The 72,089-nt window shown below is 39.7% G+C and overlaps 1 long non-coding RNA gene across 1 annotated transcript; it reads right to left on the bottom strand.

Annotated features, from left to right (window-relative positions):
• Nucleotides 1-15,394: 15,394 nt before the first annotated feature.
• On the bottom strand, nucleotides 15,395-49,429 carry LOC135324244 (uncharacterized). Its single transcript, XR_010385610.1, has 7 exons — nucleotides 49,307-49,429; nucleotides 47,176-47,284; nucleotides 42,306-42,525; nucleotides 40,740-40,803; nucleotides 22,572-22,685; nucleotides 22,007-22,170; nucleotides 15,395-16,676 (listed from the first exon to the last, which is right to left on the bottom strand). It is a non-coding gene; the product is annotated as an uncharacterized LOC135324244 (long non-coding RNA).
• Between the last annotated feature and the right edge of the window lie 22,660 nt (nucleotides 49,430-72,089).

Raw genomic sequence — 72,089 nt, 5'->3', positions numbered from 1 at the left:
GATTTAGCACAATTATAGCAACTGAATATTTGACCCATTTTCCTTGGAGAAGTATTTTCAATGGATCCTTATACAGCAACAATCTCTCTATTATTGTGAAAACTGTGGGTTTGAGGCTGCTTTTTTTTTTCGCCTTAATTTAACGACTGCCACATTCCACTGCAAGAAAATTATTACCGCGCTCCGCTTTCTCCCGCGCTTCTCTGTTACTTTTCATTTCAGGTGGATGATGTAAAGTCGCCTTAACGAAGAAGCGAGCCGCGCGCCGCGTCTGAGAGCTCTTTACACGCCGCGCTAACAGGGTTTGGCTCTGCTCCCCCCGCTCTCCGCCTGCCCCGGAGCCGCCGGAGGAGCTTGGCGGTGCCTGTGCCGCGGCCGGAGCTGGCAGCTTGCCCGGCGGGCCGCGCTCCCGTCGCTCCCCGCTCGCTCCGGGAGCTGCCGGCCCGCAGCATAATGGGCAACATTGAAAGCAGCAAGGCGCTTGGGCGGCAAGGTCAGGGTGCCTTTCATTCCGGCAATAATCAACCAGTGTCGCTCTTCCCCGGACCTGGGGAGAGAGGAGATAGAGGTCAAAAGAGCAATTACATTTCACGTTGACTCCGGGAGAGGCTTGGGACACAAAACTGAGGAGAAAAACAGCGCGGAGCTGCTCTCCTCCACCTTCCTTTTCTGGCCATCAGCGTTAAAGCAGAGCAGCAACCATGTCCATTATAAGCGCTGTAACGCGGAGAACCATTTTCCTGTGGCGGATGAGATCTTTCTTCGCAGACATTTAGCCCTGTCAGCATATTGCAAAGGAATGTAAATGAGAAACACCATGTATAGCCAGATACACGGAGGAAAGGCTATTAATTACACTAAGAACATTAACCCGCGTCAACTGCGGAGCAAGTAGTCGCGCTAATTTAAGTCTGCAATCAGTCTTTGAATTATCATAACTTTATTTATTTAGTATTAAGACAATAATTTAGAGAGTATAATTTGGTTGGAAATGTCTGTAATTTTCTCCTGGCATATTGTTGTTATGAAGCTATCTTTATTTGACCTTACAGCTGCCAGGCCTAATTACTTTCGTGGCATTAATTGTACTGACCGTTGTGGTATTGTAGCTTTTAATTGCTACTGCTGCATAGCTGAGATCATTGCAAAATGTGTCATGGTTGTTTCACAGACACCTTCTATTGCTTCCCCATACTCTTACAGCACAGGCTGCCAAAGATTTATCCAAAAAATCCCCGTGAAGCATAAATCTGAGGCAGCCCTTTAAGCAGAGCAACCTGCAAACGCTAATGTTAGTATAATGTGATATTAGAGGAATGTAACTGACCCATTTACTCGTTGCCCTGCCCTGTCTTTATGAAAGCTGAATTAGCTCGCTGTTGACAAAGGATTAAGGAACTTGGTAGTGACATTCCTCACTGTAAACAAAACCTCCCTCATTCCACATTTCACGCTGAAGGCAGCCACTTCAAGAATATTCACTTCTTTGTTTCCAGCCATAAAACGCAAACATGGCTTTATTCCATGGTTTCCTGTGAAACAAAATGAGAATACAATGTCTCTGTCCCATGGAACACCTGGTATTATTCACTCCTCTGCTGAAAGCACTATATCACTAACGGATTGAAAAACATATTTATTTTACCAACCGTGACAAGCAACAGGATATATATTTTTTTCTTTGCAACATTACAGGTGTATGGCGAGAGGAAAAGAGCCACAACACTTAGCTCGGGATCTTGCGACCGAGCTCAGGACCGTGCGGGTACAATACAACCAGCTGCCCACGTTTAAAAATCTCACGTAAACAGGGTAGTGCTATCGGCCAGATCCTACACCTTAGACCTCGCCAAGGCAAGACAAATTGGCAGTAACTGGTGATGCAGCGGCAGCTGAATCAACACTAAATAGGGATTTCATTAGACGCGCAGGAGCTGTTGACACCCTGGTGGGACGCGTTCCCGCAGCCCTACCGGTTCTCACGTTTCTCCGGTCACGTCAGCATCTGAGCTGCTGGGGACATCTTTGACAGTTGGCACCATTTTCCCCTCTGCTTTAGTGAGAGAGATGCTATTCAAACTGTTGATACAGACTTTTCTAACTGCATATTTTTTTTTCCTACGGCTCCCCCTTGCTTGAAGAGTGAATTTCAAGTGGGAGTGCTGCAGTATATAGCATCAGGACAGATATGGCCTTAACAGGGTGGTTGGGGATGGTGGTGTAAAGGAGAATTCAGTTCCTTTCCTCTCTTTGCCTAAGTACAAGTGGACCTTACATGGATACACGGACCGGTCACACAGAAGAAAACATTTGTAAAAATGTTCCACAGGGAATGATCCTGCGATAATAATTACCTAGATAGTCTGTGCAGGGAAAGAGGGATAAAAAGAGTACAAATGTTAACTTTCTTGTTGCTATTCTAAAAATCACATGCAATCCCTTCAGAATTTCTGTCTACACGATGCATCAGTGCTCCCTGTTTGGAAGATATTTGCCTACCAGGATGACATCTTTGAATAATTACAAAGGTACATAATACGGCTTGAAAATTTCTTCTTTCCAACAGGCATATTGATTGCTCACCTCTGCATTACCTTGGATAACCTTAACGAAGGAGAAACTGCATCAATAAGTGATCTTGATTCTCTACTCTTGCCCTCATTAAAATAGGTGATAAGACAAGGCCATCTCATAGAGCTACCAAGAGATTACTGTATTAAAGGAGGTCTTAACTGAATGACCTCATCTTATGTGCAGAGACAGATATTATACAGAAAGGAGAAAACGCCACACTGGTAAACTATTGCTAAGTCTATATTATGTGCGTGTTTTCAGATGTATTTTAGTTATAAGTTCTGTACCAGCAGCATACAGATATTTTTCAGTCCTGTCGGATTTATAAGACAAAAGAATTCAGAGGGCCCTTGTGCCACAGAAAGTAGCCTCGGCATTTATTGAAAATCTTAGGCTGTGCTTTTAGGTATCTGGAAGCTGGCGCTGCTGCCAAAATCACAGCCATCCCCAGCGGCGCTAACGCTGCCCTCGGCTGCGCCGACCCGCAGCGCCCCAGAAGTGGTTGTGAAGCAGGGACCAAAAAGAGCTGAGGGAACTGGTCCGCCTGAAGGGCGCGGAGAGGGTTTTGCTGGACTGCCCTTCAGCCGCGTGAGCTTCCCGTTCAGGACACGGCCGTGCCGGCACTTCTGCTGCCCTCAGGCTGGCAGACGCCTCCAGACGCGAGGGCAGACCCTCTCCGGCAGCTGGGCTGGCCTCCGTGCACGGCAAAGTGCGGCTCTAATACACCGGCAGACTTCTGCCCTCTCCTCCCTTGCCTCTCTTTTCTACACAAAGGACGCTAATGCTGTCCTAAGCAAAATATGAGTATTAATTAGCTAAGTCTGTCTGACAAGGGCATTATATTGCTCACAGATGGTTTTAAGCCCAGCATTTTTTTCCCCAAATCGTGAATGTCTGATTTTTCTTCCTTAACTAGACACCTTAAAAGCCTTAATTTTCAGAAAATTATCCGCTGCCTCAGTGTCTCGAGGTGAGCAAGACGGAAGCGTTCAACATGGAGGCCTCAGAGCATCAGGAGCAGAGGAGCGAGGCCAGGCCGAGGGGTGGGATGTCCTGACTGAGGCCGCTCGGCAGCCTGCAGCAGCCCCCGGGGCGAGCGGCTGGGGTCGCTCACTGGTACAGGCACTTCTTCAGGCAAGAGACGGCCTTAGTTTAGTCCCTACTCTCTACACTTTCACTGTAAGGCGTATCTTAGAAAAGTACAAACTTCTCAAACGGCACAGGATAGAGTTCAATCTGCTAAAAATAAGAAACTTTTTCCAATAAAAGTCATGGAGAAAACTCTCATCAACATCGTTCAGAGCAGGAAAAAGACCAATAGTCTATAAAATGTGTATATGTGCTCTGTTTATGGAAATATATGCAATATGAAACATATGGTAATGCCACATGGAAGGAAATATTTCAAAGAAATATTTGCTAAAGGAATAAACCTGTCAAGGGAAGAGTTCGCGATGGAGCTCTTTAAATAATGTTAAGCATTTCAACCCAGACTTGCCTTCGTTTTGTAACTTCAGCTCTTACTGATGGGAATTATTTCTTTCATTTCATTTTACTCTTTTCCTGGTACCTATCCAGACTTCTTGGAACCCTCTAAAATTTAACACCCCATCAGAAAATGTAACATTTCCCAGTAAAAGATCTATATTCATTAAATTGCTTATTATGCATTTTCCAGTTAGTAGATTCTCACAGAACCTGAAGCAATACCGCTTAACAATGGCATGCCATAAAAAATCAGCTAAATCATCCATAATCTTCAGCTCTTTCTTTTACAAACCTGCAGACTCCCTAAATACCTACAAAGATAAGAAGGGCTTTGCAACATGCCCAGAAGAGCAACAGATGTAACACATGGGATGAAGCAGAAAGATGACGACTAAATTACTCAGAAGTCAGCTCTTCTACCATCAGAAACTACTCTTTGAACCAAACCAAACTCCTTAGAGCCTGATCTTTTTCCAGCTCCGACAACCTGTAGAACAACTACCGTGCAAAATCCCCATTGAGAATGACTCCACAAACATGCCTAAAACCTCCATGTTAGTGATCCCTAAATCTCCGGTGATACCTTTCCAGCAAGCTCTTAATCTCCATAAATTGCCAACGAGATCTGCTTTAACACAGCCTGTCACCAACATCGCTTCTCACCATTGTAATTCAAAGAGATTCACTACCTCTGATCGCGTAGAAAAAACGGCAACTTCTGAGAGCGCACTTCAGCAAGCGCTGTAATAAACAATGCATTCGCACACTGATCTATCTCTATCATCTCTCACGTATACAGCCGGTGGCCAAACCGCCATCAACAACATATAGACTGCTCAGTTACGTGCATATGTAAAAACTGGTCAGGCTCCTGTTGTCAGGATGCGCCCCACAACTTTTCTTTCAGGGCTTCAAGTCACAGCTTCTCACCATCTCACAGCTTCCTTAATGCAAATAAAAGACAGAGTAACCCGTCTGTACTGCAGCTGGTAATTATGTCATATTTTTTCTTTGACTGTGAAACTGGCTTAAGTTGTTCCTCCTTTCTCCCAGGCCTGGCTGCGTGTTTCCACCTGCATGCCAAAGGTTACTGACCCTCCAGCAAGCGTGGTACAGCGGTTTGGGGGGCCACGCTGTTCCCCAGAACATGAAGTGAGATATTTTAAAAAATGTTGGGTTTGGCTTTTCTGGAGGACATCCCCAATACTTACCTTGTAAGTTTGTCTTCGGCTCCTTTGCTGTAGAAGACAAGACACTTACCTCCAGAGTAAAGAACCTGGAGAAGAACTGCTGAGGAAAAGTGCCACGTAAACCTGGAAGAAACTGTGTAGAGGGAGAAACTTCACAACATGTCCCAGCACACCTCATAACGTTTGTTTAGTTTAAAAGCAATTTCCTGACAAGTAATATAGCATTTAAATAATATTAAATTAAAACATAAGTGATGTATCAAGGAAAGGTAGTTACCTTTCTGTAATTGTTATTATTTACCCATCTTAGACCACTAAGAGGTTTTTTTTTTTATTGAATTTCCATGTGTTGTTGCCTTCCCCAAAGACTAGCATGAAGCACTGTTATGAAGGCTGCAGGAGTTATTACAGATATTAGGAAGTCCACAGGAGTGGCTGATGCCCCAGTTTGTACATCACGAAGTGCAGTTAACTCAAATATACTTCAGTACAGAGGATGCTAAGTTATTAGGAATAGAAGCAGTGAATCAGGAAAACCTTGGGGCAAACGAGAAAGCTGTGAAAGGGTAGGGGTGTCCAGATGAAGACCACATATGTATGAGAACAGGCATTCTTTTCATAAGATATATATTTATCACTGTAAAATATAGATAGCAGACTAGATATAAAAATCCTTCAGAGTGAGTAAGCAAGGATGCTAAAGACTTTGCAGTGACTCATCTGGTTGCTGAAACTCCTGCAGCTTCTTTTTTGTCCTAGCCTCTCGCAGTAAGTACTCTTTACCCCCAAATTCAATCTCTCCGAAGACTTTCTAAAGTCTTAAGGTTCCAAGAATAATGTTCCAACACATATTTTCACATGTATGTGCCACAGGGCTTCTCTCATGGTGCCTCCTTAAAGGTGCAAAAATCCAGACAACTTGGATGTCAGGTGTCAGAATCCCACTCTGGTTCCTAAGCTTTGCAGAATATAAAGAGGAGATTTTCTTAGGCACAGTGGTCAGTCACCTTATCCAAAAGCCAATGAATAAATAATGCAGTGATAAAGTTCTTATAAATATGAATATTTTATTTGACTATTGGTATTTGTCACTTATTATTTACTATTAGTGAATTTAACACTTATTAGTTTGTTATTTATTATTTTCTATGATCCTTTTACTTATTTTATTACAAATATAAATAAATCTACTATAAATAACAGAACTACTTAAGAAAATATTTGCCTTTGTGCTGCTGGAGAAATCCTCTGTAGAAAGTCTCATTGATTCTTAGAAGTGTTTCCCAAGACAAGCAGTAATGCAGTAGAGTTTATTGTGCTGATCTGTTTATTTTTCTTGCAGTAAGACATCCACAGTTGAGTTTCTGTTCCATATTGCTGCCCACAAGACTGTTATTGAAACACACGGCCATTAGTGAGCGTGTGCATCTGCCACCTTCCACTTTTCTCTGCTTCTTTCCTGGGGAAAAAAAAAGCAGAGTTGAAAAACATGTCCAGCATTGTGCAATGAAGTTCAGGCTGCTCATGTAGAATATCAAGCCAGAGGCACGATTCCCTCTCCTATCGCCTTCAAAGACAGAGTCTTGTGTGCTAAGACTGCGATGGATACTATTCTCAGGGTTGGCAGCTGTAATTTCCCTCCCCCTTTAAGTATATGAAGGACACAAAGATATGTAAAGAAACTTCAGAATAATTCCTTCAGGTGAGTTTTAACAGTCTCTGACTGGAACGGTATTTGTTCAATTTCCTTCAACAATTTTCTTGTAACTTTTGAGAAAATTGAATCATTATCCACAGAGGAGGTGGTGTAATTTTCGTTATGATCCACATTTGCTCTTTTGCTTAATAAATGGATGTAAGCTCCATTTTATCAGACAGAGTCAATCCAGCTTTAACAGTGGAATCTCTAATGGCTCCATCATTTTACATAAATCTTTTTACCACTCTTCTGTTCCCTTTGGCTGTTCTCTGTTTTCAGCCTTTTGGCCTTCTACAGCTCTGAGGACCTTCTCTGTATCCCCTTTACTTCTCTGCTCCCCTCTTGCCACCCTTTCTTTCTGCAGAAATGTCTTTTGCCACCCTTTCTTTCTGCAGAAATGTCTTTTGCTGCTCCCTGCTGCTCTCGTGAGTCTGCAGTTAACTTTGTCCCTTCATGCTTCTCCTGTGTAAAGTCCGTATGTCCGGTACGCACCTAGTCACACGCTTTTCTAACTCTGCCTTCGCAGACGAGTATTACATGACTTGTCAGATTAGTAAGATGCATCCACATTTATCTTCAGCCCTTTCCATGCCAATATAAACATTCCCTGAAGCAGGATCGGAGCAAAGTTTAGAGAATCTTGCTCCCCCTCTGGGACTAATCCTGCTAATCCTGTAGTGTTTTCTTCCCAGTAAAATAGCTCCAAGAAAAAGACTCAATAGTGCCTCAGACCCAGAACGCCCTGTTGTTTGGTAGTTTGGTGGGAACAGGAAGACGGAGGTGATGATCTTATTTCCCTTGGGCTGGAAAGGCAACTCAAGAGATGACTTTCTGTGCAACTTTTACACTCCCTCGAAGTATTTAAAAGAAAGAGAGAGGATTCCTGAAGGAAAGATTGCACATGGCCATCTGCAGGAGGAGATTTCAGCCCGGATATGCAGAACAAGACTGCGTTGGCCTGCTGCGACGACGGACGGATGGGCGCAGCCTCGGTGTGCCCCCGTGCTTGGTGCGCCGACCGGAGTGCACCCCTGGGGAGGGGCCCAGCTCTCACCCAGCCCCCCACAGACAGCCTGCACCCCTCCCGCAGGGACCCCTCTCTGGGATCCCACCTACCTTGAAGCTGTGTGCTGCAGCTGAAGTTGTTTTGAAAATCTGGCCCTAAGTAATGTGGGAATATATGCCTCCTGTTTTAAAACTAGGAAAACGAGCTAAATTAAAGCACTCACCTTCAGGCGGCTATTTTCTCTGCATTCCTTATCAACTTAGCAAAGAGAATGAGGTTCTCCCTGAGGAAGCAGGTACTTCAGTGTGGTGACTCACCCACCGCCCCTAGTGCCAGAGCTCAGGCACTTTCATTAGAAGTGCGTGTGCGGTGAGGGCAACGCTTCCCCCCAGAACTTCCCTTCCACCAATTTTCTTGTGTCACTTTGCTGATAAAATACTTGAACTCTTGATCTCAGTTTACTAGCTATAGATCTGATAAATTCTGTTTCATTCAGGAAGCTTGTTACCTTCCTAAAACAACAGTAACAGATACTGTGCTGGCACAGTAAGTAGGGGACAAGTTCTCTTAAGCCTCAGAATATCTATGTCCTCTTCTGCAGCTTCTTGGTTGCATATAAGCAAATACATGCACAGGTGAACACTGCTGATACTGGTGGAAGAAAGGAAATCCCAATGTTAATCAGTTACCAAGAGCAACTGTTATCAGATAATTAAATATATTGAGCATATGGAGGCTTTATATAATAATATCAATCAATCTATCCTTGGGCATGCGCTTGCTTTAAATTGTTCACAGTTAAAATCGAACTGGAAGTCCTGTGCGATATACGTAAGCTGAGATTTCATTCCTGCTATTGGCTAGCTAGATGAATGGTTCGCCATTTGCACCTGCAAGCCTTCGTGGAACGCCGAAGGTGCGTTTCCACATAAAATTGTGTCTAGCTAGAGATGTTTATAGCAGGTGAGGGCCTGGCCTCAAGGCTAATGGTACAGTAATTTTAGATTTTTGGTGCTCTTTGGGTGAAATTTTCAAAAAGAATAGTGAAAAATAGCCAAAAATTTAGTAAGAGACTAACATACTGTTTTGCAGACTTTTGAAAGCACCAGGAAGGGCCTAAAGTAGTTTATGACAATACTGACACCTGTAATAAATTTTATCTATATCTATATCTATCCGTATCTATAAGAATTCTACATCAGTTACCTCAAGTTCCAGCCCATTATTAATTCAATCATTTGAACGCTAAGCAAAACACAGCATTGCCCAGATGTCATGGTGTGAAAGGCTCAGTGGAGAAAACAAGAAGAGACGATGTTTCTGACACAAATAGCCGCAAAACACAGTAAGAAGAAGAGATGAACAGATGGAGAGAGTAGCAAACAAGGAAGCTGAAAACCAACCAACCAACCAAACCCTCTCCACAAGGCAGATAACAGTCTAGGCTTCAAGCATGCTTCTGAAAACATGCACAAGAAAAAGCCCTGTAGAACATTTTTCTCTCGGCTGTTCTGCAAACAAACACTTCTGCGGAGTTACAGGCTCCTTCCTAGCTGTGGTCCACTTGCAATGGATCCACTGCCTTATTTTTGAGTCATGCGAAAAGAAAAAAATGTGCGAGGTAAGCAAAATTAGCATGTGTAATACAGCAAGCAACAGTTCCTCTAGGGTCCTGGGGTTAACCACAGAATAATAATAAAAACAAAGAGTAGTAGTAAAAACAGTTACACAGCTAGAGTTGTATAACAAACAAAAATGGAGATCACTGATATCTCAGGCTTGAATGTGAAAGGTCAAATGCGCAATGCTGCACAAAAATCTTGCAGCCAGTAGCCTGCCTGGTCTATTCCTCAGTGAGCATAGCTGAGAGCAAAGCAGTCTTGGTGCATGCGGTCGTCTCCAAACAGTTGCACAATTCCCCTCCTGCAAATATCAAATTCGTAGGCGCAATCTTTTTTACTGAACACAAATGCTTATACATACAATGTATTCCTGACCCTTAAAAACAGCAAAGCGATCAGCCTGTGTTTGACGGCTCAAGTTCTTGCCTAGAAAAGGAACAGGAACCTAAAACCTGGGCCATCACCTGGTCCCCTGTGATTACGGGCAACATCACAACACCCCGTCCCACCCCATTATGCATTTGCGAGCCCAGAAACACTTCGCTGCAGCATTTTTTTTGTATAAAACAATGAAGGGAGACTGAATTACAGGAAGAGAATGGGGGAGACCAAAGTCACCTCTAGCAGCCTAAGTCTCCACCATTTCAGGGAATTTTTTATATGAGAGTGCAGAGGCAATAGGACAGCTATTGCCATCGATCAACAGAATGAATTGGTCGGAAATCTGCAGAAGCTCAAGTATTACAAGCAATAAACATGCACCATAATAAAAGCTGCAATGCACTACACAAGAAGACTTCTACCCTGTATAAATACAAATTCTTTTGGCTTCCTCTGCTAGTTTATTCACTAACATGCAACAGTGTGCAATCATGATGCACAGAGGTGGCCTGATGAAGTTCTCATAGTCATCTCTGCAAAGACAAGACAAAGCTTTCTTCACTAGCAGCTCCTTGCTAACGTGGGGCCTGTCTCCAAAAAGGCTCTTTGTAGCTCCTACTGAGTGTTCTGGTTGAAAACAAAAAAAGCTCAGCTGTTTTACTTTGTAAAACAATTGCACTAGTTCCTCAAAAGCTTTGACTGTGTGTAAAATTAAAACAAGAAGCAGAGCAGCTAATTTGTACACATGCCAAGTGTATCTGCACACCTGCATACACATGCAAAACCTGCATTTGTAAGCCTAACTGGTTGGTCTGCAAGTTCCTATCTGCACAGGCGTATGTGAGTATTCCCATGCATCACCACCATGTTGATATACTAGCCTGAACCTACAACAAAGCTGAGTTAAGAAAGCAAGTTCTGCCCAATGGTAAGACAGCTTTGCAGCGCTCAAGTAGTACATCAAAGATCTGCTGGCCTGAAATGGTAAATAAAGCAGGAACTAGCTGTGGAGCGCATAGGCATGCAAATCTGTGGAGGTTCATGGGGCAGAGCTTCGCGGGTCTAAGACTCCTGCCGTGGAGATGCGGCTGTGAGCTGTGGGAGGTACCTGAACCCTTTGCAATCGCCTTTGCGATCTAAACTAGGACGCTGTCTAGCTGATGGTGCAAAGCTGGTGTGACTGCTTGTGTGCCATTCAGTCCCGCCTAACCCCAGGACGTTCAACAGATCAAGCGAGGGAAGGAGGACACAGAGATAATTCACAACTATCCTTCTCTCCATAAAGCAGAGCTCAGCTTAGCCAAAGGATGATAAACACTAGAAGGTGCTTAGCTTTGTCGTATTTGAACCTTGTAAGTGTTATTTTGAGGTTATGCCAAATAATTTTGTCAAACCCACAAAAAAAGCCCCTCTGGATTTAAGATTTTACTATTGCATTTGTGAAGGGAGACTCACATGCTGTTTTGTTAGAAAATGAAGCTCAGTTCATGGCTATATGATTAAAACAGCCTCTTTCCTGTCCCCTAAAAAAAATAAAATCACATGGGCTCACTTACAAAAGCAACAGTCAAATCCTGGGGTTTGCTGCAATATATAAAAACACTTAGCACCGTTAACCATTTCCTGGGATAATCAACTCACGCAGCTGAGGATTGGGCAAATGAGTGAAAGGCAGCAAAGGGTTTTTTATTTTCTCTGTCTGAAACCTGTTGTAGAAGTGTATAAGGAACAGTTGCAGGGGCAGTTCAACGATCACAAAAGCTGGAGAAACCAGAAGAATGGGGAGACTGATCAGACATGGCGGGAGGCCAGAGGAACATCACACACATTAAAAATCATTTGGAAGTTTCCTATGGAGGTTTGTCTCCAGGCTGTGTGACAGCAGTTATTTTTTATTATCATTACTGGCCTCGAAACTTTTTCCGGATTCCACAGTGAGGGCAAAATGTTACTATTTCCCTTGCTGCAATTTTGAGAAGCATGCAATGAAGGTTTCCTTTCCCTTCAGCATGCCACTGTTAATGGCCTGATTCTACGTGGTGCTGGGTGACCTCCACTCCCACTGAGGCAGTGAAGCACTCAGCAACATTCACGAGGGGACTTTTTTTCCCCAAAGGTATGAAAAGAATACTCAGTAAAACCCATAGCTATTAAACTAAAAAGAAAAGAGAAGAAAGCACAGAGAAAGTCTCATAGCTACAATGCTTAGACCCGCTGTAATGCCAAACGCTTCATCTTGGAGTGGCCCCGGCTTACCTTTCATGTCAGGACTGACTCTGAACTGTGCTCAGACAGCTCTGCCCACCAGTGCACGGGCTGCTTCAGAGAACAAGGAACCCTTCCTTCACCGCGGCTTCATCTTTTACCATGCTGTGCCATTGTGAAACATCAAGAGGGGCCAATTCCAATAAAGGTCATGTTGTTAATGGAAAAGAAAAAAAAAAGAAAAAGAAAAAGTGCTCTCTCTGCAAAAACTGCATATTAAACCTGTGCTGTTTAATCTGATTCTGCTGAACTTGGGCTGGCATGGGCAGTCCAAAGCTCCACGCAGTGCGGGATTTAATGCCATTATGAGATAATTAATAACGCTCTAATCTCCACCCCAACACCTCTGCAAAGAATGAGAGCCAGGCCATAATCAGCTCGAGTGCCAACTCCCCGCAGCGCAGCTCCCGCCGAGCCAACGTGTTCCGATATGAAAAATGGGTGCTGAAATGCTGATGTCAAATAAAGAGGTGTAGGAGTTCTTTCAGCGGAAATAAAACAAAAGCAAAGAACGCTTTGAAAAGGCACATAGCTACATGGGGAGGTCTCATCCTATCTGTCCAGATCTCCTTTTCTTATTAAAGTAAGAGGAGACCCAGCTGCCTGGACAGTCTCTCAGCTGGAGGAGGTGTGGTATGGTACCCTGGAAATCTTCAGTGCTGAGCTGATTTACATTGGCTGAGGACACAGCACCTCTTTTGAAGAGGTGATTAATATCCACAAGCTCTATTTGAAGTTTATCTAATTCTCACAAATTACAATATTTAAACAAGAGGAGAAATGTTCATGTTTCTGTTGTGAGTGTGAAAATCTCAGTGCTGCATTTAACCTTCCTAGGACCTCTTCTGCCTTCTGATTATTCTGCCTCTGTCGCCATGCACTAGTCAATGTGCTTTTCTCTACCCCTCAGCCAGCTGAATTTCCTAACTTACCTATAAAAGTTCTAACTACACCAAATCCATGGATCTGCTTGCAGCAGGCTAGTTAGACTAAATGTATTTCCTGTAAATGGGAAACAGCAGAGATGTCTGTTGTGCAAGTAACAAGGTCACTGGCTGCTCGGCTGTAGGAGCAAACTCGATTAAGACTGGTGATAATCTTTTGAAAGATAGTAATTTATCTCCATTTGAAGAGTATTATCTTTGTTCTACAGCTATCACAGAGAATAAGGTTAACAAATATTCAGCGATGAATTTTTGAAAGCTTTAGTCAGATCTTGTACATTTAAACCTTTCCAAAGGACTGTCAAAGGCAAGGAAGCTGTGTCAAATTTGCACACAGACTTCCTTAATGGCCTTTATCTGAGAAAATGGGTTGTGATTTATACAGTCACTGCCTTTACTTAAACAATTTCTCTGTTGCTCTGTAGTGAAGGCAATCTCCTAGCATTGCTCACGTGGGAGAGATTAGCCCCATAGACTGATCTTACTGAAAGAAGTTAGGAGATTCAAAACATTCAGAGACATGATGCAGACCATATGATAATCAGCTTTTATTACTAATTGCTTGTGAATTGCCAGTTCACTGTGTTTGGGTATAAAAGTTGTAATTATAAGTGCATGCTATATTGAAAGGTATCATGCTTATAAAACATTTATTATTCTCCTTAAATTCCAAGTAAACCATCACCTTCAATGAGCATTGCATAAATCTCAGTAAAAGTGCATATTTCTATCCTTGAAAAACACTAGCAGAGTAAGTAAATAAGATTAAGAGCTCCATGTTGCATACAAATTCATGAAGCTCCTACTCTTAAGAAAAAAGGAAGAAGCAATTTCTGTTTTTCATGAAGAAATAATCAATATTGCATCCTATGTATGCTTTTTTAAAGAAAACTGATTCTTGTAGTCTCTTTTTGGGGCCTTTTGTTACATATAGGTTTGCTATCTGGATATCACAGAGAAGCTATATATCTATTTAAGAATATAAATTATACATATATTGCATATATGTATTTTATTTAATCAGAAAGCCTTTCATTTAAGGAATATAACAGGATGAAAAAGTAGAAAAAATGCATCAAGACTCTACGTTTCTTTGAACATATTCATGTTGGTGAAATTCCTGTGCAACTGCTCTGTGATCAAACACTGTCAAAGCACTTAGGTTATGGAATAGATTTTGTGGACTTCAGTGAAAAAGAACCTGAGATTATTTAAGTGTAAAAATATAATTTTACAGACGCATACACACATATTCTAAGTTAGGTAGAGAGTTTGCATCTGAAATTTAAACAAGATCCTTCATACCTTAGTGCCACTTGGTCTGAGAGGTTGTAGCTCTTCTATTTTTCTCAGGACCTAGCTATCAGTCTGTAGATAACGTTTTATTAGTGATGGCAACTGACTTCTTGGTGAGCCCTGTTGCCAGCTGTTTCTGCAGCTTTGCGGTTGCCATTTGGTCTGAGGATTAGCACTGTTGAGAGTCTGCCAAGGCCACCTTGTACTTTGAGACAGCATTTTCCTCTGGCTCCCTTTTGATTGACAGTCCTATTACAGATATCTTGTGGAATTACTAGAAAGGACTATGGACACAAGGTAAAAAAAATAGTACCCATGGTACACGTACACCCACACATCAAGGATCAAGCCTGTGAAATGAAAGGCAGATGTAATAATACTGATTGTATTTAATTTACATTCCCAGCAAGTCAGGGATCCATATCACACAGAGGAGATGAGAATAATAAGGTGCATGTCACGTCATAAATTATGCCAGAGGTGGTCAACCTATAGCTTGCAAACCATGGGGTCGCAAACCAGTTAAGTACGGTTCAAAGGCAAACGTATCCCCTGTCCAGATCAACAGAGGGAAATGGGACTGAGCCAGCTGGAACTGCAGCAAGCGATGTGGGAGACCATGCCCACAGCTTGCATTCATAGCAAATCTAGTGCAGCAGGACGCACCAGACCTATGAGATAGATGGCCAATGCTTACAAAAATGAAGCCTACCAAGGCGGGCATAGTGAGGCACTCACCATGCACGCTGAATTAGTCTAACATATTGGACAAATGTCCCAAACAGACAGACAGAGGCCAGAGGTGGAGAATTTTAGCCAAATGAAACACTGCAACTGCTTTGCAAATCTGATAACTCTTGCTAAAAAACACATTACCAAAATGTCAGGACATTAAATGGATACTCATTTGGTTGTCCCTGTTTCTGAAATTCTTAATTGCTGATACCCACATGCATACCTGCTCTAGACATGGGAATAACATACTGGCCAGTGCCCAGGAAAGGGAAGAGAAATTTTTAAATCTTCATTTTCCATACTATCTTACCTTTTCTTGTCTGTTACTGCTGTAGTATGGCAGGGAGAACACAACTTGTTTCAGGTACTTTGGCCCATGACGTAATAACAGCTAACATATGACACAACAGGAAGGAGGAAAAGCTACGTTAACATCGTGCTTGACCTTATCTGCACCCCGCTAGCTCTCCAAAATCTTGTTGACTGATGTTCACTTTCAGTACAAGAAAAATCTGAAAATTAGATGGTTTTGTCACGTGGCAGACATGCAAAAGTAGGAGTTTTGCTTGGATTCGCCTCAGACCCAGCAGGATGATGTTATCAAGTCACTGGTCTGAGCTCACTCAGTGAGGATACATTTAACGATCTATCTGCTCCTGATGGCTTCCTCCCTTGCCTCATGCTTCCAGTCCTAGGTACAGATAGTGCTTTTGGATCTAAGCTGCATCTGCACCCGTGGAAGAGATAATATATGTTCTGGATTACCGATGGCAGATAAGAAAGATTAACCGAAGGACATGTAGGCACATGAACAGCGGGGTATATGCTATTCAAAAATTCGTTATGCTGGAATTGGAGAGATGCCTATTCATTAGCACAGTGAAGTCCTGGAAATTCCACAGAAATAACACAGGGAAAAACCTTACCGTTTTCAAGTGCATCCTTCCTGCTTCCTTCATCCCTTCCTCCCTCTCCTTTGCCATTTACAAAAATGATAACAGGAAACTAAAACTGATGGCACAGAAGTCATCAAATTCCCTCTGGTCTGGTCCCAGAATATTAAATCGCTGTGAATGGTGACCTAGAAACCCTCCCAAACAATTGGATAATTTACAGTGTAATCTCATAAAACAGAGATTACAATTAAATAGCATCTGCAACACACAAACAGATGTGCAAATAAGACCTTTCATAGGTGAATCTAGAAATGTCATGTTCTTGTACGCTTGTAAAGTGTTTGCGCAGCCAGGGTTCACACATGACAATATAACTTGTCCTCTCTCGCTTGCATTGCACTCCTTGTACACATCTTCTGCATCAGCTTACACACTGGTATCGAGAAAACATAGCTAAGTCAATAACTTAATCCTCTGATTAGCGCTGGGGAGTGAGTGATGATAAAGAAGATGGTGCTTCCAAACTGATAGCAAATATGTCTTGAATACCAGACAGTCTTTCGGGTCATCAAAGTTTTGCCTGCAGTAGTGAGAGAGGATATAAGACCACACAATTAATACAATTTTAAGTCCTAGAGAGTGGAAACAGAATGTATCTTGTGACAGGGCAATATTCTCAAGGGCCCAGCTTCCACAGATTGTGTATTTGGCAGGGAGAGTATTTGTGCTACAACTGTTTTTCCTGAGCACTTCAGGGCATTCTTGGCGATGTATTGTATATTAGCATGTAAGGGTCACAGAAATATTAGGAAAGGACAGCCTAGCTACTGGGCCAAGCTGAAGTGAAATCATCCAAATATCATGCAATGTCTGTGCTGACCTGTTTATTTATTTATGAGACTACTCATCTTGCTTTTATCTTTTGTTTGGACTCCTTAGGACATGTAAGACTCTTCCTTATTGAGAAACGCATTTTCCAACAACATGAGCTCTCAACACTGAAAGCTGAGAGGAAACTAGATTTTCGGAAGTACTGGTTGTTCACGCTGACTAACAAAGGTGACATTCTGAGGCATCAGAAGCTAGATGTGGTCATCTGGGAACACTGGGGTAACCCACTAGCAAACTAATATTCTCTTAGGCTTGCCTTTTTTCCTCTTTATCCAATACAACTATCCTGCCATCCATTACTTCTGATGTTTGCATTCTTTAGTCTATATGACCGAAACAGAGAGACCCATTTTGTATACATATTCAGGGAAGCTCCTAGAGTCCCTAATCTGTCTAGTTTCCATTAAACAAGGGTGGTATCAGAAACCAGGGCAGCACTACCTCAAACTAAAAGCATGAAAGTTCTTTATAAAACTTGGCCATCACTTCTTCATAGAATAACACTTTGTAAGTCTATAAACTTTCCTAAGCCTCTGTACAACCCTTGGAGCCTAGAAATAGTCCAATAAATAAGACTGCTTAAACACTGTTTGGGAGGTTACTTTTTTAGTTTAAATAAAACAACTAGAGCTAATGGAAAATGAAACTAATACGTCAGTATTGACAGGAAATATGGCTATGGTTAAAATCAATTCCTCCTTCACACAGTTTACTTTTTATCATTTTTACAGTCCTTTCCTTTGTTCTCATCACCAAATTATCTACAGTCTTCATAGACACCAGTGAGGTTAGCATTGGACAGTGCCTGTGAGACCAGAAAGATTAGTGTCTTCATTTTTCCGATGAGAAAATAAAGTTACAGGTTGCAGAAGTGACTTCCTCCAGATTACAGAGGACAACAGGAACTGAACAGAAATTGATCACCATGGCAGTAAGAGCTGAATTTCACAATTTCCACTTCCCAATCCAATGCCTTCAACTTCATGCTGTCTTTCCTACAGAGGTAGATGACACATAAAACCAAAATAACTCTATCTGACTCAACATACGTAATAGCTATTACTAACATTTGCAATCAATGGAGGAATAAATAATCTGTTGACTGAGAGGGAGAAAAACAAGTAAGAGAAAGGAATATAAAGTGTACGTTAACATTTTAAGAAGGTAAATACTGATATATTCTTCTGTTTAATGTTCCATGCTAGAAGTTGGTAAATGCCCAAATGTGAACTGAGTAGACTCTGTTAATCTCTATTTACATGTTTTCAATAATCTGTGATCTTATATTTATCATAATGCTTACATTTTCTTCCTCTGTATTTGCAGTAAGTGTAAATCTGAATTATTCTCCCCCATTGTGGGCTTTGCTAGCTTTTTTTTTCATGTGATGAAAAGAAAATAATGACTTAAAATCTGAAGTACATGTGTTTAAGGCCAGTCAACAGCTCTAGTCAGACAAATTTTTTTTGGCCTTAAGAAATGCGGTGGGTTCAGACCCTAACCATGAAAGAGGAAGAATTAAAAAATGACCCAAGCTTATTTAGAGGAGGAGAAAGACAATTAAATGGTAACTTAGTGCTAACAATTTTGCTTATGACATACAAGTTTTATACCATCTCATAGAGCAAATCCAGCAATCCCAGCAAATTATTCATTGGGAATGAATCAGAGCCATTGTTGGGAGGAGAGATTTTAATGGCCAGTTGGTTTAGAGAAAGATTCTCTGAAAGGAATTGGTCGACTGCCAGAAGCTGTTTGCAATGACAAATTGCTCACAATGAATTGTTTAGAGAGAAAACACTACTTTTTGTTTATGAAACAAATCTGCATGCCAGTCAGACTAGCCTGAGTATGAAGAATGTTTGGTATCGGGTCATTAATGCGACACTGGTTGGCCTTCCTCAGTATGTGCCATTTATTCCTCTTGAAACCATAAGCCCTAAATAGCACGAAAAGGTAGTTTGCAACTCCAGAGTTGGGGCTGGTTTTGTCACGGAGAAAGGCTTTCTGGCAATCTTTTCACAGCCATCTCTTTTCTTCATTGCCAGTCCTCCTGTATTCAAGGGGTAATCTGAAAATATCTGTGTGCAATGACTTGCAGACATTTTCAGGAATTTTAACGATTGTGCTGAATCATTTAAATTCAGTAACCTATCTTTCACAGATGCACAGCCTCCCTGAGTGTTTCATTCAAGCTATCTAGCTCCTGTGAAGAAGTAATACGATTGCCAATGCTCACTCAGAGCCGTTACAAAATAACCATTAAAATTTGTTTTTTAGCGGTATTTCTTACAGCATAGGAATTTAATAAGATATAGGTGCTGTCTGCAGAAGTTGCAAACAGAGGTGGCTTGCACAGTAGTCAGTATGTCCAATCAAATTAATGGTTTTGCCAAAAAACTTTATTGTAAATGTACTCACAGAAGATTACAATCAATTTTCTCCATAGCCCAGAACACAGTCTATGTCCTGGTGCCTAATGCCATGTGACACTTTCCTCTTGCCTACATGGGAACAACTTCCAAGAGGCCGTGTTGCATCTCCAGTGCATTTATCACTGTCCTAGTCTAAAAATAATACATGCCTGCCTATTCTTTAAAGACAGAATCCTGTTGTATATGGAAGAGCTTTTGTGCAAAAAGATGGTTACATTTTGATGGCTAAAAAACCCTCCCAGACAACTGTGTCATTTCAAACTTCGCACTTCATGCAGCAGCTGCTTCCAAGTGTGTCACTACATACCTGATGGGCAAGGGGGATGTTTTGCGGTACAGTCGACCAACTACTTTTCAGCAGAGGAGAAATGTACTTTCTGCGGTCTGTGACCGACGTTCCAACAGACAGAATCCTATACCAATGTACAAGACAGACAAGGGAAATGCTACTCCAAGGTGTTCAAATGCTTTACGCTGTATAAGCAGAGAAAGATCCCCCATTACAGTGGCTGTGATGGGAAACGGGGGGGGCTCACTTAGCAGTGGACCGTACTGAGCATGGAGACAGAGCACTGGGGTTGTTCCCGAGTCCCATTGCATTGCGGAACAACTCAAGAAAAGCCTCCAAAAATTCCAGGCAAGGCTGACCACACTGATGATCATTTTTATACCCTTTTGAAAACAAAACCTACCCTGGAGCTGATGACATTTCCTCTGTCAGTGGAGAATAAATAATTGCTTTTTAACTTGTTCTTTTATTCGTGATAAAATTTACATCTTGTGCAGATTTTAGACTGAAAACTACCTATTTGCTAGTGAGCTCATACTTTTCTGTAACTTCACATTCATTTAAAAAACACTCATACATCATCTAAAGATAGTTGCAACATGAACAAAAGGAATGGGAAAGGTTCTTTGGTGTTTGAACTCAAATATTGCCTGAGAGCTTTAGGACATTTGTCCCTAATTATTCTGAACATGCATACAGTGAATAATGGAGGAGAAAAATCATGCACTCATTTACACATGCAAAGTAACTCCACTGAAGTCAGCAAGTTTTTAAGGTCATTGCACATACACCTTTTTTTAGGGTTGCAACCCTGTTGCAAACACAACTAGCACTGAAAGGCTGAAACATCACACAGCTTTGCTGTTAGCAATGTTTATGTGAATAAGAGAAAATTCATATAGAACCCAAATGTGGCTGAAAAGGCTGTGCTACAAAATGTCTTCATAAATTATCATCATCACCATCACGTCAGCAGCAGGCTGCGTTCTGCAGATAGGAATGACCCCTCTTTTGGTCGTTTCTGTTTCCTTTCTGGCTTTCACCACCTTTGTTTATCAGCTTGACACAAACCTTTGGATTCCTTTGCTAGGGGAAATGGCTTCCGAGTCCTGCAAGGATGAACATTGCTCAAAAGTGTGGGCAGGAATTTGGAAACGAACCCCAAGCTCTGCAAAACTTATCATCTTGCCTTGTCAGGTGCAAGTACTAGGCTGATGAGAATGGCCACCTATTTCAGCATCTAGTGAGCTGGTTTTTTTCTCCTCCCGAGTACTAACCTCCTTTCCTGTAGCTGAGTAACGGCACAGAAGTAGGAACAGTAAAGTAGCAGTCCCTGTTCTATGTAAATATTATTTCTCTGTCTTTTTTTTTTAATACTCATTCTGACAGACTCAGCTATAAACAGTTTTCTGCAGGCTTTCTAATTTGGTCCATCACAACTTCTCAGCAAGTTAAACAGGTCTCTGTGACTAGGGCAGATAAGCATGACCGAGAATGGGCCTCTATAAACAGAGACAGAAAAAAATACAAGTTCACATCTGGGTCAGTGAACAATTGCTGGTGTCTGGGAAACAATGTCAATGAACAGCAACATTTAACATTACTTTAAAAAAATAGTGCTCCAGGTCTTATCTAGCTCTCACTGAAATCAGAGGGAATCTTTATACTGATTGTAATGGGAGCTGAATAGAAATGTAATTCAAATACCAAGCTGATTACATCCTTAATACATTCCACAAATCTAGTTATTTATTAGAAACATGGAGTAGTACATAAACCATTGTCAGAAAAAATAGTTGGCCATTGGCAGAAGAGTTGAGTGAACTTACCATCATTCTGTTATGTGAACCCTCCCAGAAATGTTCTTGGGGTTCATCCATTCCTACTTTGCATTCAAAAAGTGGTATGCACATTTAAAAAAATGGTGTGCACTAGCGTTTTAAACTTCAGCAAAAAGGTGGTTTTGCACTGGAACATATATATTGGTAAACATTTGAAACTTGCTCGTACAAGTCTTTGTACACACCTGGTAGGTGCGTACAAGCACAGGTCTTTGTGGATGCACTGCATCTCCTGTTACAACAAACTTTGAATATAAGCTCTTATTTCCAAATTCTGCCGCACCTTCCAGGGTAAAAGCAGAGTAAATGCTGATTTCACAGGCCAGGGAATGTAGGGTTACGTCACTTCAGGGCAGTGGGGGCTTTTCAAAACTTCTTTGCAAAAAGAAATGCAACTACATCTAATACTGGAGGAGTGGCCTCAGGGAGCCTAGAAAGTGACAGTTCAACCCACCTGCCAATCAAACAGCTAAATCAAAGAGCTGGGAACACTGGTGACAAGGGCACTGCAGCCAGCGGTAGAGCGCAGGAGCTACGGTGCTGCTTCCAGATGCAGGCTGTTGAGGTCTTCCTGCCCAGGCAAAGCCAACTGAAAACTCCAGTGCAACACCAGTTTATCTGTGATGGGAAGAATTATTGGATTGGCCTAAGTCGTCAGAAAATACTATTCTCCACAGAAAAATAGCCTTCTCATGCCCCCTATATACATTATTTTCCTTTGCTGTTTAAAACATCTGGTAGAGGTCAAGCCTTCTCTTGAAAAGTGCAGCTTCACTTATGGCATGAGCTGTCCAGTTGAGTCTCCCATGAACCATTTGGACATTTCTGCCAGTTCAGCCCCCTCATTTGCTCCCAACTTGGTGAAACAGCCTTCTTCGGTTGACTATACCATTCTGACCGCACTACCTTTGGTTTTGTTTTCTGGACAGGCCCCAAAAATCATATCACTAATAAATGAGCTGTGCCTACAACACCAACGACCCACATGCTTCTGGCAAATGAAGCCTTGAGGCACTTACCTCATTGAAGTATTTGATGTTTTTCCCATATTCTTCTAAATTTCCTGTCGCTTGCTATTGCATTGATTACAAACGTAGTTGTTACATCACTGAGCAGTCTGAAGTATGATGACTCTGAATGAAAACCAAACATTTATTATCCCAAAGAAAGTAGCCAGGGCCAAATATACTGTGGTTGAGGAAACTGTGACAGAAAGGAACAGAAAAGAAGGATGACCAAAGGCTAGGAAGGAAAACACAAGGCCTTCATGAAGGTATCAGAGGAAAAGGAAGGATTTCAAAAGAGAGAAAATAGATAAAAGCTTATAAACAAACAGTGGGACAAATAAAAGCCGGAGAGTATTTACTAAGTCCTCAATGGTTTTACCTCATAAGCTCCAGTTTCTGGTTGGATATTCTGACATGATTACATATTTCAGTGACTTTGTGCTGTCAGTTGTGTTCTTTTATTCCAAGAGGTTTTTTTTTTTTTTTTAATTTTTACAATAGGTGTTTCTGTGGACAGTGTAAGATAATCATTTCTTGAGGTTTCTTATTAGCACCTCGAAATTAGCTCAGACAATCCTTGAATTTTTCACATATATTTCCACTTTTTAAATTACTTACTGCCTTGTAGGTTTTCCATTTTTCTCTCTGTGCTAGGTAATCTTGATAGCATGATTAAGATGGTTTAAAACTTTTCACTAAAGCTTCTTGATATTTAAAACATAATTAAATCATTGGGAATTTGCAGCGTTCCTTAGATCTTTTTAAAGAAGTGGCAGAATATTGCCATTTAAACAACATATATTCCATGATACGCTGAGTTTTTGCTCTACTGCATAATGAAAAGGAGATAAAGCCTCACAAAGGCATTTTAATGTACCATATAGCAATCTATTTCAGACACTTCTCAAAAAAAATCAATCATTGTATACCACCTTGCTAGTTAGATTACAGCTGAAAAAATCAGAGTAGCTATACTGATTTTTTTTTTTTTTTAAAGATGAACTGTAAAGCTAAAATGGAATTGTATAGCTTCCCAAAAATCAGGTAGCACATAACCAGATTACACTGTGGGTGCTTGCAAAGGTTATGCTGAACATTGTTAACTTTCAGCTCACCTTTATATAAAGATTATTTCCTCCACTCTATTAACCAGTTGAGTCTGATTTTCCAAAGTTGTAAATTGTCCAGGAATCTGCCATCTACTGATGTTAATAATTCTGGAGATGAAATCCTGGCCCTTCTAACAACAGTGAGGCTTTTCCCATTCCAGTCAGAGCAAAAGTCTAATGCAACACAGAGACTTACCGCAGAAAACCCATCCTGCACAGTGCCGAGCTCGCTCAGCTGACTGCAATGTCAAGAATGATTTACCTGGTGACAGCTTTGGCAAATCAGCAAGTGCTGAGAAAGAGAGTGAGTATTATAGGGATATATATAAATATGGAGCAACATCCTGATTAATTAGTTTTTCATTGGCTCTCAAATTCATTTTTCACATATAAAGATTACTAAATTTATTATTTTTTTAGGAGGGGTGGCATGTAAGCACTTCCAGCAAGATAAGATGTCATCATGCCTGTCCCAAAGGCTTGCATCTTAAATTTACAGAAGACAGGAATAAAATAGACTGATCAATGTCTTTCTTTTTCCAGTAAAGGTTTGTAATTTTTATTGTTCTTTTCTGTAGAAAATTGAATGATGTATCTTGTAGGAGTGGATACTGTCATGAACACGAGCTGTTATTTTGCCTGCCTTGAAGAGTAGGCATTGATATTTGCAGCTGACTCACTAATATCACACAGGGAGAACGAACAGTTTTCCAAAGGTCAAAGCAGAGCCGTGAACCGAACCCGGCTTCCTGAGTCCCAGCCATGTGCTAACTGCAGCACCATCGATTTATATTCTAAAATTAATTACTCTAACTCTGGCTTCTAACACATGCAGAGCCATCAGGACAAGTTCCTTTGACTTTGTTGCAAGTTGTAGTAGCTGACTCCTCCAGAGCTGACCCTGAACTATAAAACTAAAATAAGCAGGCAGAAATATAGTGATCACCAAATGCTCAGCTCAATCTTTTACTTTTTTGCTTTCTCTCGTTTCATTTCAAAATAGCATTACTCTTATTTCGAGCTAAGTGGAACAATGTTCATACAGCCTCTCAGTCTTTCCCTTTCAGGTTACTATTCTCACTTCCAAATTAAAAAGCCATTTTACAACCAGGAAATAATACCAGCTGGGTAAATGTGTAACGTTGGGGTTTCTGTTCTACCAATTCTATCGCCTGCCAGTATCATCTCCTTGGTGGCTGGCTGCTGCAATACAGTAATATTAAAAAAGAAAAAAAAATCACTCAAGGAATCATGCCCATAGTACAAAACCATGTTCAGCTTCTGTTATTGCTTGAAACATGCAATTCGAGTTCAAGTGGGGTTTTGCAACCAGACAGAAATCTTAGAGCTAGAAATGAACTTTCGCTAACCCGGGACCTTTCTGCTTCTCTCTTTCTCATTCTTTCCTTCTGTATCCACCAAGCCCACAGCCAGATAACACGTTCCTGCTGTGAATTTTTTTTTAAGTCACCCAACAGCTCTGGCAAATGAGAGCTGTCATAGTTTTCGGATGAGAAAATCAACTGCAGCTCACACAGATCTATGAGCTGATAGGAGTTAATTGACAGCTTGCAGGATTCGGTCTCCAAGCAGGGTTAGAGGGAATGGGAGCCCTGTGGGTTTCATTTAGGCAGAGATAAAGCAGGTTTTTATTCAGTACTCATGGAAAGAGCATAATTAACCTTTTAGAAGTTTTAAGAATGATCAAATTGCTATTCATTTTTGCAAATGAGAAAAGAGAGCTTCTTTCTCTGCCAGGAAAATGCCAGTGCAGATTTCAAGGTCACTTGATGATTTCCTTTGACTGAAAAGATGGAAATTAAAAGAAAAAAAAAGAAGAAGAAAATACAAAGATTGAGAAATGGCATCATAAAACCATGCATCATTCAGGATGCAAAATGAAAAAATGTCCTTTTCTAATATAATATACTTCAGCTAAAATTTACTGTACATTCATATTAGCCTGCTGGACTCTGCAGGTGATTAAGGTTTCCATTGTTATTGTAAATAAGAGAGTTGGTGCCAGCTGCTGTCTTTTATGTTCCTGATATTGCTTTTTTTATTCTTAAGGGAGAAAATGGACCATTCTACAAGACAAGAAGCTTGAATTTAAAGATGAGTAATATAATATTTTCAAATGCTGTAAATTCCTAGAATTATTATATGAATACAGAATAGGAATATTAAATACTTTTTCTGTAAATTGAAAATAAATATACCTTCAGCCCTTTTAAACACAGACAAAAAAAATCTAATAACTGGGACTCTTGCTGTCCTAAATAGCCTTTAATGGAAAAACAAAACTCTCAGGTTTTTCCCTATTGACTAGGCAATAGCTTTCATAAAATATAGACTAACATAGCCATGCTCCAGTTTCTGTTTGACAGAGTTTCACTTTTCTAGACCAGCAGACACAAGGCACAAAATACCTCACAAAATTATTTATAACCTCTTTGCTCCTTCTATTACTTGCTGCCAATTTCTAGAGCAAGGAGCAGGACAACCTATCTCCTGCACACAAGAACAGACCCAGGCGCTGCACTGCCTGGAAGCAAGACAGCAGTCAGCAGCCGGAAGCCATGAACAAGAATATCAATAAACCCAGTCTTCCTATCCAAGCTGTAGATTTTTTGACAGTACCCTAATTCCGGTCTTTTGGAATATCATTTTTCTCTCCCGCTTCATGCTGATACCTTCCAGGTGCATTATCCTTTCTCTCTCCCCCCACTTCCCCGCTACTCCCAGACTTTTTAGACCTGAAGAGTGCACAAGATGACCAAAATCATCACAACGTGATCCCATTCCCTTCTCTGGACTGGTAGCGCTTAGTGACCTCCGACGACTCAAGCAGCAGGAGTTTTTCTGCTGCACTAAAGGGGTGAACTACAGTTTCTGGGAGTCCTGCCCTGGAGCGGGCCCCTGGCCTCTGCGCTGTACCTGCCTGCTGTAGGATGCACTCTCTGCCCCTGGCTTTTTTTCCTGGATGGAGATGTGAGTGCCAAAATTGTGGAAACTTTTGACACACTCTTTTAACAGCAACCTTGTAAATAAGTTTACTGCTTAAAGAAATCAGCTTAGGGAATAAGGGATCACAGACTTTGCAATGAGACTTTAAAGAGTCCTTTCCTTTAGCACACAAACATTATCTTATCTTGTTTTGTTTGAAGTAAATCTTTATTATTACAGTACATGAGGGAAAGATTGTTTTGGCTTCCTAAAACCCGCATGTGAGGACAAGGCGTTCTTGGCATGATTTTTGTTTATGTTACCTGCTCTTTATAATGTATTTTTGCTCTCATAAATGCTGTTGTCCCTCTGATTTAGACAGGCTGGATGGTAAACCGATACCCTTGGTAACTCTCAAAAAAGTGCTGAGACTGTGGTTGTCCTGAACTACCTTTTTATTCTTAAGTTGTATTTCAGAACAATGGAATAAAGAAGACATAAACAATGACACCCCCTCTCCCCTTTCTTCTGTGGCATGGTTATTACTGTGCTATTTACTCTTTTAAAGGAGAATTTTAGAGGGTTAGGTTATGAAAACCTGCTTTTTCAAATCTCAGTAATCCAAAATTCATGACTCCATTCTTCACCTAAGCAAATGGAAAAACTCTCCACCCTGTGGCTTCAAACATCTGTGCTTTCCATTCCAGTTAGGCACAGAACCCCCGGAAGAAAATAACCCAAACGTTCCTACTCACGTACCACAGCTCCCTGCTAGTGGATGCAAATGATAATGCTCAACCAAGAAAAAGGGTGAGTAGCTTTTCACCCCAAGTGCCAGTGGATCCATAAGAGGAGAATATTTCTGATGAGACTCAGGAAGGCTCTCCAGTTAAATCCTTTTATCACCATGAATTATTCATACTCAGATCGTGGGTGCCAGTAAATAGGAAGAATCTGCAGTAATAACACTGCCAGACAGTTAAATGTTCAGCTCTACACTTTAGCCTAAAACTCACACAGTTTTACAAAAATGTGTCTGTCATATCAGTTTCAACAAACTAATAATGAGCTGGTTTGTATCTTCAAACTTGCAGCAGGCCTTTAGGCTTTCATTCCAAAAAACTTATTTAGTTTTTACAATATGAAAATTATAGACACAGTGACATTTAAACCTTTGCTTTCCATAGCATTTCACACTTACACCATTTTAAAAGACAGCTATTAACATTTACAAAAATCTTTCAGAAACCAAATGTTCTAACATGCAGAATTCCAATTATACTGTGTAAGAGGGTTATCGACTATTCTTCTACAAGAATACTTTGAAGTGCTTGGTATTAAACCAAGAGCTAAAATGTCAGTTGCACATAGACAATAAATTAGGGTTTATAAAACCATGTAAGATTTATTTAATATTACAATTTTGACCTTTAGACTGCCTTAACCATAGCTTGCTTAAGTTTTCCTCTCTCTTGCCTTCTTTCTTTATCTGCCTAATCTTACTTGAATGTTAAACAAAGGTTGTGATGCCAGTTATGCAAAGTAATATAAACCATTCAGAGTATCAGGACTTTCCTCCAACTGCTGTAGCACAGGCACATAAAGCATGTTACATTTTTCAGCAGAGACGTTTTCTGAACCGCTCAGTGAGTTCAAAATTCCAGCGCGCAGTATTTCTAGGGCTGCCAAGCCACAGCTGCCTAGCTTTTAAGTTCTCATTACAAACCTCCAAAACGTCTTACGCTTTCAATGAAATGCAAAACTAAAAATACATTTGCAGGGTCGGTCCTTGTGTCCTACCCACAGACCCTGACAGGGAGACAAGCAAAGTCAAAAGAAAGGGGGTGATAACAGGAAAAAAGCAACTTAGTTTTGAAAGAAAAGGCAATGTTTGCTGAAGATGCATGTAAGTGAACACTGTTTTGAAATGTTTCAGCTCAGCTCCGCAGTAAACAAAGTGCCACTCTGTGAACTTACAATGTAGAGGACGAATTAACCACTTTTTGCTGGGTATGCACTAAGGAGACTCCCTCTCCCCAGCAGGAGAAGCTCCTATGTTGGACTCAGAAGCAAATATCTAACCTATTTTTTCCGACTCTCATAAGCAGTAGCATTATTAATTAATAATAACCAGAAAAGTCAGGAAAGCAACTAGTTAAGGAAATAAATAGTGAAGACTACAAATTATATCTGCAACCGCCTACCTTGGAGAAAGCACACACTGAAAGATACAGGGACATTAAAAACTCTGCCTAAAGATGCTTTTTCTTCACAGAGCGAGATGGATAGTGTTGAGGAGCATTCGTACAGAAAAACATGTCAGGCTTGTACCTGTCATGAAGGAAATGGAAGGAGCATATGTGGAAAACTATTGGAGCTCTACTCTAAATAATACTGTGCTATGAGCTGAGCCGTGAGACCGCGATGACTGAAAGGGCACGCAGAGCGCCAGTGCCGAGTCACCACCTGGGAGCTCTCCCTAGACGCTTTCCTTCAGATGTCTCAACTACAGAGATAAGGTTAAAATGTTGAGATTTGCTGGACAAAGATCAGAAATTAAATTCATCTCTCTGTTCATTTCTTTTTACCCAGACTGTAGTTTAAAGATCCAAAGAGGTCACTGTTATTTTCTGCAATGTGAAGAAAGTTCTCAGAGATCAAAATGTCCACTCTGTCACAGCATGCTGCTTTCTCTGAAGTTGAGAGGTGAGCTATAGTAGAAGGAAACACTCCACTTTTTAACTCCACCCAAAAGCAGCTTAAAATTTCAGCTTCACCAAAGCCACAGCATTGCTTCTGCTAACTCACCTTCAGAGCGAGGACTTCAAAACAGCAAAAGTAGGTTTGGGTTTTGTTTGCTTTCACTACAGCTAAGTAGCTGAAAAACTATGCAGAACAAGGGAATAGTTTTCCCTCCAGCATGGACAGCAAACTTGAAAATGCAAGTATTTTTTTCTGATAGCCAGTCTTAGTAAAGGCGTATGCACTGCTTTCCTTACTCAACATCAACCCAATAAAACGTGTCAAATTCTTCAGCTGCAGTTTGTTCTCTGTGAGGAGACTCTGCTCAGATAGAGCAATTTTGCAGCCATGCAAACCGTGTCATGAATCCACCTTTTCTAACGCTTAGCAGCTTCTCAGATTCCTTGTCTCCTTTCACCTTCTCTCTCCGCTTTTGCGGTTAGCCAAGAAAAGGCATTTCTGGGCAGAGCTCAAACATCACAGGAAAGGGGTCTGCTACCTCCTCCCATAAATCTTCCCTTGGCCCACACAAGTCCGTGTTTTACTTTGCAGGCTGCCTTTCACTCTGGCTTTCAGCAGGCCACGGGACAGTCCAGATGGGCTCCTGTCCTGTCAATCCACAGCAACTGCATTGCTCTGCTAGCGGACAAGTAAAGAAGTGTACTGGCAGGGCATTTCTCCAACCACTGTGAAGCTTTAGGAATATTTTAATTGAAGATTAGATTCAGTTGAAGATTATTGTATAATTCTGTGGTCAGTCGCCTTTCCCTTATAATTTTCATTTGTCTCAACTTAAAAGCACAAGGCCCTGTCATGCAAGTTTGTCACAATTTGAGGATTCATGTTGTCATGCAAAGGAGAATTAAGAGTCAGATCATGATAATAACTTCAACAAAAGGGGTTTGGTAAATTCCATGAAGAGTAATTTCATTCAGTCTCGTACCGAAGTTGATAGCAATTATTTGCAGGATCGAGGTCGCAGAGAGCGGTCATCTCAGAACAATACAGTGGGCAACTTTTCCCAGAAAAGTGTAGTACCCAGCAGAGAGGCAATATTAGGGAGCTGCAGGAGAGGCAAGAAAGTGAAAAGGTTTATGTTATTGATTGCAGAAAAGGGAAAAAGACAAAGAGGAGCCTTCAGTCACATATCAAATCAATCAACCGCTCTATTTTGGTCTAGTATGTTATTCATTTGCTACATTTAGTAATGCCTTTAATTGCTTGCAGTATGATGAGCTTTGCAGACTTCTTGAGAATTTCCACAAGATTAAATCTGGAGACCTAACAGTTAAGTCTTTATTATCTTTTGAATTTTTTTTATGTTTCCTTTCTTTTTTTCTTTTTCCTGACCGGTACTATATGAGGGAGTAAGGGCACTCAATCAACTTTATTGAGCCACAGCCGTTTCCATACCTCTCAAGTGCCTGGATTTTATTGGAAAGTCCTCCACTTACTGGAATTTGAATTATGGGCTAAGCAGTGTTTTCTTGTTTTGTTCCAATTTTTACTCTGTGGCCACTGAAGTTGCAAGCAGATATCTCTAAAGGCCTAAGAAATGCAGTCAGATTCCTGTAAGTTAAATTTATTGTGTTGACTCAAATACTGTGCAATTTTTTTCTGCCACCTAGAACCAATATTGATTTGAAAAGGAATAAAAAAAAGCAAAGAAAACAATGAACTAATCCATCTAATTTATGTGTCCAGCATGACCACTTCTGTGCCCGTATTTTCTTTATTTATATTGGGTTGGTAAAGACTCTGCAGTGCATGCTGGAATGATAGAAGTATAAGGCTGAATATATTAGAATTGGGATTTAGATAAAGTGCAAGACTGAATAAGAAAATGATTAATGCTATTGGGAGGTATGGGATAAAAGAACTTGAGGATCTTAGTGCCATTTGACATGTATGGTTATTACATGCATTTTTTAATTTTCTCTCATTTAGCCTTGTATGCTTAGCTGCATACTGAGCTAAATAAATAAGTGAAAGAAACCATTTTCATCTGGGACTTAATAACTTTCCATTCAGTATGTGGTGCATTGTTGTACATTAAAGGACAGCTCTGTTTCCTGGATGCTAATGAGGATGTTCTTTGATTTAAATGGCACTAGAGCCAGAGAGCCTTACAGTTACCATATGCTTAAAACTTTCCTCACATAATTTCTAAGACTGGAAATCACCAGAACCAGCAGGAAGAAATCCCTCTGTCTGTTCAAGCTGTATTTGTATCACCTGTACATTACTTGCTGTAAATGTAGGTTGTAAATTGGGTCATAATTCATAAACAGATTTTTGGCACCATTTTATAATGAAGATTTTCATGTAGTGATAGAAGAAAGAAGAGAGTGAATTAGGTAGAATGAAAGTAGAATTGCTTCAGCCAAAGGCAACTTATTTAGAAGCAAGCTTGTCTTCATTAATATGGTATTAAAACAAGCAGGACACAAGCAACTGGTTTTTTACTTTGGCTGTTAGAGTCCTATTTTCTAATCCCGCACCTGAGAAGATCTCCTGTGCACGTGCAATTGGGGTGGTCGTATATCTGAAGGAAACAAGCAGTTGAGCGACAGCGCTCACGTTTCTGAGTACAGACTTCGTATCTTTGACTGCCTAGACCACAAGCTGTCTGCAAGAACGGCTCCTTCCATCATCTCTTTTGATCAGCTATAACAGCGAAACCGTGTGGCCCAAGAGTACGTAACAGTTTGGGGCCAATCTTTGGAGCCTTTATGCATGTGACACTGCAAGATCGGGCCCGCAGCCCCAACGCACGAGATGAAGAACATTGCATTTAAGGAAACCATTGGGTAAGTGTAGTCAGAGCAAATATAATTGCCCTCAAACCTGTCCTTAGGGCCACCTATGAGCCATGACCCTGAGCGAACAACATGTTATCTGGCCTTAAAAGTCTTTCCCATTTGAAACGACCTGCCTAACACACGTAGCACAGACACCTGCTCCACTAGCTATGACAAATACTGCCGTATTTTTAACCACATTACTCTAATGTCCACATGGAAATTATGTTCTAACTGTAAAGTAAATGAAGATCAAAGAAGGATTTAAAAGCCTTGGCGGGGGGGGGGGGGGGGGGGGGGGGTGTGTGCAGATGCTGAAATCTCCTTGTAAAGCCTGCCCTGCATTTTGCCACGGGACCAAACCTGGGCTGCTTTTAGGAAAGACGGCCACCCGCTACCCTGTAAGGTGAGGGCCGGGAAAGCGTGCCGAGCACGGGGGATGCAAAGCAGAGCGCACGCCAGAGAGCCGGGGAATTCATACAGTGGAGCATGGAAATACTCGGGGAGGGCAGGGAGGCAGGCACAGAAGAAAAGGGCAGAAAAGGAAGGCATTTGCCTACAGGACGTGGGGTAGGAGGAGGATAACGCCGTTCCCAACACCCATTCCATGGGACCCCACTCCTGTGCGACTTACGAGTAATGAAAAGCCTTTCCTATGCAGCCCGTTTATTAAATTTTAAAAGTACTAAAAATTAAAAAGAAAGAAAAAAAAAAAAGAACAGTGAAACTTTGACTGAGCAGACACCTGCTATAACAGCTGAGCTAGGACTAGTCTCTCCCATGGTTGTTACAAGGGTTTTCACTGTGCTTAACTTGGGACAGTGCCAGGCACTGACCGGGCAGCCCCACTTTTTGTAGCGTAACCTAGGGGATTTTAATGATTGTGAATGACTGAAAGATCAAGTTTCTATCTAACGCAAGTGATGCTGTAATAACAAGTAAAGGAGAATGATAAAAGCTTAACATTAGCTTTCTTTTTTTTTTCTTTTTTTTTTTCTTTTTTCTTTTTAAATAAGCTGTGTGGTTTCCTTAGGACTTCTTATCCTCTGCATTTTTTTAAACAGATGTAAAAAACAAAGTTAACTGCCAGTGATCGGAAATAAAACCACAATGCAATCTCCTGCTTGTCTGTCTTCATTCTAACGTAATTTATCTAAAAATGCATCACTTTGTACATATGGGAAGCTGGGATGAGTTCATCTGAGTGCTTTTCAAGTGCACTGTAATTGTATGTTTCTGTGCTGCAAAAGGCCAACAGAAAATTGGACTGCACAAAACAAAACAGTTTTTTTTTGTTTTGTTTTTTTTTTGTTTTTTGCATAACCACCCACTTTCAGGGGTGGAAACTGTGTAAACAAGATAGAGTGGAGTGGAAATCACTTAACATCAGGCTTGTGCATTCGGCTTTAGGAGCAGCTTTTTCAGCTTGCGTTTGTATTTATAGAATCACCACTGGACCAGACCCTTTAGTGAGCTGTAACTGGGAGCAGATTCAGAAGAACATCAAGTACTTTTAAAAAATTCAATCCAGTAACCAAAAGTATTTGATCTTTTATTGGCAGGGTATGGCTGTTGTAAAAAGAAATGAAATACACTGACTAGTCAATGTTGAGTAACTGTAGATGACTTCAACGTAAGCTGGATGTTGAGTAACTGTAGATGACTTCAACGTAAGCTGGGTTCAGATAATTTTTGGAGTATGCTCTGCATTACGATCAGCTCCAGGTCAGACAAACACATGTGCATACGTATGCATTTGAGTTCATAATGTTTTGCACTCTTCCTGTTTTTTTTTTCTTTTCTCTTAAAAGGATACTTTTATTTTTTTAATGGGCACACTGAAAATTAATGAAATTCTTGTGCTGATATAGTCTTTTTCAAAAACAGGTTATTTCTGAAGGATTCTTCAATTTTACATGCATGCCAATAAATAGTATGCAAATAATATACACAGATGTCTCCTTTCTAGAGTGGAAGAATATATTTTCCTCTAAACCTGATTCAGTTTGATAAATGTGAGAATATACTGCAACAAGATACTTTAGGCTATGCAAAATACTGGACTGGAGCTACATTTAGTCATGGCATGGCAAATCCACTTATGAGTCCCCTGAGAGAGCCTGGTAGGCTAGAATAACAGCTCCATTATTCCAAGTTGCATGTCTATCACCCCACTTATTAGCATAGTTTTGAGGTTAAACAATGGTGTTAGTTTTCTGTGTGCATCCTCCCACTTACTCATTATCAAATTACTTTACAATGTTAATTTAGACTACTATCACTTACTTAGATCAAGCATACCAAGTTCTAAAAATGTGACTTCTCCAGAAACAGGGAATTTTCAGTGAACTGTTTTAACATCTATCTTTAACATGGAATTGGAACCCCTTAAGAAACACGCATTCAAAGTCTTTTCACAGGAAAGAAATATTGACCCTGATGAACAGGGGACAGTGGAAGGTCTTTCAATGATTTCAGTGGCCTTTGGATCAAGACTAAGGCCTCATTTTTGTAAAGTGCTTAAATACGTGGATATAGCTGTCCCTGTTCAGAAAAAGCATTTAAGGACATATGCCAGTGGATTTTGGTTCATGATTAGAGGTCAAGCAGATTAATAAGTGCTTTCCTGATCAAGTAGTTCAATACTGTGAAAAATAGTCAGCGCTTAGTACGAAAAATACAAACTTCACAGGGATCCCTTGGCCCATGCCTAGGTTTTTATACATGTTAGAGTAAAACAAATAAATATTTTTTCCCCTAGCTTAAGAGAACACTTTGTTCCAAGCTACTGTTTATGCTCATCACATCTATTCAGGTCGTTAACACTTAATAAAAGTCCTCCAGTGCGCTGCCAGTGCTGTTGTCACTTTTTAGCTCGTGCTTAGCATACAGCACGCCTCACCTGCATCATGGCACTCAGGGTTTTCTCATAACACTTTTGAGAGCCAACAAGAGTCAACCTAACCAACTGACATGGTTATGTCTAAAAATTTAATCAAACAAAAAAATGCTAGTCTTATGGATGTATCAACCCAGACTCTTTGGCTTCAGTAACTTAAAGCTTCCTAATTCGCACTTACTATATTTGCATAATGTGAGACCTGCTCTAGGCGCACATACACGCTAAGCTGGGTAGTAACACTGGAGAAGCACAGACAACAAGAAGCAACTCTGATCTTAAATTATGAAATACAGACAGTACCCAGTTCCTGGGTAAGTTACCTATAAATGGCACAGGCATCTCTCTAGGAGAGGCTTTAATTTGGCCTGTTTTCAGAGGCAACTTACAGCTCATAGGACTGGTCTCTGCTTCTGCAAAGCCTGACATGACTGAAGCTGAAGACAGGAAGTTTTCTTGGTCAAGGCACCACAGTCCCTTCTTGCTCCTCCTTTGCTGTTTTTGCCTACATCCACCCACAAATGGCTTAGGAAAACTCTGAACTGAGCTAATTTAATTCATTCCAGTATTCAAACTGAACTACAGCTGAACAGCATTTGATGGCATTCCCATGGCTTGTGCGCAATGCTACAAACAAGGGGAAATTGCAGATCAGAATGACGCTCCTGTCAGCTGTCATTTCCCACTGATTTATTCTGCTGTAATTATTACTTTTTTGAAAACTGGCATACACTGTACATTACAAGGTCATTTATGTTCTGAAGATGTACTACATTCCTGCTCTCAAGTTTCTGAAGAAATTACTTCTTTTTATGTGTTTACACTAAAGCTCAAGTCTGCCAGAAAGGAAACTATACCATGTTTTAAAGTGATGTGAGACTAAAATAAATCCATGCAATGCATTTCAGTTTCTCTCTTTGGCATCTCTGCACATTTATTTGGAGGCAATACATGTAAAGGGGATCTGTTTAGCACCGGTCTAATATTTTTGTGAGACGGATTGCATCACATCCAGAATATATTATGATGCTTCTGTTTAACATGCAGCCTTACTAGAGGTACAGATTTGATATGCTATACTTCTCTAACCTTATGTTTACAGTACAATACTATGCCTTTTTATCGTTGACTAAGAAATCAGATTGAATGTGTCTGGGAATACGGTTTCACATTGTGCATAATCCTGGTTCTGCGACTGAAGAAAATCAATGAGGGTGAGGCATTGATCTCCTTGCAGAGTGCAAACGCAGTTAGCTCTGAAACACTCTGCTGGGGATTTTGTTATTCAAGTCATTCGATTGCTCAACATGTTTGCTAACCAAGTTCTTATCATGCAGCACCTTACTAGCCTAAGCTTAGCTTCAGTTATGTATATAGCAAAAAAAAGGTCCCTTTTGGAAGAAGAAAAAGGCTTTGCATATGCACAGTGCTTCTACTACGTGTATGTTTGCTCAAGGCTAAACTGAAATGCCTTTTCTTCAATGACATTTCACAATGTCACCAAATATATGAAAGTCTCACAGAAGGATGTGCGAATATAAATTCTCTCTAGGACAATATTCTCTTCTGTTATGACGGATCTTATTTTAGTCTGCACTGGTTAGTCAATTTGCTTTGCTTTTTTCTTAGAGAAGGAATGTGACCAAGTATTTCCCAACGTGGCCAAAATATATATATTCATACCCATAGATACCTACGTAATTACAGGGAAGAGAAATGCATGTGCGTACACACATACATACACACACACACACACACACACACAAACACTTCAGATAGCCAGAGAGATGTATTTTTTTTTTATTTATATCTGGACTGTATTTCATTCTTGTCAGCAAAAATATTTTCCTAACTTACAGCCTCCCAACTGCGGAAAATAAATCAAGCATTTTAAAAGTGATTGCAGATGATTCATTTAGCGCTGTCATAATATACTGTTTTCTTTAATGAAAATTTATATCATTTCCCCTGGAATAAAACTCAGTGAGATAAATTTTTACTGAAAGATGCAAAGGAAACTGATACTTTCTGTGGTAAACACTGTCTGGTACTTGACAATAAACAGGACCCTGACCTGCTGAAGTACTCTGACATTATTTAGTACATCTACTCTGAGCTAAGATTTTCCATGTTATTGCCATCGTACAAACATGTGTGGCTGAACCAGGTGGCATTTGTATTAAGACATAACACTTGCAGATCACCATTAAGCTGCTACTATATAAAGCCGTTTCTCAGATTAAGATAGTCAATTCTGCTTTTAGAGCGTACTAAGAACAGACAGCAGCTCTGGTAACGGAAAGGAAAAAACACTCTCCAGTGTTACTATTGTTCGAGTATTCAAAATTTAGAAAGAGGAAATATTACCTGAAATATTAGAGGTAGATGAAAGCAGCACTCTGCAAAGCGTTATCTAACGAACTAATAAATATACTTATTACCCTTAAATTTATACTCATTATATTTATGTTTACTTACTATGACCATACGCTTGGTGTACTTACAGTATTAAACAAACAAACAAACAAAAAAACCAGGAGAGTTTCAAACGAGAGGTTTCCTTTGGCCAGTCAGTGTTATACCAGGAGCAGCTGAAGTTCCCAAGACAGCCTTCTATATTTAAGCAAAGAGCTGCTTTGTATGAGATACAATAAATCACCAAAAGCATCATGCAGAACTCAACTGATGCTGGAACATGCAATACCAATTGAGCAGCAGTACAAAATTAATAGCTGAGGTTTTCATCTGTCTTTTGTATCAGTGGATTGAATCCACTCACTTAAAAATTGTGAATAATTTGAGAAATTTTGATGTTGCATAATTATGTACTTCATCACAATGGCATGTAAATATAATAAATATAATGTCTGCCATGTGTATAGCATTGCCTTTCAGAAGTCTTCAAAGCACATACCACAAAATATGAATGGTACAATGTGAATGAATAAAACAGACTGCTTCTTATTCCTTTTTGTTTGTAACCCTGGATCAGGATGAAAAAGAAATTCCTAAAACCCTTAAAAGCATCCAAATTAAATGAGTGTTTTCTTTTATGCCCACTGACTTAATTGTATGCATCCAGTCATTCAAAATTTGGCCTCACAAAACTCACCATGATGGGATCTTCTTCAACAGTGGAGTGATAGATAACCTAAGCTGATTTTAACTACTTGTTTTAAATAACACATTTAAAGCGAAACATAAGACACCCAATCCCAGGGCAACCTCATTCAGCCACATGACTTCAACTATGACTCCACCACCTCTTGTCACTGTTGAACCTCCAGCTGTGACTTCAAATAACAAGATATGGATGAACTAAGCGAATCTCTACCTGGCAAAGTAGAACATCATCTTTTTGTCCTCCCTTGTCTGTTACTGCTGGCATTCAATCACTTATTACTTTCCCTGTCCTTTGGACTTGCAAATCAACATTTTCATTTTTGCCATTTCCCTAAATTCATGGATACTGTGGGAACATCCCATCACAACATCTCTAAAATCCATTAATTTTATTTCTACAATTGAAACGCCAGTGCAGATTCATATTACGTTTCCCTGTGAATATTAAATTTCCAGAGAGGAGAATGAATGGTTCCTCGCTATCTGCATTTCACTCAAAATAAAAAAAATTATTTAGCCCACTGTTTCAACTACGTGGAGCTTAACACATCCCTATATAGAAACTCTTAATCCTTTTCTTCAAGGACAACTTACTTACATTTCAGTTACTGTCTTTTTCCACTCTTCCATAACTTCATCAAATCCCCTTTCACATCTGGTTTACCTTTCTTGTCTATGTACCAACAGCAAGAAACTACTATAGCCCTGAAGAGTGGGACATAACCATGCTCCGCCCGCCCCCAACAGGCACCTAGCTAAAGCATATTTCGTCCACAGACACGGAAAATATAGTTAGTTTCTTTGAGAAGTGTGCGAAACTCAGACAGTAAAGATTAAAATCAGAGGAAAATAGAAAAATAGATCTATCCCTCCCCCTTGCTTTCCCTCAATAAACCCCTAAAAAAAAATCACAAATCAACAAACTACAACTTCCAAAGAAATGCCGGCAATGACAAGAATGCTGAAGCTAAAATACAAACATGGAGAACACATTTCATAATATTATGTTTTCAAGCTTAAGTGAAGTTTTCAGAGGAGGCAATCACAAAGGTGAGTTTTAACTTTGTGGCTGTCTTTGGAAAGAGGAGGCTTCACAGGAGGATTTCTTGCAGTTCAAAGAACGTTTCAGAGACGTGTGGGGTCTCTCGTCTCTGAACGGCCTCCAGAGGAGCCCCGCTACTGCCGCGGCCCTGTAGCGGGATGCTGGGGGTAGGGAGCTCGCTAGGGTAAAGCCAGGCTTTGCGAGTACCCCCTTCTCGTTCACCCTCCTCAGCTTCGAAGCTGAAGTTGAAGTCAAAGTAAGTCTCTCTTTGTCGGCAGAACTGCTTTGCTCTTCCACATGTTTTTTTTAACTGTGCCACTGTCAACTCACCTCAAAATTAAGTAGGACAATGTGCTAATTTTGTTTAAAATAATAGTTAAAAAAAAGAGAGAATACATGCCATCTCAATATTCTCAGCATCCCTACTAGAGTGGTTTAATTATTAATTGTGAACAAAATATCTGATGACTGTAGTGTTTTTCTGTATGTGAATCATTTGTAAACTAATCCTGCTTTCCACAAGATATCTTTCTATGCATCTGTGCTGAATAGTTTATGCAAACAAATATTAGCCCATGGCTTGTTTGCAAACTGCTCACTTAAAATATTTGTTATTCATGGCAGACAACTGATCAGAGAGTTAACACTATTGATTTGGTCTCCTGATAGTACTTCACTTTTACAGCAACTACAATCAACACTCTATCATATGGGAGGTAGTGTGGGGGGTTGGGGGGAGAGGGAGGATGAGTAACCCAAATAAAACTAAAAAAAAAGCGGGGGAGAATTAGTCTATAGGAACACAGTATGTTGACTTTAAAAACAAAGGTGAATGTGGAATGGAATTTTAAATATTATACTGTTTTTTAAAAAAACAGTATCACTAATCCACAACCCTGATAATCCACTGAAGTGTGACAGAATATACAGTTAATGACATTTTGAGTATAGATTTTCAAGTGAATTTCTCATATCCACTGAAATGCTAAAATTCTGGTTTGGGAATCAGAAACTTTCAGTAATCAGTTGGTGATTATCCAATTAGTCACAACTAATGACTAGCGCAAGCTATTTATACCAATGAAATGAACATATGCTATATAAATTCAAAAATACAACTATCCTGTACAGTTCTCCAATAATTTTTAATCCTTGTATTGAGAAACCAATTCACTTTCAATAATGGTAACTCATGTAATGTTACAGAACTATGTACTTACACAAGAGTTTAGTCTCTGGAAATGTTAATGAAACAAATGTAAATTTTAACTCGTCTAAGGCTGTATTAAGCAACAACACCGAACAAACAATGAGCCTTCAAAACTGTGAAAACACAAAACCCCACAGATTCTAGATTTTCTAATTATTTCATAATATATAGAGAGAACATTTTTTCACAAAAAAGTGAAGACATACAAAGCTATCTTTTGCCTGTAAAAGGAATTAAAGAAAGGCAGCTCAGAAATGGTTGCCAATATGGGAACGCTGCCCAGAGACCCAGACCCGACATCTGCTTACCGCCACTTTGGGAAGCCGGCTGCCACGCTGGGTTCAACCTCTTGTCAGGTCTCATCGCCACAACCTCAAGGAAAGAAAGAGTAGAGTCGGGACCTGATAATTTAGATCTTTTTTGTGAGTATATATTAATTATATTTTGTTTTTACATAAGACAGTGGTGATAATCTTCAGTGACATCTTCGGCTCTTTCCTTTTGTGAGGCATAGTGAATATTACCTTGAAGAAATACTATTGTGTAAAACTGAAAATCCGCAAGTTTCTGAGGGAGAATTCCAACATAATATGAATTCTGAGTGTTTGGGGCTTGAGAGAGCAGGAACTGGCAAAGAATAAGTTTCCTAGTATTAAAGCTGTAGAGCCACAATGGATGAGTCCTATCGCCATACAGACTATTTATCGGAAACAATGTCAAAGCATGTAATTTATTGTATGCATATGAATTACTAATTAAACCTGACATATTTATGCCGTTGTTTTGCAGCACAGCAACTGATTGCTTACATTTCTAACACTGAAAGAAAAAAACGCAGTATTTCCTTCTTGCAAATAAAATCAGAGCTTTGTGGTGAAGTGCGCAGTGCCCTTGCAGGAACTCAGTCAATGTCATATACTTAATCTAGACTTGAACTTCATGACTGTGCAGTCACCTGAAGTACACGCTTATAGACATAACAGGATTACAGGTCTAAATCTTATATATTGGTAGTTTTTGAACCTTCAGGGTGTTAGAGAAACATAAATATGCATCTCTGGGCAAACCCTCTGCCATAGCAGTCTTCCTCAGAACACAAAGGTTTGATCTGAGTCTGTGGTTCTTGCTGAGATATGCATTGCATCATTGTCTATTTTCAGCTTGTTACATTAATCAAAACCTATCCCATTTATTAAACTGCTTCCTGCAGCTCAGGCATTTGAAATTCAGAGTGCCAGCCAGCAGCTGCTAGGCACCGTGAAGGAAAGAGGTGGGGTAGATTCGAGTAATGTACAAATTGAATTTCAAGTGACTGAGCAGCCTCTTTATCTCTTGGTGACACAACCAGTGATTGTAACAGTATTCTTAAAGGAAATGAAACCTGGAGCCACGGTTCAATCATTGGGTAGTTACTGTAGCCCTTCCCAGCAGTCTTTCCGCAACTACTGATGAGTGTGACCTTTGCAAAAATGCACAAAGCCTTGATTTCTGCACGGTTAACCTTTACAAGCTGGAACCCTCCTGTGGAACCTAACCACAACAGAGCGATGCTTTGGAATAAAAACGCAGACACGTACATTTTATGAAAGAGCAAATTTCCAAAAAAAGGGAAAAAAAGAGAGAGGGAGAGAAAGAACACTTCGGATGGAGGCGTTTAACAGTTTTCCAAATATTCAATTACCACCATCACTGTTTTGATTGGTGCTTTTCATTCTTCTTACATTCCACAGATAACAGGCAATCCAAAAGTCTAGCACCAGAACTGCTCTTAAGAAGTCACTCAGCCAAGAAGCTGACAAAAATTCGGTATTAACACTGGGCGTTCCACTGAAACCACAATGATACAAGGACTGCACACCCAGGCAGGCTCTTACCTCTCCATCAGCGTCCCCTGTGCACCTGATGTCTCTGAAGGACTCCAGGAATCCAGATTTGCACATGAGAATAACTTTTAACGAGAGGGTGAACTACCAGTCTCCCATCCTTGCACTTCAAAACTTTAGCTCAGCCACGGGCACTGTTTTTATGAGGACTGCAGGAATCCACGTTGTCTCCAGCCAAGCGCGCGTGCTTCCAGCCTTCCTTCAAAGCTGCCTGAGAAAGCAAAAGTCTGTAAAAAGGCAAAATTCCAACAAATGCCAGGCAAATTATTGGCGAGCCTTTCAGTCATGCCACAGCCAGCTGGTAGAAAGAAAAAGAAAACTGGTGGAACGCTTTGCAAGAACCCTTTTAGAGGAATCTTGATATTTTGTTCCTGCTCCAGGCCTCTTTCTCAGTAACCCTGATGGTACCAATAGCCGTTTGGAAAGCTTTGAATGTATCTTAGAATAGCATGAAAGGCAAAGGAATAGTCTTCTATATTTTAATGAGTTTATGTTGATTTGTTTTCTTGAGCGTGTTTCTTTGCAGAAATGATCTTTGGAAAAAATATACTGTCCTGTTGAATGAAATTTCAGCTATTCAGGTACGTTAACCAAAGTTTCAGCGCAGCAGAGTGCAATCATTTTTACAAAATAGGCTACAAAACCTACAAAAATGTCATAAAAAAGCAAAACATTCCAAAAGAACAAGTCATTCTGATCTTTGGAGATGGGCCCAAACCAGCAAGTTCAGAATCAAACACAGTTTGTCTTGCCTCAGTACTGGGAAACTCAGACGCTGATTTGGAGCGCTCAGTGAGGTTCAAGGGTATTTGGAATTTATGTTTTAATTCATCATTCAAACTCAGGCTTTCTTTGCAGGCTTTTGTAACCCTTCAGTTTTTGCCTCTACCTCAGAACAGCTTAGACCAAGAGACTTACCATCTCGTACTTTGACATGCGATATTGCTTGCATAGAACAGTAAGAGAAAAATAAGGTGAAACGCCCTTTCTGAATAAGATATATTTCTTCCCCTCTTTTGGTTTCACCTCCTAATGTCTTGTCATATAAAAAGGAAAAAAAGCACATTTTGATATTGCTTGCAATTAATACTTTTTATAATTCTAGTTAAATGGAACTATATATTATAGCAACTTTGCACCTTTTTTTTCAAAAAAAAAAAAGAAGAAAAAAAGAATCCTTACAGTATAAACAGTGCACTGATAGATTTGACTGTATGCCTTTTAGTCTGAGGTATAGAAGCCTTCTCTCACATTTTCTGTCTCAGCGTCCCTCCTTGTCATTCTGGTAGTTTGAAATTCTGGCCATTGTATTTTCTCACATCATTTCATTCGAGCCAAGTTATCAACTAAAATATTAAACATCGCAAGAGAATGAAAACGCGAGCAATACTAAAAACCGAGAAGGATTAACTGATGTAAGAGTGTCGCTAAAAGAGACCAAACTGAATAAATAACCACCTTGCAAAAGTCTTTTGCCTTTATTATCAATACTAGAAACTTCATCTTGGAAGGCCATTTATTAATTGCTGCAACTTGGTTTGCCTTGACAAACTGAAAACATGTCACAGATTTTTGCAAGGCATTTTGTAAAACTCTACATCTCCAAGATACATGGATAAGAACAACTTTATTCTAGCCTTCAAAGTGAAGCCACATGCTTGGACCTCAGCAGGAAAATGACTTTAATTCATTCTGGATGACCTTTTCATTGAAAAGCAAAACCTTGCCCTCAGGCTATTTAGAAAGGTTAGGTGTACTTTTTTCCTTTTACTATTATGAGGCATATATTTATTAGTTCTCTCTAGTGTTTTTCTCACACTAACTGCAGTTAGCCTTTAGAAAAACCAAACAGTTCCCACCTCCATCCCTACCCTTTCCCCTTTTGTAGATCACTAACTAGTTCCAGCCTCCTGCTTGCTAGATCTGAGTGTAAAAAATTTTATGTAAAAAACAGAGGAAAGGGAAAAGGATCAACATGATTAATACTATTCAGGAAACAATAGCTCATTAAATAGCCAGGCTTCCTATTCTTTAAAAATTGTTTTGGTTGTTTTAAATAGCCGATTTAAAGAAAAAAATCTCTAGTGAAATGGTATTAAATTTGCAGCTTTTCATCTCTGCCAATGTGGGATTGAATGTAGTATGGATATATGGAGTTAGCACCCAGGGGACAATGTTAATTACCAACTGAGGAAATCATGTCCTGTATGCAGATTGGTGAAAAGTCTTTATTAACTGCTAAGAAATAGTTAATTTGTCATTAGTCAGAACACTGAACCAGAGGCTGCTGCCTATGAACCATTGATTAAAGTTTATGGTAGCAATAACCTCACTGGAAAACATTTGTTACCATATTTAATGACCAGTTTTTAGACCATTAATCTTCCTTTGGAGGTCAGTCAACAAAATGGATGTCAGCTATTTGTAAAAAACAGTATCACTGATACTAATATCCAGATGCCTTGAGCATCAGACAAGTGTCTTAATACATAGAGTCTGTAGTGACTTGTATATTACTAACACCAAAAATGAGGGGAAAGGGCTTCCATTCCAAACAGACATCGCATGATATTATAAATAAAAAGCTATCATTTGGCCCTTAAACAGCACTTCTCCATCGAGTACGCAGGTTGTACACAAGTGGATTGTAATAGCCCCCTTCTAGAGAAGCACTGCGAGATGGGGGGAATTCGCAAGGGCGCACAAGATGTCTGCTTGATGGGCAAAGTCAAGGACAGTACCCACTCTGAGAGTTACCACAGGGACAGCGTTGTAACCACTGGCTTGCCCACCTTCACGGTCACGCTTTGCCGACGATACCAATATAGACCTGCTCTGCCTGAAAGGCTAGTCCCCATTTCAGTTGGGAGTAGCAGGCAAACGGTCTATCTGCCAGTGCAGACACAGAGTACACCAAAGGAAAGCTGTAATTTCCGCTGGTGGCAATTAGTCAGTTGGAGATCATCTCAACCAAGCGCAGACCAATGCAGCAATTTTCTACTGTGGTAGCTGCAGCCCTTGCTCTTCCCTCACTGGCGCAGTGCTCGCACACACTAGTCCAGACAAGCCTAAGGTACAGAGCAAACCACTTGTGTGAGTAATTCCTTCTGCTGGGGTTTCTGCTTAGTTCCTTCCAGTCTGGGAAAAATAAAACAAAGGCTGCACTTATTCCGAAACCAGTCCAGCAACATTTCTCTCAGGAGTACTTCTAGAATATGAATGTGCCCCAGATTGCTGACTATACCCTCTAGAAATGTCTTGATTTGGTTAGTGTGTAGCGTGTGCTTCACTCTGGATGTCTGTAGTCTTTGGGCCAGTGCCCAAACCAAGAAGCAATGCTATTATTAGAAATCCCATTTGAAGGTTACAAAACATTGCAGGATTCTATTTTAGTGCAAACTCCACTGCGCTATGACCTATTGCAGCCAAAGCTGAAGAGCCTGCAATGGACAACTGATGTTTTTTGAGAAAGATTTTTCCCCTTGAAGAACCCAGTATAGCTTGGCTAAATATGCACAGTAGTTTGCACCTGAAAATGCTTCAGTGGTAGCATTTTTAGGCTGCAGATAAAATACAGACAGCCTTAGCTGTGCATAAGCACCTGCCAGAGTCCAAAGAACTTAACTAATGCAGCTTTACTATATATGATACCTTTGGGATCTCAGTAATGAAGTGACCCATCTTTAATAATTCTCCAAATCACAGTAATAAAATAACATTTTTGACCTAATCATTTAAGATAGTTATTCTTGAGTAGCAAAATAATAAACTGGGAACACGTGGGGTTGTTAGATCAATAACAATGGTAATGATGTAAAATGCATCAAACTGCAGAGCTCTGTTACGAGAGCAGTGGGTCCTCACAGCCAAGGAGTGCAGCTCTGTGGAATTCAACCACTCTCGACCGTTTCCCCTTCTGATGGCTATTTCAGAATTGTGGGAAATTTCATGTACATTTTACTTTTTTGAATATTCTTGGCCAGCTTCCATCCAGTAAACAAGCTGTGTTATTATCTGAATATTTAACTCAACCAAGCTCTCAACAGTAATAATTTAATGACTGAATTCCATATTGCCTTGGGAATACTTGTTACTGAAAGGCTACACTGTTGCTGCAATAAAGTAATTCCTCCTTATTGTTGTAACCATTTCAACAGGTTTTTTTTTTGCTTTGTTTTCATTTTGAGGTTTGTATTGTTTGCTTTCCCCATCCCTTATAGTATTGCCAAAAAAAAAGAAAGTGTGGTCCATTACACAATACAACACTCAACAACATTAATCTTGCAGCATGTGCGTGTGAATTAGGTACTCGAATTTCAGCAGACAAACTACTTTTGAGATAAACCCTGTCTAACAGAGGTGACTTCCTTGAAAACAGATATTCAGAAGATAATTACATCTTGGTTTAAAGTTCCTACAATTCCTTGTGAATTTGTCCTATGGCCCATTAATGAAATAATACTTAAGAATATTTGAGTTCCAATACGGACCTCGCACCTGACTGTGTTGAAGTAGAGTTTTAACCCCAAGTAAAATGTAGATGATAAGCACAGAAAATCCACCTATGCATAGTGCATGATGGTACTCATAGCAGGGACTTTGCAACACGCAAATGTTTCGCTACTGATGGCTTAAAAAGTACAACTTCCTTGGTGTGGGCACCACCACGGAGAGGTGAGAACGGCTGTGCAAATATAATGTTTCCCTACATTAGGTAGGGAATAAACTACACAGGCAGATGCAGTGTTTTTTTTACGGGTGTAAACAGAATCAGACACAAAGACTAATACCAATGTAACTATACTGGTAAAATGTTACACCACAACGGGATCAGCAACACTGTGCCTCGACGAGGCCTTACCCTTTAGTTCTTAATGAACTTTGATGCTCTCCTTCCTGAAAAACCTTTTAATGCTTTCTGTTGACTCCATATGGCACTCTGATGAGCTCACACTTCTTCTTAAGTACTTCTGTATCAGAAAACAAGAGCAAAGCTGAAACAAAGTGAGTCATCTGTTTTTGTCTTTGCTTTCACTGCATGAGATAATGTGGAGGTGTTAATTACAAGACTTCACTGAGTCTTGACTAATAACAGTGTGCAAACAAATGTATGTCAGACTCAGCTTCAGAAAGCTTCTACTAATAAGGTAAAACTAGCAATTACAGCTGACAATGAAGTCATACTTTTCCTTGAATATTCATTTATGAAGTTTTTGTTTGTAGACGTGCTTCTGTTTTCCTTAAGAAAACTAATAGAAACTGCTAGTCATTCATTAAAAATGACTTAAATATCATTTGGTGAGCCAGCACACTGGATTAATTCTCCTTTGTACTAATCCACTGACCCTTTGCATCAAAGGCAGAGAAGTAATGTTCTCTAAGATTCCCCAATCTGTGACCTTGGCATAATAGGAACAAATTGAATTCCCAGAAGAAGAAAAATGACAGTGACCATATAAAATCACTAACCGCTTGTCTGAAACACCATTCATTTCATTTAAATTCTACAGTGCAACTCCTTAGGTTACAAGAAGAACGAATATGATTAGCACACTAAACTTGGTCCTGTCACTTGGTCTAGGGCTTCCCCCCCCCCCCCCCCCCCCCACTTCTTCTTAACAAAGCAGTTTTGACATGCCTCTTTAAGCACACAAGCTTCATGTTCCCATGCTGGATGAATGCATACCAGAAGGAAGCAGGCCGCACACTCAAATCTCTTTATGTGCTTGGATCCCAAAATAAAAACAATTGCAAGTTCAAACTCAGCCATGCTGTCTAATTCCATACCCATGGATTTATCTTTCCTCTAAAACTATTTAAAGATTATTCCAAATCTATTAAATGAAAGACAGATCATTTCAGTTCATTTGTATAGCACTTCTAGTGGAAAATACCATCCTAGAAAACCAGTCACTAGAAAATATTTCGTATGTAGTTGGCAAACTGATAACATAACTTTATAAAAAGAATATAAGGAAGTGAAAAAAATTATTCCATTTGGAAAGATCCTTCCTTTCATCACCAACCTCCTTTTTTTTCCTCTAAGTTATATAGTAACCCATTCCCAGTGTTAACATATGGTGAGTATGCACCACTGCAGAACATTGCTGAAACGGCGCTGAATACATGGTTGCTCTAGAGTATCTTTCCTCACTGCCCAGGTAATGTTTGGTTTCACATCATTTGATCACTTCCCAGATAACCTCCTGTTTTTCTAGGTCTATATGTCTACATCTATAGGTATCTATACATATATATGGATATTTATATATATGTATGTACAGACAGACACACATTATCAATCTCTCAAATCCTATGGCTCCTCTCCTAACTTTTTCCACATCAAATTCAAGGTTCTCGTGGGCCTGCTACTCTGGGAAGGGTAAGCAGAGATGAGGAGCCACCACATGCTGTCATTTCTGCTTCCCCTTGTACGTTGGCACCGGTGATAAGGACAGACCGCACTGACAAGCACAAATCTGCAAACCTCATGCAGAGACCTGGCAGTATGGTGGAGTCTCATCTCTTCTAGGGGAGGCTGAAGAACTGGAAGGCTAAACTTTTGGTAGCTACAGCTTCTACTTTAATTTAGAATGTATCTATAGAGATGGAGGTATTATAACACCTCTGTTACTTTCACAGCCCCAAACCACACTGATATGAAAACTTCTTCATACCTTCCATTTCTTTATCTGGTAATCAAAGCAAATATATTTGAAAATAAATAAGAATGATGTTAATGAATTCAAGATGAGGTTTGCAGTTAGAGGTAATAGCTTTTATTAGACCAATATAGTTGGAAAGTTAGCAAATTTTTCATTCTGAAGTATTTTATTTGGTTGTGACATTAACCAAAGCTTTGAAACAATGATCGCATTCTTTAGATATTGTTCAGAGGCCATATCATACAATTACACCTTTAATAAAGAGAGCTGGTAAAAGTAGACTGTTTTATGCGTGCATATTTTATTTGTAAGTTTATGACTACTTACAGGCACTTCAATCACACAGATCTCATCTGCTTTCATAATGCTGAATCCACTGTAGACCTCTACTGCAAAATAGTTAAAAACAAACAGTTAAAGGGGAAAAAAATCAAGAGGAAAACTTTTGCTTTTAGTGAAACAGAATTTAATAAAAAGCATTTCTGTTAATTATTTCTTGCAGCAGGTATTGGCTGTCAAGGTAATGCATTACTACACCATTTGGAAAAAACTACAGTTCTAATTAGATGAGCAAATAAATGTTCTTTTCAATTTATTAATATAGCTGCAAGCCTTGTTGCAATTTATCTCTCATTTCTGAGACCAATCCATTGCAGGCTGGAAATCATTGTGGCGAAGTAACTGGCTTTAATAATGGATACAGGCAGTGAATTATTCATGCAGAGGGGAGCAAGCCTTGATGCTTTCCACTCACTCCTTTAATTAACTGTGAGATGCTGACGAGCCCTATAGTGCGTCTAAGCTTTCTAAGCTTATCTCCCCTGGAAATGTGAATTCTCTTGTAGCCATAAAAATACTCTGTTTATCAACAGCTTAATCCAGAAAATACAATCCTGACAAAGTAACAGCTCCACCGCTGTTATTTTCTGAACCTCAAGTTTGTACTGCTTTCATGCCGGCACCATTTCTATAACCCAGATCTTCAATTTCAGCCCCCGAATTAACCCAGTTTTCCTCTGCAAATATTATACAGCTTACAAATGCTGGAAAAAGTTGCCTTACAGCTTTGGTATCCAACGGCTCTTTCTCCACTGAAAATGATGGACAGGAAACTCACTGTTGAAAAACCATGCTGTACTCAGCACATGCTCACCACAAAAGTGCACGAAGTGCCTTTTTTTTTTTTAATCCTAAGGCTTGCACCAGCATAATGGGCTACCAGTGGCAAGGCTGGAGAGGAATTCAGACTCTCTCTGAGGCTCAAGCGATCAGCCAAAGGAATACCCTTCAAACTCCTGGGCATATAAAACTGTATAGTTTTGATGATGTTTCATTCAACAAAACTACCTCTGTGAGCCCAGTTATACATATGCATGACAATTCGTAGGATCTGGCTCCAAGCCAGGAAAAATCCAAAAGAATACAGTTCAAGAAAACTTTACTAAGACATTTAAAGTAATTCAATTTTTCCTCTTGGTATATTGGACTAAACTTTTGTTTAAAGCCATCAGTTTGTAGCTGCTTAAAGTTAATGAGCTACAAAAGACCTTTTTAAGCCTGTATTTGATGCAGCATCAAACAAACATTCTAAATTCATACCAAATGTGAGCGCTGCAATTATTTGTATGGGGCTCTGTATGGTATTCATGCGGGTTTACGAATGCGCTTTAAGTGTTTCCTGTAGTGAATCGCTGATTATATTTTCTTAATGAAAAAAGAATCATAGCAAGACCTTCAGATTTTTTTCCTCTGTTTACCTTACAGGTTTCTCACTGACACGTATGGAGTAGAGCAGGAGAAATGCACTTCACAGACACTTTCTGCTGGGATATAAATCAATGGTTTTGCTGCAATCACATTAGCGACATGCTTAGATAATTGATTGTCCTTTATCTGACACATCTACATTGCTATTACCTATTACTAGGCAAGTAAAATATGTACTGCACATGAACATTTATTGAGCAATTTTTGCATTGCAATGATAGGCTTCCTCTCTCCGACTTTCCGCGTTTCTGAGCTAAAGGAAGGATCTGGGGGAGGTCTTAGCCTACCGCTTCTTTGTAGAAATTGAATCACTATTTCTATAAATCAAATACTATGTTAAAAGCTCTGTGAAGTAAACAATGATGTATGTGAATTAGCAGCACAACCTTAGTCAATACAAATCAAAGTGGCTTTATGAAGGTATTGATGTTTTCAGCTCTTACGAAGGTTGAATACATTTAAGCATTTACCCCTGGGGGGACTGTTGATCCAAATGAATCTATTCACTTTGAAACCAGATCATGGTCATGGCAGCAAACAAGCTTACATATACCAAACTAAATGTGGCACTTATATTAATCATAGTAACTGAAAAACTCATATCAAAGCAGGGGTGCTAACCTTAATGCAACAAAATGGAGTTGAAAAGAAATACTTGATTGCAATATACAGGCTATATTTTAAATCAATTTTCCATTTATTTTTGTAATTTCAGGTAACAGGACTTGTGGTCGAATGCAAATATAATAATGATTTCACTCATTCCACCCCAAAAGAAGAGAGCTGATTGTGATAACAAAACTGTTATTTTCTCATTTTCTCTACTAGATTAAAATAATGCCTGCTTTAAAAGAGAAAATCTAGTTTGTGTTTACGCAAAAATCATGCAGGACGTGCCAAATGCACTCCTGCCTGCATCTGTGTAAACGCAGAGTGACTCCCGTGAAGCCTTCCCTGAGTAACGCCGCTGGTTTCCAAAGAGTTACTTGACATTCATGCTGATGTGGCAGAACTAGTTGGCCCCGTGTGTCTAATATTGATAGGAAGCAGCGTAAAGCACAGGTCGTATTTATTTCCAGAGAAATAACGACAGTATGGAAAATATCTTATTTCTGTTTGAATAAGATAATGAAAACGGTCAGGCTTTACAGGATTAGCTGCAGAACACAGCACATGACGATTGTAATCGTATGACTAGAGGGAAAAATCATGGAATGCCTCATTCAATAAAGAAAACTACACCCTTTGGTTCGAGCACAAAATGCACGCTGTAAGTCTTCATCTGACAACTTAAAATCTTTTTTCTCTCTACCCTCGACTCTGAAAAAGTTGACCAGTACCCATGGGCTTAAAGGGTAACATATTGCCTGCACTTGAGTGCACAAAAGGGCAAACCTCCTCTGAATCCCTTTGCCTTTTCCTCCAAGAAAATAAAAACATATAAATATCTTCTCAAACCCATCATGCTTAATAAATGTCAGCTTGCCTGAGGGTGCTTGCGAGAGACAAACATATATCAGAGGAACCTTAGAAAAATAAAAAACAAAACTGGTGCGTAGTTGGAAGCAATCGATCTTTTTAAGCACATAGGAAAAAAAGAATTGTAAATTAAAATGTCCTCCACAATGTTTTTCTTTCTTTCTTTCTTTCTTTCTTTTTTTTTTTTTTTGGAGCTCCCTCCTTCTCTAAAGAGTAGTGCAGCATTCAAGTGTGGGAATGTTTCTCTTAAACATGTGTAAATCACACGTTTAGCCATGCAGGCTGCAGCAGGGCCACGGCGATGGGGGAAGGGAGAATTAAACACTGGTCAAGCAGTGTGTTAATGAAACATTTACACAAGCAGTTTATGTGGTCATAATGAAAAAGGCCTCTTTCATCCCATCCTTTCATTGCTTAGCACAATCTTTAAGAGGATTAACTTAAAAAAAAAGGGAGGGGGAGAATGTGCTTATCAGTTGATTCTCAGGATCGGTGATGCTGAGTTCTTAATAGATTGCCCCTGGATTTGGGATTACTGCAGGCAAGTCCTTTCAGGCATTGCCACCGCATGGAAGGCAGTTTGTTTTTGCACCACTCTCCCCCTTGCATGAGGAGAGCTATTGACTTTGCCGTGAAAGGACACAGGGCTCCAAGTCGCTCCGGACTGATCCCCGCTGCTGCTCCGTCTCCACCTGAAAGAAGAAAGCACTTATTTCTAATTATTTCTTTATGGTGGATGATACAGATTGCATTGAGACATGCACTAATTCCTCAGCTAATGTGATTAAAAGCTGCTGACACTGTGAGTTTAGTCACAGTAAGCAGCAGACTCTCATGAAATCCCTGTACAAGAGCTAGGGTTCGCCTCTGCAAGAGATTTACCCTGGAGCAAAGTGGTTACGATTCCTTGTGCAAACGGGGACGTTTTTGGTCTGCTTGGACCAGGAATCATTTTGTAGGGGAGCAGATCATGCCGGAGCGATGTGCGCTTGCGTGTGTCTCTCCCTAAGGTGCTCGGCGCTGAGCTTCGCGCACTGCGCAGCTCTGTCTCGTGGGCGTCGGGCACCCCTCCTCTAGCGTTGGCCTCTCAGCATCTGCCACCCGCTTCACGCCTCCGCTCTCACCCTGCCTCAAGGAAGCAAACCCACGAGAGGGAAACGGGTACAACTGGGATCGTGACTGCTAGTGACGTTCGTTTCTGCTTTTACTGTAATTTCATTATGCACTGTCATGGAGGGTTTTATTTTCTGATAGGTCTGGGGAATAATTCCAAAAGAAGATGATCAGATAGTTGTATTAGATTTGTGTGCAATCTCTCACTTGATATCTTTCAAGGTGGAAGAAGAATACTGGATGCCAAGAGAAGAAGTAGACATCCTTATCGATACTCGCATTCGGAAAGGGACTTAAACCTACAAAAAAGTTTCAGCAATCTTTAAAATACCTTCCCACATTCAGTTAAGAAATCAAACATTTTGCTTTCTCTATAACCCTTAGTGATATTATACAGGAGTACTTTTCAACAACAACGAAACAAATTACAATTAATGATCTAGTTAAAAGCATGATTAAATAAGTTTTTTACCGGGTTTTAAGAATTGCAGCGGACTCCCTGCATCTGGAATCCCCAAATGAGATAAAAGTATTTCATAATTCATTAACTATCTGCCCTTTGCTGATAGGTTTAGATGGATCATCTCAAGCAGGCCTGGAGCATTTTACCATTAAAATGTGCTCTCTTGCCTTCAGATGTTCTTTTATTTTAAAGAGTTTTCTTCGCCTTTGTTTCTAGAGAGAGAGGAAATAAAGTTTGGCATTTGGGCAAGGGAGTACAAGAGAGTAAAAACACTGAAGTGTTTCCAGTTTTCATTTTGCTGTTCTGTTTTTGATTTTGATCTGGAAATCTTCGCTTATTGGGCTTTTCAGTCCAAATGGGGCTCTTAACTAAGAGCATGCATCTCACAATCGGTATCCGTGCAAACTAATTATTTTGCAACACTGAGGATTTTCCTTTTGTTCCATACAAAAATCTATATTGAGGAGAATACTATGGTAGCATGGTTAAGAATTCAATAGTCGGCATGTACAGCCTTAGCTCTGTATCCCCAACATTTTCAGTACAATGGACCTTAATTACAGAATTAACCTTCAGAAGTGCTGAGCACTTCTTCTACAGTCTGTGTACAGCATATGGTAAGACCTCCCCAATGCTCTTTTGTATTTCATTTCTTGTAATGTCATAATGATTCGAGGTGTTTCACTAACCTAACTTTCAGACAAGAAGTTCCATCAGAGTGGATGGTTTGGTATTTTAGCAAAATTTATGGATTTCCATCACATACAGCATAGTTCTTTCTGGAAACACTTCTTCGAAATGAGTCAGGGGTTAACCACAAAGTTAATGTAGTTGGAAAATTCCGTGGACTGTGGAATACTATATATGTATGTTTCTGTATATGGATATACACCCACACATATATCCATACATACACCCATGATGTTATTAACAGGGCAAAAACAAAAAGCATTTTACTGGAAATCAAACCATCAGAGTTGCTTGATTCAAAATAAAAATTTGTAGTCCACTTTCCCACTTAATCTTGCTATAGCGGTATTTTTATTTGTGTATAAAGTTTTACGAAAAACTTACTTTTAAGCAAAAATAGAGGGTTTTAAAGATGCAAACTGACAACAGCTGGGCAATCTAATATCATAGTGCCCTGAAAATGAGCAGTGGCATCCCCCCACACCTTGCTCTTCCTTTTCCTAGCCGTGTGCATGAGCAAATTCAGCTCACTAAATCTGCAGAAAAATGACCCTTGGAGCAAAAAAAATACGCATTTTTAGCTAAACTAACTTACTGGCCTGTGAGAAGGGGTGAGATTTCACAGCCAGATAAAGGGAAGAGAACGGAGGATGAGACCTGCCTCTTACAAGGGTAGTGAAATCAACTCAGCTGCCTCAGAGAGTAATACTCTGAGCAATATCGACAAAAATGTATGTTTTTAATGCATGTGTAGCCAAAAGGTCATTTTTTTTTATAAGAGTCTTTCCATTAAAAATAATTATCTGGGAACTTGATTAGTTTTGATGCATAAATACACACACACAGAGTCTGTGTTCCTTTGAGCATCTCTTATACACAACTTCCAAGAGTGATTTTGTTTAGCAGTATTACAGGATATCCCAAAATACCATAATCTCCTGTCTAAAACACTGGTCCTCCAAAAACTTCTACATTCAGTTGGCTTTATGCAATGACATATTGTGGGACTGTGCTGTGTCCATCCTTGGAGGTTTTCAAGACCTGGCTGGATAAAGCCCTGAGCAACCTGGTCCAACCTGACAGCTGACCCTGCAGTGAGCAGGAGGTCAGACTAGAGACCTCCTGAGGTCCCTCCCAATATGAATTTTCCCATGATCCTAAGTTGTCCCATATAACTTAAATCTAAATAGTGAACAAATCTTTGCAGGGCTGGGAGATGAATGTTCAGGGACAATGGTATAGTAATTTAAATAGGGTATGGTGTGAGACCACATAATTAAGCAATATGTGTAAGTATTAAAAGGCAATAATAATTCTGGAAATATTACTGCTAGTAGTAGAAAGAAAGGCAAAAAACAGTCAAAATAAACACAATCTGTAAAAGACAAAATCTATAGTAGGTCAGAAAGTAATAAACTTGTTTGGTAGGAGCTCCTGATTGCATGCGATAAACTGGCTCTGTTCCCGTACACAAAAGCAGAAAGCATCATCACAAAAATCTCAATGGACCATAGAAGAAAACAGAACCATTCGATTTTGCTACTTCAAATGGAGACCAGATGAAAGAAAGAAACAGCACAGTTTATTCCATGTGGCTGGATTTATGCCTGCAGAAAGATACAGATGTAAATAGACTGGCAAGCCAAAGTTGTTTCAATTTAAAGTCTAATTGTTCAACTTAGAAAGAAATTGAGGAAATTAAAGACAAAAGATTCAGATAACATATGCTGATCAGTCACCATCTCAAGAAGAATTTAAATTAACAGAGAAACCTAGGTTTCAAAGTCCTTTTCAAACCAGCTCAAAACCCAGTGCAGAGCTAGTACTCTCGAACCTATCTCCATCGCTCTCCTGTGCACACAAAAATCTCTCACACAAGTTAGGTGATAAACTCAGCCCAGGCTAACCTCACTGAGGATGCACATAATCCTCCAGTGCCCTCCCACAGTCCCTGCCACTCTTTCACCAATCAGGAAATAACCGAAAGGTTTCATTTACCTCACGAAAAAAAGAACTATGAAATACATTTCCCAGTATCATCACAGCACAAATAAAGAGCACATTAACCTTGCAGTGGGGCAGCTTACAGCTAGACTGGATTGGATTAACTCGGGTCCTGTGACAGAGGCATACCATAAATTTGGTAGGTGGTCTATGCACGCCTTGTAAGGGATCAAGGCCAATGTACCTCTTATTTCTCGTCCTATCTCATCGATCTCCTCCAAGCTCAAGTTGCGAGAGGTATAACATAATCATGTCCCTTTCGTACAAAGGTGCGACCAAGCCCACAGCAGTATATACCTTAACCAAAATTTTTTCTCACTGTACTTAAAAGTGGGCTGTGTTCAAGAGCTTTCACCCAAACACAGCTAAGCTTCAGGAAATAAAAATCTATGATCTCCAAATATCGCAGCTGCTTCTTTTCATTGTATTAAAAGGCTAGAAAATTCTCAAACTTGGATTCAGTCTGCTCTTAGCATCGTAGGTGCCTCACGTCTGTACCAAGAGTTGACACAGAAAAGGAGGTGAGTAAAAAACTCCAGTGTCGACTTTTGTTGTCATACTGTTCCTCCTGAACACTCTCGATACGTATGTCAAACACTTAATTCACCGTGTCATTAAAAGAGCTGTGACTAGGACAAAAGGAAGTGAAGATACAGTTAGCATATTGAATGTGGAGGCTCTTTTTTTCACCATGCCTTCTTTCTCTCTCTCTCTTTTCTTTTTTTCTGGGGGCCTAAGCCATTTCTAGTCAAAATATCTCTGCTAACTTTATTTTCCACTCCTAGAACCAATTTAGAACAATGCTTTTGTTCTGTGGGCATTCCCATCCTGAAGTAGCGTTCCCTTCTCCTTTTGTTCCTACAACACAGTTCTTCAGCAGCAGTGGATTACAATAGCCTTGTTATGGTTGGTAATAACAGGGAATCGGCAGGGCTGACTTAATTTGTGCGGACATAGGGAAGATGGTTAACCTCTCTGTAGCTTCATTTCCTCATTGGTAAAATAGTTCTACAGGGGTACTGTGAGGGTTCATCAATTAGCATCAGTTAGGATGGTCAGAGCTACATATATATATATTGATTCATATATATGTGTACACATATATGCACGTGTGTGTGTGTGTAAATATATATATGTATATATATCACAAATAAATTGCTATTTGGTTACTGACATCCTCTTCTGTTTTAAATGTTGCTCTTAATGTATTTTCCCTGCATGGTATGAATAAGGATTTTTCCTCCACTGAAAACCACCCTTACCCTCTTTTAAAAATCTGTGTGCCGCCCCCAGGAATGTAGAGTGTTTTGTGTTTCCATGTGTTTTAGCTTACGAATTAGGAAATAGCTTCCTTCTGCTTTCCCAGGCTGCTCTATGGCAGAGCTTATGGAGGCTGTAAGTCTTCCCTTCTTGGCCTTGCGAAGATGGCCTTTTTGAACCAAAAGGAGAATAATTTTGCAGCCACTGATGCCTTCCACAGGGTACAGCCCTCTTCCTTTTGTGACTGTACTTTTATTGTCATGCTCGACACTGAACATTGTTAGTAGACAAGTACCTCATGCAAAATTTCAACCAATAATTTCTTAAGAAAATGAATGCAATTAGTACACAAAAGGAAATGGTTCACAAATCAAAATACCAAGAATTCAGCCATTATTGCATTTAGACCAATGATAGGCAAACTTCATGCCTCAAAAATATTTTCAGTACAGTAGTAATTACTGTATAAAAATGAAGATGAATTGGAAAAGAAAAGAAATAGAGTTCCATCTTCTAGGGACACTGATGTCTTTTTATTGTTGTGAGGCATCAAGGCACTAGAATTACAAGTACTACAGAAATGCCTTTACATTCAAGAAGTATGGGGAATAAATTACAGCCATTAACAGCCTGGTAATAACACTGAAGTACTTACAGCTTCCTTATTCTTTTGATGAACAGGAAAGTTTTCTTAGGTGCAAGATGCAAGTCTGCTTGGGAAAGTAGTGTAAAAATCCCAGTACACTGATACAGGAGACAGACCACTGTCAGGTCCTGCCGATAAGGAAGAGCAAGGCAACACATCCTGGATAAGTGTTGTCTAGCCAGCTTTTGGATATAGCGGGGGAAATGCATTTCAGAACTCAGTAGTTTTCTATAAAACTGAATTCATTTTCTTCAAAACCTCCTAACACTCATACCCCATAGAAAAGTAGAGGCCTTTCTATTTGTATTAATTTGATTCATTACGACAGTACTGTCACATCCCAGTTACAAGCTACAAAGAAATCCCCAAGTATGTGCTACATGTTTTACACTACCCAGCAAACAAACAATAATGGAAGGAAAAAAAAAGATGCAAGTACAGGAATGATACCACCCCCACATACTTGCTGATTTTCTAGAAAGTGAAAACATTATGAAACATAAAAGAGAAACACAAGAATTTCTCTCCCAAAGAATGAGTAGCTGTTCTAAGACAAATGACAAGATATAAAATAGCATCCATAAAAGCCATGAATCATCTGGCTCTACAGGAATTTAATGGTATTGCACAGATGATAAGTGAATTTGCTGTTGTTGATCATCTAGAGTAATTTCTAACAAAACATCAAACAATTCATAGATATATGAGAATCCCAATGGGTGTTGTTTTCATCCCCTCACTAGTATATGGAGAAATTTCTTTAAAGGCGTTACAGAAGAACTGGCAAATTTACACCTGCCTCTCTCCTTTCATTGTGCTCTGTTCTTTGATCTTGAGGGCTAATACAAAATCCTTGAAACCAATGGAAAGAATTTCTTTTTACAATGGGATTTAGAACGTATCCTAAAGAAAGTTTCATAGCATGGTTAAGACCTTTTTTTCAGTTAGAAGATGAGAGTCATTTTCACTCAAGTCTCTGAGCTCTGAATTAACAATATGAAATTATATTGCTGTCATAGCCGTCAGTACCTCTCCATCTCCCCACGCACCTCAGCTTTTGCTGCCGCACCCAGTTTGCTCTCGATAGGCATCAACGACTATCAGCATCAACACCTCTTGATAGTGATCCCTATCCATGCCTCTCCATTTCCACACCTAGCAATAGGCATCGATATCGATGCCTAATGATATCTATCGATTCGATGCCTATCGATAGGCATCGATACAGCTCCATCTCCACAGGCATCTATAGCTTTGCCTCTCGCACTGTCGATAACTGTCCATCTGGACCGGCATCCACGGCCTTCATTCTCCCATTGATTCTGCTCTCAGGACACACGGACGACTATCAAAGCTGACCATTCACAATATCGAGAGGCTGTGCTGAGTATCAATTACCAGACGTATCGCTAGAGAATGACATCTATAGATAACCAGCCCTATTCATAGGCATCAATCTCTCTCCATCTCCACAGGCATCTATAGCTTTGCCTCTCACACTGTTGGTAATTCTCCATCTCCATTTGCATCTTTAGCCTTTGTTCTCGCAACGATCCTGCTCGCTGGACTCACTGACAACTATCAAAGTTGACCATTCACAATATCAAGAGGCTTTGCTGAGTACCAATTACCAGAGGTATCGCGAGGGAATGACGGCTGTAGATATCCAGTCCTATCCATAGCCATCAATACCTCTCCATCTCCACATGCACCTCAGCTTTTGTTCTCAGACCCAGTTTGCTCTTGGTAGGCATCAATGACTATCAGCCTCAACCTCTCTATTGCAATCCCTATCCATGCCTGACCATTTCTGTAACTATTGATAGGCATCAACTGGGAGGTGACTTGGATTCCAAGCTGACTATAGACTTGATTACTAATTGAATTGTTTGAGGGAGAATAATTTATTGGAAAGAAATATTGTTTCAGCCATATCTAAAGGGCAGATATATTGATACCTTTCTTCACTCGTAAGCAAAATGAACTTCCAGAGTACCTATAACTACACATAGACTGCTGAAAGCATAACAATCACATTGGCAGCAACAACAATGGACTTCCATCTATTTCAAAAATAGTGAATACAAATTTCCTTGAAGAGGTCTACTTTTGTCAGGCAAGGTCCTGAAAACTGATAAGAAAGAGACTTCTCTGACAAAAATACACATTCTTAAACTCTGATCTTTCTACTGCTGGTGACAGCATTATGGGTGTCAGAAAAGACACCCATAGCTTAATAGCACACTGTGAGTACTTGAAGCTTAAGAAAAATAACTGCTGAAACAAGGCAATAGCACTGCATATATGAAGAAGTCTTAGCAGCCTCACAAACCTGCTATTTTTTGTCTTCCACATGACAAATTTTAAATAGTTTGTACTTTTTTTTACATACACTTTTTTTGCTTTCTACTGTTCACATGATATACTATAACATTTGTCAAGCGCTGTATGTTCTACAGTGATCTGTGGAAGGGATATTTCTATTTTAAAGGCAGAACTAAATATTTGAGAGAAGGCCTAGGTTCTCTAAGAATGCTGGTGAAGGTCACTGATCCACATATGAACAGTTTATGTACACATGAACACTTTTACAGTTCTTCCTGTGAAATCAAACTGATTTCTGTATTTACAATGACAATTTGAGACAGCCAGACTGACAAGATTTCCAAAACTGTTACGGAATGTTTCTAAACATAACAAAAAATTTAGGACTTCTATCTGAGAAACAGAGATGAAAATTAAACAGAAGAGGCCACTGTGATTATGACTGAAGTAGGCAAAGGGTACAGAACATATAAGAAGTAAATGAGAGTTCTGTTTACAGAATATCTATGCTATCTTATGTTTCTGCAACTTAGCAAAAGAGACTCATGAGATAGAATACACCGCCATATTATCAGATGACAGATTTCTGACTTCATCATTGTAATCCTGTGGGATCAGACCCATAATCCTGATCCAAAACTGATGCAAAATTCCACAAGTCATTGGGAACTTTGTGCCAAGAGATGACAGGATTAGGTCTGTGAGGACCTTAACATTACAGGGAGCTCATAAAAGTCTGAGGAGCTCATGACTCCTATTAATAAATCCTCATGTCAAAGGACACTAATTATCCTGCAGGAGTGAATTTCACCCTGTGTGCAAAGAACTCACTCAAGGCCTTCATATCACTGAAGTCCCAATTAGATCCTAAGAGGAAGGCAGAAGCGGTGCTAAGCAGTGTCAAAAAGATGGCACAGAACCACTAAATGGAGGAGAATGTCGTTCCCTCTGAACGTTACCACTGGAGAATGAGGAAGTTGATCTAACCAAGCATGTTTTTGTCACAGGTACTTGCATCCATAGGCTCCTGCTCACATAAACATGCACCTCTGTGTACTCATGCCTGCCAAGACAAAAGTCAGGGCAACCAAGAGGACATCACACAACTGCGGCTGCAAGCCTGAATTAAAATTACAAAGATAAAATAAAGAAAATGAAGAAAAAGATAGGTCCTATTTAGAAATTAGCTCTAAGGTGACACAGTAAAGTAAATGCAAAAACTCTCTCAGCCTTCCTCTACCTACACTAGCCCCTGCAAACTCCAAAATGATTTAAAATTACATATACATGAGAAGAGAGAGAGGATACACGAGATATTCATACTCCAAATACAGCATCTAAATCAATGTATGACAGACTATGGCTTTACTGTAACCTAATATAATCAGAAGTGCGATTTTTTTTCTTTTGAAGAAGAATCTTATGGGGGGAAAAAAACGGTGCTGGGAAAGCGCCAGTGAAGAACAAGTCGCTCTCTACGACGTTTCATTTCTTAGCAGCTTGAGAGATTAATGCTTTCTTCTGCGGCTCATGCATTACTATTCCTAGCTATCCAGAAATGAAAAATCATGTACTCAACTCATTCTTTACTGCATAAATGTTATACAAAGAGAATGGAAATTTGCATTTAGGTCTTCTTTTCTGTTAAAATATTACAGACTTGATAAGATTAGGGTGAGAAATACTTCAGTGCCTGTACGCTTTCATATTCAGTATCTCTGAAACAGCTTAATATATTATAATTATAAGGTGGGAAATGAGAGACTTAAATTATGTTAAATTATGTGGGGGCTACACCGTTTTGAAAAGTCTTGTCATATCTATATTACATAGCAAACCTAATCATAGATCTTTCCTTATCCAAAATCACTGAGGACAGAATTGCCCAGCTTATCAGCAACATACCATCCAACTGACAGTGGAGTAACAAAATAATGGTGCCACTGGCTTTCTGAACGTTCGAGGCAGAGGCTATTGCAAGGACATTTTAGTGCAAAGAACTGCTCAAGCACATGCAGCAAAACACTCATGGTGCTAATACAGATAGCACATCCACATCTTGGTGAGGCAGAATGGCTTATTAGATGGATAATGCAGTTCAGCTACATCTCTCTTGGAAATGGACAACTCTGCCCTGCTGGTGAAACAACTGAAGGTTGGGTCATCAGGGTAAACTGTTACAGGGACGAGATTGCCACTGATTAATTTACTGCTGGAATCAACAAGCTAAAGCTGAATTCACTTGATCTGAGCGTTGGGGCCAGGAAGGTAAAGTGGCTCCATATTCAAGTGTCGAGAATGAGACCTATATTCTCACAGATCCCTCTTTGTGGCATTCTTCTCTTTTTATAAGACAGTATTTATACCCATACAAGATATTCCTGGCTTAAGTTTTTAGGAAAGCTGACACTTCCATCACATATGTTATGTTGTGTCAAGACAAAGAAACTCCTCAGTTTCATATGCTTTTGTTCACTTTTCATACAATGAGCTATTCAGATGTCCTTCTACTGAAGACTAGCCAGACCAAAGAAGAAATTCAGTTTTAATTAATATTTAAAAGTGGGAGTGGAGAAGTGGTTAAGGGCCTGTTAAGAATATCATTTTAGCATTATTTCAGAAAAGAAGCTTCTAAAAAGACATTTCCCTAGGTTTGGAGAATACCGTGCGAAAGAAATACAAGTTTTCTTCAGATACAAGTTTTATTATATCCACCTACATAAGAGATTTTTCATCCACTAGTAATTAAACATTAATTGAGGTATCTATGGGAAGTCTACCCTCTGAGTTTCTCCCACATGAATATTACACAAGCATGAGAGTAGAGAAAAATAAGATGCTAAAGTTGGAAGCAAAGGCTACCTAAGGAAAGAATCAATTCATCTTCAGCCTACCACAGCTATGGATAGAGAGGGGCCAGCTTTCTCTCTCTGTTGACTCAAAACCCATCCTATTGCAAAGACACCCTCTAATATTTGCAGGAGGCTGTAGACCTTAATGTAATTTTGCATTTCTAACAGTTAAGAATATACCCTACTGCACTTTTTCTTTTTTTTTTAAAACTTCCCAGTTTAGACTTAACCTTGGATCACACAGAAAGAAAAGAAATTGTACCAAAAAGGGAAGGGCAGGAACAATAACAGCACTTCCATATAGCCTAAATTCATTTCATTCGCTTAAAAACTACCATAAAAATAAGTTAACTGGTAAGCACCACACATCTGCTTATGTTGTGCTATAATTTCTACCCTCATAACAATAAAGATGATAGGTGGTGCTTACTAGACTGTAATTTCCACATTTCCCACCAGGGCTCATCTCACAAGTTGACCTTGGCCAGTTCAACTAACCAAGTAGCAAATGTGTACTGACCTTCGGGTTCCTGCTCCAGCAGTTATTTTAAATTTGAGTCTGTGTAAATTGTAAGTGTGAGTACCTTCTTCCTGAATCATGCACCTTGAGGGGGCAAGTACTGAGATGATATTTTATACACTTATGGTTCTAATCACTTTAAAAATCACATGTGATATAACTGGATTTTCTAAGGTGTCAGAACTTTGGTCATTGCCCATCTGGCAATAATTGGAATTTACCCACCCACATTTTCATTCCTAGTACGCTGCTTCTCTTAACATGACAAAAATTGAATTTTAAGTTCAGATTTTCAAAAAGCTAATGTCTAGCCTCATATTTCATTATGATTTTCCACACTCAAAATGCACAACTTCTGTTAGCTATTGTGTCATACAATGCCATAATATTGAAGAAAACAGATGTCAAACTTTTCAACTAGTTGTGGTGAACTATTGAAAGACTAGTCCTAGCAGAGGACCCTTTTTTTTTGTACTTTTGTACAATAAATGTCTGAAAAGTTTGTGATGGCTTTGTCAAGGTTTCATAACTAGGAGCAGAAACAAAACTATTTCACAAATTAAAAGCACTTATTCATTTCCCAGCTACAGTTTATACTTTGGATGGATCAGGAAGAAATGGATAGAAACTAAGAAAAGGAAAGGAGAGATAAGATGTAATATAGAATAAAGGACAAAAATAAGCACATTTTATTTTTCTCTTGGCATGTTACTGCCAAGGAATGACTACCATTCTTTTTGGAGTACAATTTTCCAGTTTCCTTTGGGAAAGTGGTGAATCTCCCAGGAGCTTCAATGGTGCTTCCTGACAAGATTCCCCAAGATTTTACTAAATGTCTGGCCTCTGTGGTATGCAATTATATTGCTCTTTTCTCTTCACGCTGACCTCCAAGTTCAACTGCCTCTGACATGAACAGCAGGAGAGAGCAAGCAGCTCAGTACCATGTGAAAAGAAAATCATGAAGCTGGAAGCTGAATGTAAAGTCATTATCAGGGCAAATGGAAACACCAGAGTGGCTCAACATACCACCTAGGAGAAAAACACTACACAGAAATTTAACAGTGCCAGGAGTGCTTTTTATTCAGCAGTTTTCCAATGTACAGATGGGGCAAAATGTAAAACTTTATTTTCTGAATTTCCTTGTGAAAGTCAGCTTACACTTGGTAATGGGGTGCTGTGAAACAAAGACAGGGAGGAAGGGGCTTTGGAGCAGGTCAAAGTATATAAAGCTAATTGAAGGCAGGTTGCTCACTGATAGCTTTTACATCTAAAGAATGATGACGGGGAGGAACAGTTCATTTGCTTTGGCTCAAAAATATATGCCAGAGGCTTCACTCTGTCAGAGACCACGCGCTTGTTAAGTGTTCTCTGTGATTAGGAGATTAACCCGCATCATATAGCACCGGCAAGTACACTTCTATCCAGCGCCCCCTCCCCAAGATCAATTGCACCCACGCCATGTTAATCTTCCTTTGTGGAGGGGGAGCAGGGAAACGGGGACCAGTACTAAGACTCACAGCAGAAGGAATGATGCATTTGATATGCGTAACATCAGGTGCACGGAAAGGGCACATCTTTGTAATATTGCCCCAAGGGTGAAAACTGGACAACCAGTGTCATCGTTAATCTTGCAGCAGTGTCTAAAATGGTACAGTCATTTAGTCCAACAAAACCCGTCTTAACAGCCAGGATACATATTTGATTTTGATCCAGTGACAAATGTCTTTTGATGGCTTTCTGGCAGGCTAGTAACTTGCTGGATTAAGCGTCTGCAGGAAAGCTGAACACAAGAGTAGTTAGATGGAGCGCTCCAAGTTTGAGGGCCTTTCTGATAAGGACAGTAATATTTTATAAAACACATCCTCGGTGTCTTTGGAGTCTGTTGTGAGATCAGTAGCACCAATATTTATTCATACTCCAGTAATTCCATTAATAAATGAAGAAATTACAAACACTGTTGTTTCTTGTAAGTCATTCAATGTTTAAAAATTAGTCCTACACTGAGTTTTCAATTCAGTGCTCTACTTGTGTAGCATTTTAGGAACCAGGCATCAAGTGGGCACTGAAATACCTCCAGCTTTTGGATAATGAAAATAATATTAACGAAAGCATAACCTTTTCTCCACTACATCATCCTTTGAACATTAGGAATCTGTTCACAGGATTAATTAGGTTACGCACATGCCAATGCAAATGTTCCAGCCTTTAATCTTTTAAAAATATTTGGAAAGGGCTTTTTTTCCTCCTTGCAGAATTTATTTATGTAATTCCTCACCACAGAGCCAGCACTGCCATACATTACAACTCTTTGTTTGCTTCTGTTGAAATGTATACTACTTCCAGACAGAAACAGCATCAGTGAAAATAGAGAGATAGACATCATTTCAGGATAAAATATTTCGGCAAATATTTCAGACAGTTTCATAAAGGCTCATGTTCCATTAACTGCAGCCCGACAGAAGAGACAACTCACAGAACAGGGCAGCAAACTGCCTGCCTTTTATTTGCCTATTTATTCAACAGTTTGATCAGGAGCAAGTACTTACTGCGGAAACATTGTGTGACACAGAGACCGAGAGAACTTTTTCTAAGACACAGATGCTACACATAAGGTACGCGGCTCGTGGAATTTGCACACTGCCCTATTCATGAACAGTGAGAATGACACCACCTTACCCTCAGCAAGCTATGTCTTGAAAACCATACTTCTGGAAAAAAAACATTATTTATGTTACATATGAATAGGTGCAGTCTGTGTGCTTAAGATGTGAATGCCTCCTTTTGGTTGTGCACCCACTGGAACGCTCAACATACCCCTACCCTCCTTCAGTGCTCTGGGAGGGTAATGTTGGACTTAATGACTCGCAATGTGGGATAGCCTTGTGAACATCACAAATGAGACTTTTATTCATTTTCCAAAATGAATGGAGAATGTATAAAGCCACTGCACATGTGGACAGCCTTCATGAATCCACAAAAGTTCAGAAATGGAGGGGTATAACTGGAAACAGATGATTAGGTGCTTATGCACACTAAGACTTAATAGAGGGTTATTTTTTAAAGTGGATATCTTTTTGAATTAAAAGCAAAAGAACTTGAATGAATACATGTTCATGTCCTTTTTGCAGTTATGCATGCATTTTGGGTGGCTGTGTGAATAAGTATCTACAACATTTAACTTCAATCTTGAATCCATTAGTACAGAGCTAGACTCATGATTCATTGTGTTCCACAGGCCCAAGGAGAGGATTCTTCACGGGAGGAAATGTGTGTTAACTCTGAATCTGCTCCCACTTGCCAGCCAGCTGTCGATATTTTGTTGATTCCCTCCACAACCATTTACTTTTCCCACTGAAGTCCTCGTAATACTTTATCATATGTTTGCTATCTATGGAAAGCAGATAACCATTCCTCATCCTCTCTTACTTCCTATCGATCCCAGCGGCTGTTCTTACCTGGAAAGCTATTCAAATGCCCTCACATAGGGACACCCTATTCCATTCAACAAGAAGGAAGGAAAATGCAGCTATCGACTTCCCAGAATAGAGACAGAATGAATAAATAGGGCAACACAGTCTTTAGGTTAGGAACTGGTTATCCAGGTGCTTAACAGAAGAAATGTGTTGGGAAGGACCCAGCACTACACTACCATCTAGGACCTGTCAGACAACAGATCCAACTCACTGAAGGCCATATCCATCCCACAAAACTGTAGAAATGAAACACTTTCCAAAACACAGACAGACACGACAGGGCAAGGATTTGTTGTAAATGTTCTGTGTGGTACATGTGGAAATAATCAACAGAATTATTTAAAAAGTATGTTCCTTGGGTTGAGATTATCCATTTTGTTCTGCATTACGAGAGCATTTAGTGCTATGAAAAATGAAGGAATGCCTTGATCCATCAAGAGGGTCGTGTTCATAGGAGCTTCCTATCATGATGACAAATAACAATGATATAACCCCACAACGTGTCCTGCTACCTAGATTACCATTTTGTTTCTACACAAACCATTTGTTGCAATCTTCTTTAAGTGGGAAATTACAGAGCATGACATGGAGATAAGGCATTTTTCCCCACCATTTCATTACTTCAAGAAGTGCCACATATTACCATTAACCTCTCTGCGTTCTGCTAATAGTTTTTAACCTCCTTCGCAGGAAACAAACGATTATAAATTAATACCTAGGGAAGTTTCATGGCAATAAACACAGAGGATATTCTCTTTAATTTCTTAGAAGGTATTCTAGAATACCCTTCTCCACCAGGCAGGTCTGAATAACTCCAGGTTGGAAACTGAGGCAAACAGTGCCGAGCAAGAGAGAAAGTGAGCAAGGCAACAAAAGAGGGAAGGAGAGCACGCGTGCCTTTCTGACGTGCTGGGTTGTTTGCTCAGCAAAACGGTGTGGATTATCAGATAAACTATTGTAAACCATCGCCATTTTTCTAACATAAATGAAACCACTCAGAGTGGGATGCCCACATATTTTCAGAAATAGATCATGCTAAATAATTATTCTGCAGATCCGTTTGCACAAGACAGCAAATAGCTCTTCTATTACTACTCTCCAAGACATAAGAAGAGCCCAGCCAAGAGCAGCTGAACATATTTTAGGGAGGGTGTGCATGCAAGAGAAAAATGGTTCAGTAATGAGTAATAGGAGGAGAGAGAGGTGTGAAAGACTTCTAATGTTGCAGTGCTGGCTAGCTCTGATAAATTGCCACAGAGAACAGGCAAGAGTAAATATCAGAATTAAGATTTTGTTATATCTCCAGGGGCTATGCTAATGACCCCACCCCAGCTCCTGCTGGAATCAAACCTCAAAGCTATTAACTCATCCAGTTGACTGAAAAATCCTGCCCCAAAGAATATTTTAATTTTTCATCATGTCTACGAGACGCCTAAGAAACCTCAAACAGCCAAGCCTTTATTCTAACACCCATGAAAAGCTTCTATTTAAGTGGCTATGTGACTGAAGCAGTATACCGGACCCTCAAGGGGAAAATATCAAGACTAAATATGGATTCCTCAGTTTCTAAAACACAGCCACACTTCCAGGAAAACGTATACATCCCACTTTACTAAGAAATTACCCATTTCCAGCAGGTTTTTCATGTACAAGCAATAGATGGCTGGTTTAACAGATGCAAGGATTAATATCAGTCATGGGAACATGTAAACTAAATACTTCTTCTTAAAAAACTACCCTTTAAATCCCATTAGTTCAATCTGACACTGAAAGAGCCCTGATTTAGAAATGATTTACACTGCACAGGTTGTTTGTCCAGATTTAGAGTTCTTTTATGAAATGAGAAACATGAAGATGAATTTAATATTTCTCAAATGAATAGGCATGGGGCTCAAAATCTTCCTTTGACAGAGATAACTGCATTTTGTTTTGGTGTTAATAAATTCACTTTTGTGAGATTGTTTTTTGTTCCTTGATTCATTCCTAGTTACTGCCCATCAGTCTCTACGTGTAAAACTATCTCCTCCATCTGAAAAAGCAACATAACCAGCCAGAGAACAAATATATAGGATTAGTACATTATGAAGAATAAAGAGCAGCTTTCAGCTCTCTGTCATGGATGGTATTTATCACATTTTTCTCTACCCAGCTCCTAACAACACCGAGGAGATAAAGTAGGCTGGATACATTTTTTCTGTATAGTGTGTTTTACAACAACAATAATAGTAAGAAGACTGGGAGATGATGCATGTATTTTTTTCTTCTAGTTTTTATTTTTCTTAGAAAGAAAAAAATACTTCTACCAAAAAAGTGGGCTTAGACTTTTCTGTCTGTTATGCTAATATATTCATAGAAAAAGCTGGTGCTAAGGGCGGTTCTCCAATTAAGACAAATGAGGCACATTGAATTTCTCCCTCAGGGCACAGCAGGGGTGCTGGCAAAATCTACTTTATTCTTTTCTGTCAGGGCTGAACTGGAAACAAAAGCATGAAAATTCAACACATCCACTTACAGAATAATAAAGGCTGTTGTTTAAAGCGTGAAGAGTTTTGGCACCCTTCTGGGGCCTTATGCAAATCATTCTTCCTCTCAACTGCTACCAAACCATCGGTCTTGGAAATTAAAGATGTACTTGGTCGGTTAACAGCTGAAAAGAGAAGAGCAGCCTGAAAGTCAATTAGATTTGTATTAAGCAAATAAATCAGGTCTGACTGATATTGGCTAAACTAAAATGCATTATTATGGTCTGACAGTAATTCTAATTTGATTGACAAATGTATGTAGTGTATTATTAAGCTAAATGAAAGATGAGAATAATCCTATTATTTTTTAGAACTGCTTTCAAGCAAATAGCCCCCCTCCCCCAAACCACAATAAAGACCACCAGTGTTGCATTGTTATCTACAGTACGGTTAAAGAAACAAGAAGCATATTTTCTGAGGTATTAAAATAATTAAGATGGAAAAATAAAAACAACACGCCTTTAAAAATAACACTTTTGGAGAGGACTCCTGTACGTCTTCCTACATACAGCAATGTACGAGGTTAAGGGAACCTTCTTTTTCTTTTTTTCCTCCTCTCTGTGCCTCCTCCATACAAGAGGTCTTATCCCGAAAGCGATAATGTTGTGTAGCATATCCTGATAAAATTGCTAGCACCTTGCTTGGAGTGGCACTGTCATCAGCAATACTGCCAACTGTTACAACAGTGGCTAATTTTAGGGAAAATAAAAGCTTAGCACATAAAAAGTTAATTAGAACAACACAGCTATTTTTCCATCGTCGGCGCAAACAAGCAGACTACCGTCACAACCAACAGAGCCTGCAACACTGGGGGAAATGCCCACGTTTGGCCTCGTGGGACTGCAGATCCAACAGTGTGTGAACATAATTTAGCCAGACAGCTATTCTCTGTGCATATGTAAAACAGGATTTGTAATGTAAATGACTCTATAGGCGGCTAGCAGCCTATGCTTGTGTACTAATGCCTAGTCTGTATGCTGCTGCCAAGTACCCCCTGTCAGAAGCGAGGCGCATGCAAGCAGACTTGTGCACTTCTGGAAGTCTGACAGCCAGAGTTTTATCATTCACTCTGCTCCTGAGCGTATTCCTTTTCCCCCCTGAAGAAATACATTATTAATACTACACATTGTTTTTTCTTGTGAAAGGCGAAAGATACCACGCTGCACTAATACAATCAGGAGGCAGGATCTGCCTGTCAAAACACAACACAGAACCCGGCTAGATCAGCGTTAACTTTAAGACTATATACTCAGAAAGTATCATGGTAACCAACAGAGCGACGGTAGAGTGCTTTATGATACAGCTGGCACACCAATATGTGCACGGTTTTTATTCACTGCTTTTGGGGCTTAGGTTTTAGATATTTGAAGGATATCACAAGATTTTAATAAGGAAAAGATGTCAAATACCTCTGCCTCCAGCTTTTCTGCATTCATATCTTTGTAGGAGCCTGTTTGTTAGAGATAACATATGGAATACAGAAAACCAGTGCGAGTGAGTACATGTGGTGGTATGGAGGGAGGAGGAAGAATTTTGTAAATGCTTTTTAAAGTCCAAATTCAAGGCTAGAGCTGGCAGAATACTGCAAGAAAGTATTCACAAACATGTGCTGGAATAAAAATAATGTATCTGCTTTGATGGCATTCACAGCTGTTTTTATTTGTTTTCCATAAACATTTGTACAAGTGATTTTTTTTGTTTTGTTTTCAAGAATGTTAATTGAAAGCAAAGAGCTGGGCAATAGCCATGCAAATTGCTGAAGTGAAAGGTTTTTATTCTGAAGTGAACAACCTCCTCCAGACTGAAAATTTTTGAAAAAATGGACATTTGTTGAAAAAATTTTTGTTGCAAGTTTGCTGTGTGTTTGGCTCTGTTTAAGATTCTTGCACCCTTCCTTTTTCATTTGATATGATGTATTACAAGGTATCATTATTGCAGAATAAAATGGTTTACGGATTAAAAATGATCTTTTTTTGTTTTCTTTCACCTTAAAAAA

Source organism: Dromaius novaehollandiae, chromosome W (genome assembly GCF_036370855.1).
Source record: "Dromaius novaehollandiae isolate bDroNov1 chromosome W, bDroNov1.hap1, whole genome shotgun sequence".
In the NCBI taxonomy this organism is placed as follows: Eukaryota; Metazoa; Chordata; class Aves; order Casuariiformes; family Dromaiidae; genus Dromaius; species Dromaius novaehollandiae.
The sequence above is the reverse complement of the archived record's forward strand: the minus strand, read 5'-3'. Positions and strand labels throughout refer to the sequence as shown.